The sequence below is a fragment of the Benincasa hispida genome, chromosome 12 (assembly GCF_027475165.1).
Source record: "Benincasa hispida cultivar pf3 chromosome 12, pf3_genome.v1.1, whole genome shotgun sequence".
NCBI classification, from domain to species: domain Eukaryota; kingdom Viridiplantae; phylum Streptophyta; class Magnoliopsida; order Cucurbitales; family Cucurbitaceae; genus Benincasa; species Benincasa hispida.
Genome location: NC_143489.1, coordinates 28,758,388 through 28,830,476, shown reverse-complemented (window position 1 = coordinate 28,830,476; position 72,089 = coordinate 28,758,388). Strand labels below are relative to the sequence as shown.

The 72,089-nt window shown below is 31.5% G+C and overlaps 3 protein-coding genes and 1 long non-coding RNA gene across 6 annotated transcripts; 2 read left to right on the top strand and 2 right to left on the bottom strand.

The window, feature by feature from the left end:
• Positions 1-11,941: 11,941 nt before the first annotated feature.
• LOC150031914 (uncharacterized) lies at positions 11,942-13,778 on the bottom strand. Its single transcript, XR_016525087.1, has 3 exons — positions 13,224-13,778; positions 12,530-12,602; positions 11,942-12,264 (listed from the first exon to the last, which is right to left on the bottom strand). It is a non-coding gene; the product is annotated as an uncharacterized LOC150031914 (long non-coding RNA).
• Positions 13,779-46,279: 32,501 nt separating this feature from the next.
• LOC120067258 (Tetratricopeptide repeat (TPR)-like superfamily protein) lies at positions 46,280-49,362 on the top strand. Of its 3 annotated transcripts, none has more exons than XM_039018785.2 (2): positions 46,280-46,578; positions 47,392-49,362. In XM_039018785.2, exon 2 carries the CDS (start codon positions 47,475-47,477, stop codon positions 49,125-49,127), a length of 1,653 nt encoding a protein of 550 aa, XP_038874713.1. In that variant the 5' UTR covers positions 46,280-46,578; positions 47,392-47,474; the 3' UTR covers positions 49,128-49,362. The 3 variants fall into 3 exon arrangements, with proteins under 3 accessions (XP_038874713.1, XP_038874716.1, XP_090164878.1); XM_039018788.2 differs by having other exon boundaries at positions 46,286-46,578; positions 47,498-49,362; XM_090308752.1 differs by having other exon boundaries at positions 46,365-46,578; positions 46,821-49,362.
• A 1,097-nt stretch (positions 49,363-50,459) lies between these two features.
• On the bottom strand, positions 50,460-51,197 carry LOC120067259 (putative fasciclin-like arabinogalactan protein 20). The gene has a single exon (XM_039018789.2). It carries the CDS (start codon positions 51,195-51,197, stop codon positions 50,460-50,462), a length of 738 nt encoding a protein of 245 aa, XP_038874717.1.
• A 1,692-nt stretch (positions 51,198-52,889) lies between these two features.
• LOC120067260 (heavy metal-associated isoprenylated plant protein 20-like) lies at positions 52,890-54,104 on the top strand. The gene is made up of 3 exons (XM_090308500.1): positions 52,890-53,049; positions 53,165-53,240; positions 53,618-54,104. The coding sequence occupies exons 1-3, from the start codon at positions 52,969-52,971 to the stop codon at positions 53,908-53,910; spliced, it is 450 nt and encodes a 149-aa protein (XP_090164626.1). The 5' UTR covers positions 52,890-52,968; the 3' UTR covers positions 53,911-54,104.
• The last annotated feature ends 17,985 nt before the right edge of the window (positions 54,105-72,089 follow it).

Sequence of the window (72,089 nt, the reverse complement as noted above, 5' to 3'; positions counted from 1 at the left end):
CAACACAATTTCCCTTTAAATTAAATTATTAGGAAAAAAAGAAAAACCATTAGAGTGCTATTTTATAATGCATCAAATGGGATGTAATTAAATTATGTTCACTTTGAATCATTTGTTTTTGTTTTTTTGGTTTGTTTTGTTAAAGTACTAACTTCGTCTATAAATTTTGAAAGTTATTTAACTTCTTGAGTTTTGACAAGTCCAACTTTTAATTCTATGTTTGATTGTTTTTAAAATTCACGAGCAAAATTAATATATCTAATAAAAGGTAAAATGGTCAATCTCGTATTAGGCACCAAATTTTGTTATGATCTAATTGCTTCATAATTTTTTAAAAAAATGTGAAATACATAAAAAAAACCTAATAAACATAAAGCCAAAAGCTAGTTTGAAAATTTATTGAACACTTTTAATGTTTGGAGATTCATTAGAGATGAAATTAAAACTTTCTAAACTTAATAGACAATTTCTTTAAAGTAAAGAAGCTAATCATGACTATAGGTTATTTTAAAATTATTAAATCATTAACTGTTTAAAAAATTTAAAGCTAATAGATTATAATAAATTTAATTATAGGACTTTCTAAATCTTTAATAATAAAGTTGGTACACGTAAAAGAATACTTTTTAAGAGCACTCAAAATGTCATACGCATATTAACGCACTCTACGCATAGCAACCTTAAACTTTGCAATTAAACGTTTTTCAAAAGGAATAATCTTAAAGTTAAAGATTATTAATTGATTGATTTTGAAATTAACGCATCTCTTCTCTTTTCAAAAGAAACAAAATTAGGTTCTATACGAATCTATAAAACATTATCATAATTTATAATGGAGCCTCAATGTCGAACTTTTGAACATTAATTACTTTAGTAAAACGATTATTACATTGCTTGCTATCCAATTTAATCGATTGTATTAATAATGATCATCATTCTAATCTTGACCCGTAGGGTTTTGAGTTATTTTTGTTCATTTATTTTGTTTTTATTACTTATAGGGTTTTAAATTCTTTCAAAACAAAAATTAAATGGAAAAAAAAATCGATGTATACTTTCTTAGTTTGAGGATTAATCAAGTGTAAATTCTAAATTATCATAAATAAATCGATTTATACTGTGTTTGTAATATTTATAACTATTTTTATTAAATTCCATTTGAATATCATTATTTTTCTCTAAAATTTTAGTAAAATAGAAAGAAGAAATCACATAAATCTTCCTAGGTAAGGAAGAAAAATATATAAAAAATGTGAGAAAATGAAAAATGACTCATAGGCTGCCACTGTCCACTTGATTTCAATATTACTTACTTGGGACAACTCTCTATAATGGTATAAATATATTATTTAGGGATGTATATCAGTTGGTCGGTGTCAATTTTGAGAAAACTGACATAAAAAACTAACCAAAAAAAGAACGTGAAATTCACCCGTACATCGGTCGATTTGATTTTTTTTTTTTTTTTTAAGAAGAACCAAGATGAATTAAAAGGAAATGAATGAATAATAATGTGTTATTATTAGGTTAATAAAATTAGCAACTTTTTTAATTTTAGATTAATCATTTTTAAATTTAAATAAATCATGTAATGGTTTGAAAATTAAACTACATAAAAAATAATAATAAATCAATACTAAAATAGTAGGTTTGGGCTTAGGTTGGTGGTAATGTGCTTGCTTTTATACTTTTATTATATATTTATATATATATATATATATATATATATATATATATATACACGTTCGTCGGTCGGTCAGTTTTCAAAATTTTTTTCCAGAAAAACCGAAACTCGACCGACCAACCTTAATTTGGTCATTTTTTGTTCTTTTACGTGTATCCCTAATATTGTCTATTTTGGACATAAACTCTTAGGAATATAATTTTGATTTCAAAACAAAATGCCCATACCAATGGAGATATATTCCTACTTATATATCCATAATCTTCCTTTTATTTAGCTAATATGAAATTTTGGGTCGCACTCCAATAATCCTATTCTTGATTCTTGAACAAAATATTATCAATCTCCCATCAATAATCTTTTGTGTGCGTATATATAATTTTATAGAGCTTAACTACATATACTAACATACTATTTTATCATCAAAGTTTACTACATTCATTCGTCATCCAGAATTACGGACATGACTAGGTTAGGGAAAATTGACTCTTATATAATTGTTATGGATAAATAACACGTCTATATATCTCCACAATGATATGACATATTATTATTACGTTTTTTTTTATGATACAATTTCGCAGTTTAATATTTCTTTTTTCAATTCGAGATACGGTCTAACTTACTACTATGCAATTAAGAAAAATGCAAAAATAAAGCCAAAAATAAAACTCGTTATTGGATTTTTCTGAATAATCGATTCATATTACGGAATATATCTTAGGTCATGCATCATTTATATATTTTGTATTATCTCAAAATTTTGTCACGAGAAAGTTTACTGAAATTATGTAATAAAAAAAAAGGAAATATTCATGTTGTCTGGGTCAAAATTAGATTTGAAAATAATTGTGTTATGGTTCAAAGAAATGTTGAAGAAATTGATAAAGAAATTAATTAAATAAAATAACGGTAGACCGTACAAGTTGTAAATGGGGGGTAGTTTTGGAAGTTGAAAAGAAATATCTTTGGATCGGGCGGTGGCAGTGGCGGTGGTGGGCGGTCCATTTGAAAATTCTACGGCGCGGATACAAAGTGCCACGTGCACATTTAATCGCTCAATGACGCGTGGCAACTACTTCGGATCTTTCGCCCACGTGGCTATAGCCACGTGCCCATCTATAAGGTTTTCTTTTTCAATTCTTTGATGCATAATAATAATATATACTCTGCATTACAAGAAAATAAATTTGAAAAATATCGATTTCGTAATTTGGTTAAGATTTGGAATTTGATGATGAATGAGATTAGACAATTTTATTATTTTGGTTTTTTTTTTTTAAATATGTGATTGAGAAGATCATATTGAGATAATTAGATTATTGTTTCATGGGTATAATACCTTTTCGCTAGATTTGGACTCTAGTTTCTATTTGATTTATAGGTTTTAAAATGTTATACGTTTAATCTTTCTATTTTGAGTTTTGTTTCAATTTAGTCTCTAAATTTCAAAATGTTATAGTTTTACCATTGAAATTTGATTTTTGTTTCAATTTCGTTCATGGATATCAAGATCTTACATTTCTAACCTCAATTTTTCATTAAATACTTACTTTCAATAATTGATTTCAATTTTTATTAATTAATTAAAAATAATTAGAAGTGAAATTTTAAAATGGCAACTACCCAAGCTCATCATAAAAATAGTGAAGCTTAATTAATTATGATTCTTTTAACGATTTTTATTATATTAACAAAAATTAACTCCAAAAGATGAAAAATGAATATTTAGTAAAAATTTGAGGTTAAAAGTATAAACCTCGAGACATTAGGGACCAAATTGAAGCAAAATTCAAATATCAAAGGTAAAATTTTAGCATTTTGAAACCTAAGACTAAATTAAAACCAATCTCAAAACTTAAAAGACTAAATGTGTAACATTTTAAAACCTATAAACTAAATAGAAACTATATCCAAAACCTAGGAATCAAAAAGTTTTTTTTTTTCCTTGTTTAATTTTAGGGTTGGTTGCATGGTTTAAACGTTTCTTTAGCATGACAATATTTTTTTCTATTATGAAATTGATGAGCACGAAGGGAACACACATATGAAGATAATATAATATAATAATATATTTACATAATAATAATAAATATAATATAATATAAATAAAATTATAAAATTGGATAATCTAAAAATTAATAGAATTTTGAAGTGGATTTCTCACCAATGTGCATTATTTTCAGATCCACCAAATGCCATTATTTATAGGCAAAGTGGGATGTAGAATGTCGATCTACATGGACACCAAACATGAATTATTACAAGGCACATGGACAATATGAAAAATGACACATAGGACACTATGCATTGGGCATCTATTTTTATGATATTTATAATACTCCCTCTTAGATGCCCATATATATATATGAAATATGTTTCGTTAAAACCTTACTAGGAAAAACCCAATGGGAAAAAAACCTTATTGAATGAAAAAGAGTACATATTTCATATAATACATACTTCTAATTAAAAGAACACAATATATTTACTCCCTCTCACGAAAACATCACTTAAAATCTCTGAGTCGCCGCATTCCAATGTTGTGCACCAATTTTTCAAAAGTTACGGTTGGTAATGCCTTTGTAAATAAGTTTTCCAGGTTATCCTTTGAACAAATTTGTTAGTGATGTCACCATTTTCTTCAAGATCATGAGTGTAGAAAAGCTTCGGTGAAATATGCTTTGTTTTATCTCCTTTAATATATCCTCTTTTGGTTTAGGCTATGCAAGCTGTGTTGTCTTCGTATAATATTGTTGTAATATTTTTGTTAGAAGACAAGCCACACATTTCACGAATATGCTGAGTCATTGATCTTAGCTATACACATTCTCGACTAGCTTCGAGAATAGCAAGAATTTCAGTATGATTTGAAGAAAGTGGCCGTTATGGTCTGTTTCACTAATCGCCATGATATAACAGTTCCTCCACATGTGGACAGATAACCTATTTGAGATCTAGTTTTGTGTGGATCAAATAAATATCTAGAATCTGCATAACCAACTAGATCAAAATTTGATTTATTTGAATAAAACAAACTCATATCGATTGTTCCTCGGAAATAACGAACTATATGCTTAATTCCATTCCAATGTCTTTTTGCAGGAGAAGAACTATATTTAGCTAATAAATTTACTGAAAATGCAATATCTGGTCTTGTATTATTAGCAAGATATATAAGTGCACTAATTGTACTAAGATATGGTACTTTAGGACCAATAAGTTATTCATTATCTTCTCGAGGACGAAATATATCTTTCTTTATATCCAATGAACGGACTTCCATTGGAATATTTAATGTGTTTTGTCCATATAAAATCTTTTCAAAATTTTTCCTGTATAAGTTGACTGATGAATAAATATTCCATCTGTTAAATGCTCAATTTGCAAACCAAGGCAAAATTTTGTTTTTCCAAGATCTTTCATCTCAAATTCTTTCTTAAGATATTCTATGGCCTTTGAAAGCTCATCAGGAATTCCAATTATATTCAAGTCATCAAGTATACAGTTATAATAGCAAATCCTGATTGTGATTTCTTTATAAAGACACACGGACATATTGGATTATTTTGATATCTTTCTTTCACTAAATATCCACCCAGACGATTGTACCACATCCGTCCTGATTATTTCAATCCATATAGTGATCTCTGTAACTTTATTGAATATCATTCCTGGGAATTTGGTATATTTGTTTCAGGTATCTTAAATCCTTCAGAAATTCTCATATAAATATCATTATCAAGAGATCCATATAAATATGCTGTGACTACATCCATAAGATGCATATCCAGGCTTTCATACAAAGTCAAGCCAATTAAATATGTTAGTGCAATTGCATCCACTACTGGAGAATATGTCTCCTCATAATTAATACCAGGTCTTTGTGAAACTAGTCTTGCTTTTTATTTTATGACCTCATTATTTTCATTTCTTTTTCTCACAAATACTCATTTGTATCCCACAGGTTTGACACCTTCTGGTATTTGGACTACTGGTCCAAAAACCTGCCGTTTTGAAAGTGAATTTAATTCTACCTCGATTGCTTCTTTCCACTGAAGCCAATCTTTTCTATATCGACATTCTTCAACAGATTTTGGTTCAGTATCCTCATTTTCAGATATAATATGAAGAGCAACATTATACAAAAAAATGTTGTCGATAACTACATTAGTTCAATTCCATCTTTTTCCTGTCATGACATAGTTTATTGGTTATTATCTTTAGGTACTTCATTTTTCTCACTAGTCATGGCGAGGATTTTTTTCATGGGTATTTACATTCTCAACCAAGTCTTTTTTACTATTAATTATTTTTTATTTTTGAGCATTTTTATCTTTGGAACCCACTGGTCTACTATATTTTTGACGTGTTGCATACTCATTAGCGACAACTTGTTATGTTGGGATATCAATTTTTTATGGAACATTTGCAGCTGGTATATGTGACTTAGTTACTTTCTTTGCATCTATAAATGCATCTAGTAATTGATTTGCTATATTTTGCAAATGAATTATTTTCTGAACTTCAAGTTCACATTGATCTGTATGAGGATCTAAATGAGACAATAGTGATGCATTCCATGTAATTTCTTTTTCCAATTTATTAATTCATCCCCTAATGTTGGAAATTTTGTCTCCTTAAAATGACAATCAACAAATCGTGTCGTAAATACATCACCCATTAGGGGTTTAAGATATTTAATAATTGATGGGGAATCATATCCAACATATATTCCTAACCCCTTTTGAGAACTAATCTTAGTGCATTGTGGTGGAGCAATTGGAATATATACTACACACCCAAAAATTCTCAGATAGGAAATATTTGGCTCATGACCATAAGCATATTGTAATGGCAAGTACTTATGATAAGTTATTGGCCTAATGCATACAAGTGGCACTACATGCAAAATAGTATGTCCCCAGATATATGAAGAAAGCTTAACTCTCATAAGTAACGGTCTTGCAATTAATTGCAAACGTTTTATGAATAATTCTGCTAAACCCTTTTGTGTATGGACATGAGCTACAGGTTGTTCAACACTTATCCCAATTAACATACAATAAATATAAACAACTTGGGTTGTAAATTTATCAGCATTATCAAGATGAATGGTCTTAATTGTATAATCAGGAAGTTGTGCTCTTTACCAGCATTATCAAGACGAATGATCTTAATTGTATAATCAGAAAATTGTACTCTTAACTTAATTATTTGAGCAAGTAATCTTGCAAATGCAAGATTTCGATTTGATAATAAGCACATGTGTTACCATCTACTAGATGCATCTATTAATACTATAAAGTATCTAAATGATCCACTTGGTGGGTTAATAGGTCTACATATATCACCATTAATTTGTTGTAAAAATGCAGGTGATTCAGTCCCTACTTTAGTTAGTGATGGTCTAATTATTAATTTGACTTGGGAGCAAACATCACATGATAATTCGAAGAATCTTTTGGTTCTTCAATAGGTGTCCATTTGAATTCTCAATAATTCTCCTCATCATTATAGATTCTGGATGACCCAATCGGTCATGCCAAATTATAAATATGTCTAGATTCATGAACTTCAGGTTCATTGTTGCATATATTTCAATTACTCGTATATAAGTATAATGCAATCCATAAGATAAAACAAACAATTTTTCCACTATACGTTTTTCATTTGAGACAATAGAGATAATATATAGATATTCCATATTATTCTTACTATCAATCTCAATATGATAACCATTGCAACATATATCTTTAAAACTTAGAAGATTTCTCTTTGATTAACTAGAGAAAAATGCATTGTTAATTGTAAATTTTGTTCATTTAGGTAAAATAATATTTGTGTTTCTAAAATCTTCGACCAAGATTGCAGAGCTTGAGATTGTATTTACTTTTGTTTTCAACATTGTCAATTTGGAAAAAGTATTTTTTATTTGTAAGTATTGTGTGTGTAGTTGCATTGTCTACCAGACATAGATTTTTTTTGCTCATTTTTTAAACACTCAACATATGAAATGATCCATGTTTCTTCATTAAAAAAAAATAATTACAATAATAAAAATAACAATTAAAATATACAAAAGTTACTTTAAAAAAATGAAGATAGATAAAAGAAAACAACAATATTAAGTTTAAATATTCTCAAAGTCAAAAGAAACACTTGATGTTCCACCAACTGTGTCAATCTTCTCTTCAGGAGATTCAAATAAGTCCGCCACATCCAAATTTTTCATGTGGGATAGGTCAAATATATCATTATCCTGGTATACAAAATTTGCTTCCATATTTTTCTTTTTTTCCTTCAAGGAGGCTTGATAGAGGTCAACTAAGAGTTTTAACGTACGACAGGTACGTGGCCAATGCCCAGTCATTCTGCATCGGAACCATTTATTTTCAACACTCTTTGAACTCTTATCTTGTGGAGTTTTTCCTTTGTGAGCTTCATTTTGTGTGGTTCTTTTGAAATTTAAATGATAAGAACGACCACCATGAAAATAATAATTATTTCTTTCTTTACCACAATCATGACCTCGATCACAACCATGATCACGACCTCGATCACGATTATTAACATTCACAACATTCACTTTAGAGAATGGTGTTGTTCTTTGGTCAAGATTCGTGGTTCTTCATCAATAACTAATTATTTTGTTTGGCCACGAGAAGATGTGAAATTATTTCAGAATATTGTTTAAAATCTTTCTCTTGATATTGCTGCTGCATGAGCATATTCGAGACATGAAATGTAGAAAATGTCTTCCTCTAACATATCAGCATCGGTAATTTTTTTCTCCGCATAACAACAATTTTGAACTGATTGTAAATAACGTGGAATTGTAATCACTTATTGATTTAAAATCTTGTAGCCTCAAATGCATCCACTCACAATGGACTTTAGGAAGAATAACTGTCTTTTGATGCAATGCCTTTCTTTCAAAATTTTCCACAAGATACATGGATCTTTTATTGTAAGATATTCCATTTTTAATCATGACGAAGGAAAATCATAGCTTTTGCTTTGTCCTGACTGGATGTCGTATTTTCTTCTTTAATTGTTTCTAGCATCTAGGTGAACTGTGGCATCAAACACCCATGACAAATAATTATTGTCATTAATGTCAAGAGCTGCGAATTCTAATTTTGTAAGGTTTGTTATGGCAACACTATTATTAAATATTGTATATATATTAGGAATTTAATATGTACTAAATATAAAAAAACAACATTTAATTTATTAATTATAATAAATAAGAAAAAACAACGACCTACCTTCAGCGATAAAAGCAACATGAGTTCGTGTTGATAACGTGTTGTGAAATTGAGGAGTACAGGGAACACAGATATGGAGAAAATATAGTATAATAATATATTTATATAACAATAATAAATAAATATAATATAATATAAAACAAAATAACTAAAATCATAAAATAACTAAAATTATAAAATTAGATAATATGAATATTAATCGAATTTTGAAGTGGATTTCTCACCAATATGCATTATTTTGAGATTTACTAAATGCATGAATACCAAACATGAATTATTACAAGGCACATGGACAATATAAAAGTGACACGTGATTTTTAGGACACTAAGCCTTAGGCATCTAGTTTTTTATGATGTTTAGAATATTTTCTTAATTTTTTTTTGGATATTTCTAGTGTATTTTTAGTAGGTTGCACATTTATATAAAAATAGGTTTTTTTTTATTTTATTTTTAATATCATTCATTATGTAAATTTTAAAATAATGAAAGGATATTAGTTTGGATTGTTTAGCTTAGAAAAGAGGAAATCAATTAATGATTATATATTACAATTTAAAATTTTAAAAAACCATAAGGTTATATTGATTAGTTTTATAGTAATAATAGTTTTTTGTAAAAGTAAGAAAATTATTGATGTAGAATTTTAGTATTTAAATAAATTTTAAAAAATAAAAATGTTACCATAAGTCTCCACTCAATATGTTATTAATAAAGAAACTCAAATAAATTTTATGCTTAAAAGGGAATGAACAAAAGAGAAAAATTTAAACAATGTAATTAGGAATTATTTAGAGGTGTTTAAATAATTTAGATAAATTAAAATTCATAAAGTTTGACAATCAAAGAATAAAGGTTGAAAATTAAAAAATTATAAAAATAAACAAAACATTTATAAACCAAAATGAAAAAGTGTAATTGTAAAAATATAATAGTAGAACCAATAATTGTTAAATAAAAAATAAATTAATATTATAAAGTATCCAAATATTTCAAATTAGTTTTGTTTTTTGTATAAATAGTTATCTAATTTTTTTTATAATGATGGAAATGACATCCAAATTAGACGTATTTAAAGTTGAATGGGATGCAAAATTTTTTTAAAGAGTCTTGATCATCAATAGCATTTAATTTATTTCAAATCATTGTAAAAATAAATGGAATCAGACGTATTTAAAGTTGAATGGGATGCAAAAAATTTTTAAACCTTTTTAAGTTCCACATTTTTTATATTCTATAATTAAATATGATTAGAAAATTTATAATTTTAGAATAATTTATGTAGAGGTATCATTTTTCATATCTTTCACTTTTAACCTATGTGGATATATTAAAATTGCATTAATTATTTCCTACCAGCTTTTTAGGAAATTTATGTTACATTTTTATAGTTTATAATGTTCAATTATAAAAATATTTTTATAAATATTATAAATATGCGGTAGATAGATATACATGCTTAGTGTTCAAATGCCATGTGTCTTATGAATACACTCATAGTGTCAAAGTCATTCTACATTCTACTTCACAAAACTCCTATAAATAATGGTCATTTGTGGGTTTTGTAGGAGTATGAATTGGTGAGAACTTTGTGAGAAATTGAAAGAGAAAAAAAAATCAATTCATAATTTCAATTATATTTCAATTTTAGTTGTTTTATTATTTTATTTTATTTTCTTATATATCTAATATATTATATTATATTATATTTATATTATTGTATTATAATTTCTCAATATTTGTGTTCCCGTTGTGCCTCATTTTGCTCTTCAATTTTACAACACTTTATCAGTACGGGCTCCTATCAATTAAGAATATGGATATTATAAAGTGAAATAGATCTCACGATAATTCTCGCAATAGACTGATATTGATTATAAGAAAACATATTCTGAAATGGTTGATATACAATACCAGAGATATCCAATTTACCTGACTGTGTATGAAAAGTTTAATATACATCTTATGAATGCAATCATACCACATCTATATGAATCTCTTAATAATGATATTTATTTATGAAAATTCCTGAAGGATTATAGGTACCATAATCTTGTAATTCAAATATTAAAGAATCATATATATACCATAGAGATTTTTATAAAATATTCCTGACGAATGTGATATAATCATCTTATTCAATATTTATTGGTATGATGGTACAAAAATAACCTTATTTGTCCATATCCTTTTACAAAGAAATCACAACCTGAGATTTACTATATGTTGATGATTAAGCAGAAACTCCTGAAGAGATTTCAAAGACAATAGAGTTTCTTAAGAAAGAAATTGAGATGATAAATTTTGCCTTAGCTTGCAAATAAAGCATAGAGCAAATATAATTACATCAGTTTATACATAAAAGATCTTTTGTCGATTATATACATCATTGAATACTCCTATGGTGGTTCATTCACTCGATGTGAAAAGGATATATCATCTTATATCAGAAAGATGATGAAGATACGTTCTGAAGAACCATAAATTTTGAGAAATAAGTGCACTTATATAGCTTTATTCGTTTATGCATTGTACGTTGTAGTATTTTTCAATAATTTTGCTATATATATAATATTTTCACCACTACAAGAATTTTGAGCTTTAATGTCCGTTTTAAACCGACATTAAAGGGTTTTAATTAACTGACATTAAAGGGCTTTAATAGGATTGTCTTTAATGTCAGTTGCAACTGAAGCCCAAGAATCAATTGAAACCCTTTAAACCGACATTGAAGCCCATAATCTATGTCCGTTTTATCAATTATTGTCCGTTTTTTTTAAATTCCGTTGTCGAATCCATTTTTTGGTCAAAAAGTTAAAAACGACATTATATGTCTCGTGTTGGGTCAAGAAATGTTCTTCATTGTTTTTTTTATTAAAAAGTATAAAAAAAATTGCATGGCAAGCCATCAAAATTTGTCGTCCACCTATGAATTTATCCACAAACAAGAATTAATATTTCCAATCCATTATATATACTCATCAAGTATGAAATAAACACACTAATCACCAACATTTGTATAACAATAAACTTTCATAGAATACTTACACCAAGCCATCATTTCTCTCATTCATAAATATCAATTAGTACTAATTCCATGAATACTTAACACCAAATACCCCATAAACACAAAAATATTATACATAAATCTTCCAATAAACAGATCATGGTTAGATAAATTTGCATTCATTGTAAGCTAGCATTTACATTCTATTGAGACAAAAAACAAGGATTACGTCCTTACACAAATCGACCAACAAAACTTGCCCATTGAGTTTCTCTCCTTAGGTATATGCATTTTTTGTATTGAACTACAACGAGAAAAAAAATAAATTTAACATATATGTTTACATTCATTTATTAAATTAAAGTTAGTATATAAGAAATAGATAATTTACGCACGAGGCTAGTAATGGGAGTAGTAGGATTATGCACTATTTCGTGTATATACTTTTGCACATAGTACCCGCATCCTACAGAATCTAATTGATGGGGGTACTGCATATAAAGAAGTTGAAAACAATTATTCTTATGTTCGAATGAACATAAATTGTTAAAAAATGAATGCAAATTTACCTTTACAGGTTTTCATTTTGGAGAAGACCGATGGTGTTGGAGATCGTGCTTGGCTTGCCATGTTTTTAATCCACTAAATAGTTTGAAAACATTAGTTAAACATAAATACTTCAATTAAGAGCTAAGAAAGTTCAATTACACTTGCATATTTATAACTCCATGAAAATCCTCTTGAACCTTACTTCGAATAGAGTCCAAAATATAAACACAGTTTTCTTGTAGATGGATTACAATCAATATCTAATGATATAATTATAATAAATAATAATTTTGAAATATTAGTATGCGTACAATGTAAATTAAAATGTGTCTTTTGATTGCTTAACTAACCATCAATCAATTACACTTTAATCCAAACAAGAAAAACAAAAGCATCAATTAAAATTTTCCCATGAAAGATACAAGGGGTCCATTTACTTCATCCTTTAGTGGCACAAATCTGATCCATGGGAAGAGGAAACAGAGGAAACCAAACGTATAGCAAAGTGCAAGCATGCGGATTTATTGGTTTAACTTCAACATGGCAAATCTAATATTATTGCATCCCACACAAACAATCAGCATATGCAAAATTAACATCTACAACGCATGCATATAAAAAATTGTGCTTAACTATACTTGTCCCAGCCCTAGCAGATAAAGTAAATAAACAACCAACCATGAGGCATTCGATTTGAGATATCAATTTTCTTACCAAATTTGGTGCCGCCTAGCCAACCAGAGCAGAAAGAATGGTCATCACCTTAAAAACAGCAAAACTACTAAGTTAGAGGCACTAACATAGACTGGAAAAGTAGTGTCGGCAGATTGAAGATTGGAACCCGGCGAGCACAGGATCTTGCGAACAGAGTTGAGATGGCAGATCTGACAAAAATACAATGCTGACGACCGGATTGTAAGACCCACGAGTAGATCGGACAAATAGACGACCAGATCGAAAAAACCCACAACTAAATCTATAGATCCATGCCGGCGACCCACCTCCATGACCAGAATAAGTTGGACGAATGGCGAGCTGACCCACCGGAAGAACAATGCCCACACGATGACGAAAACCAAACGGAGAACACCCATACGACGACGAAAAACAACCGGAGAACACCCACGACGAAGACCCACTACTTGAAGAAGCCGATGAAGACGGAGATCCAAGCAACACCGGTGACGACGACGATCGAAAGTGATTCACACGGTCAAGCTAAGGAGAATAGAGGGTTTGGTAAGAGAAGTAATAGGAGGGAGAAGATTTGATATGAAATGAAGAAGATATTTTTTAATAAAGTTTTAGAAAAATAAAAATAAATGAAAGGCCTTTAATGTTGGTTTTAAACCGACATTGTAGCCCTTCTTCAATGTCAAAACCGACATTAAAGATCCACCTTTTATTTTTTAAAAACCCGACATTATACATCCGATTTCACTTTTTTCAACCAACATTAAAACCCAAAATTTTTGTAGTGCACAAAAGGAGAATGTTGGAGTAGAGTTAAACATATGGTATGTTTTATTTGAGAATTAATTTATACCGGTTTATTTTATTCTAATAAATCTAATTATGATCTAGTTTGATTGTGAAGATGAGTAAGATTAATGACTAATCACATTCATGGACCATGCGGTTTATCTTTTAGTAAAAATCTTCCAACGATATTTTATAGCATGTATAGCCCAAATCAAAGGAGGATATATTCAAGGAGATAGAATAAAACACATTTCACCAAAGCTCTTCTATACTCTTATGATCTTGAAGAAAATGACGACATCACTATACAACAAATTTGTGAAGGATAATCTGGTAGACTTATTTACAAAATCATTATCAACACAACCTTTGAAAAATTAGTGCACAATATTGGAATACGGCGACTCAGAGATCTTAAGTGATATTTCTATGAGGAGGAGCAAACATATTGTATTCCTTTAAGAGTATGAATTATATGAAATATGTATTCTTTTCCCTTCTCTATGATTTTTTTCCCATTGAGTTTTTTTCCTAGTAAGATTTTAATGATGCATATTTCATATATATGATGGGCATTTAAGGGAGAGTATTATAAATATTATAAATAGGTGGTAGATAGATGCTCATACTTAGTATCCAAATGTAATGTGTCTTATGAATAAATATCATTAGTGGTCATTTGTGGGTTTTGTTTGAGTATAGATGGGTGAAAACTTTGTGAGAAATTGAAAAAGAGAAAAGAATTCATTTCATATTTCAATTATATTTCAATTTTAATTGTTTTATTTTATTTGGTTATATATTTAATATATTATATTTATTATATTATATTATAACTTCTCAATATTTGTGTTTTCGTTGTGCTTCGTTTTACTCCTCAATTTTATAACAAATATAAAGATTATATATATATATATACACAATATTGAAGGATTTGTTTTTAAAGGGTTATTTTTGTTTATCATTAACTTTTTTAAATACTTTCTTTTAGAAAATCAAACTAACTTTGTGATCTAATAAACTTTTCAAGCTTGATAAAGATGTAATTAGTTTTTCTTTTTTGAGAAATATGTAATCACTTTAGTTACTTGATTTCACGCTATAACCAAATAAAATTTACTTTACAGATCTTGTTGCAATATTCCAACTTTTTAATTTTTATTCCAACTTTTTTTATTTATAATAATTTATTTAATAGATTCATATGCAATTGATAATTGATAAAAAAAAAGAACTATGAGGCATAGGGACGTTGCATAGTTTTTTTTTTTTTTTTTTTCTCAACAAAAGTAATACAAGCTTGTAATTGATTGATAAAACTTTTATTTTTTCTAACAAACATTTTTAATGCACTAATTTTAAAAGAACAATAAAAAGAGAAAATGATAATTGAAAAAAAGAAAAGAAAAGGACCTTAGCTATACACAGTCGTTATAAATTTGCTCGCTTGCTAGATAAATACTAATATTCAACTTGATCGAAGTAGAGTTGTAAAATAAAGGTAACAAAAGCCTAAATTTCATTTAAAAAAAAAAAAAAAAAAAAAAAAAAAAAAAAGCTTAGAATCCAAGACCTTAATTTAACACATGCGTCTCTTGCAACTTCAATATCAATTTCAATATAATACTAACACCTTGAGATGTCCAAAAATTGAAAAGGCTTTGAGAATGATGAATTGAGAGAACAAAAATTGGGAAAAGAATGAAACTCCATGTGTTGGTAAAAAAATATTGAAGAAAACTCTATTTTTATAATAGTTGGAGGTGAGAGTTATAAAAACTCTTTAGATTCTAAAACTTTTAGAAGACGTTCGGGTCAAGGAGTTGGTTATTATAATCATAGGTTATTATAATTGGGCTACAGTAGTTTGTGTTTGAGGTGTAAATTATTTTTTGTAAGAAAATAGCAAACACTCAAGTAAAGAATAAAATAACGATGAATGTAAAATAGTAAAAACTGTAGCAAATAGTAAATACAGTAATAAATTAGAGTTTTTAAATAGTGTTGACTGTAACTAATTGAGTAATACAAGATAGTATTTTACTGTAGTAGTAATTATAGTCTTAAGATAGTTCTGGTCCCAAATACACTCTTAATATTAATATTAATAGTAGTTAAAGTAAAAATTAAATGATTTTGAGTGCAAAGAAACGACTTTTTACATTCCAACATTACAATATTAATTATATTTATTATTGATAATTATTAATTAATTATATTTAATTGATAATATCATCTTGCGAAAATGAGTATAATAAAGAAGGGATAAAAGTATCCCAAATTTTTTTCTACATTGTCATATTTTAATATATTAAAGATTATAAATTTGTTGGGTGTTTTATTGTGTATGTTTCTTGAATTTGTTTTTATTAGTAGCATTAGAAAAATGAGATTAACTCAATTCAATTTCAGGTGTGTTAATTTTTCAAATATTTAATTTTTAAAATAAGTCATTTTAAAAAAAAAATTATTGACAACCACTCAAATTAAGTTTTGAAATACTATTAAAATATATTTTAAACCGTTTTTATCAAAAGAATTTAAATAAAAATGATTCTTTTGAAAAACACTTTTGGCCCTTTTTATTAATAGGATAAATTTGAATTTAAATTTTTTATGTGCAGGAAAATACGAACAAAAATAAATGAAAATATGTGCAAGTAAAGATTTGAATCTCTATTTTTTTTTTTTTTTAATTGATGATATTATTACATGACTAGGGTCAAATTGACATGAAGAACAAAGAATTGATTGTGTTTGAGCAGTATTTTAAATTATTCTTAAATAAATAATATATTACAATTATTTCTTAACATGTATAATATATTAGAGTTGTTTAAAACAAAGTAATTGCTATACTTAATTTATAAACATACATTCTACTAAAATAATTCACAATAATTGAATGAAAGTATATAGAGTCAAAAATAATTATGAACTTATTATAATGTCAAGGACTTATAGCTGGAGGTTTGACAATAGGTTCGTTCTTTTCAACATCCACAAAAGTTGAGAAAGGGAATTTGGGGATTGCAAATAAAATATTTAAGCAAAACAAAAATTTGAAAAAAGAAATTATTCAACAAAACAAAGTTACATTTCATGATTCAAGAATCTTATGTTTGGTAGTAAATTTAAAAATATGCTTAAATAATTATTTTAAATGTATTTTATATTATATTTATAAATTATAAAATTAGTTGTCCACTAAATATTAGGTTGATTATAAATTATTATTAATTAATTTAATTATGAACATATTTTCTATGTAAAAAAATTGTTTTTTATTTTATAATATTATATAATTTACTATACATTACATAATATTTAATTTAATTAAGAATATTAGTTAAATTTATTACATGACATATTATATTTCAATTTGTTTCTATTCTTATTTAATATAACTTGTATTTTAAAATTTAGAATTCAAAATTTAGATATACTAAAAACATAAAATGTTGTTCCGGAATTTGAATGGATTGAATTATAGAATTCAAAAATATTTTTAAAAACATAATCTAAATCGTTGTTAAACACATATTTTATGAACTTAGTGAAATTGAAACATAAAACAAAATTCAGATTATCAACTAATAGATCTTATAATCTTTTAGTGATACAAAACAGTTTTGTAGGATGGAATCATCATTAATCATATTATAATTTTATTTAGTAAGTTCCATTCCCACATCACGTTTTAAAAAAAGTCTACACTTATGTGACTAAAAATGAGCAAAATTATTATGAAAAGACACTTTAAATAGTATTTGAAAATACTGTTGAAATAATTAGGGGACAACTTAATGAATCATCATACACTTTGATCGTTGCCCACACTACAATTAATTTCCTTAAAAATCATTCTTCATAAAATATTGAAAGATGATAATAGAGCTTTGATAAATGTTTTTGATGTTCTAAATGAACATACAAAATTAAATTACAATCATTATAAAAAGAATATGATTTAGAAAATGAATAAAGTGTAATTCAATTTATGCAAGGTTTATTATCTTTTCATTGTCTTCAAATATAGAAAAATAAATCAAAATATTTTAAATATAGCAAAGTATTATTATTATGTCTATTAATATCTACTATTGATAGACTATAACATTTTGCTATATTTTAAAATATTTTCAGTGATTTTTCATCTAAAATAATTTTCTATTTATCTTTTAATAGTATGCATAAAATTTGTTAGTTTATGTTGGCCTTTTAATTTTTTTGTTTCAAATTAATTGGTTTTAATAAATATTTTGATGATGAAAAATATGATTTTGTTTACAGGCAATTTTTAATGCTTTGAAATAGTGAAGCAACGATTCTAATGTATTTTGGACGGCCGAAACAACTTGAAATGGGTATATGTTTTGACAATAGAGGAACTAAAGTAGGGTAGTTATTGTAATTATATTATCAAATTTTTAACTGTAAAAATTGAGCCGTTAAATTTATACAAGTGTTTAAATTGAATCCTTAGATTTACATATTTGTAGAAATTGTAACAATTTTATAAATTTGAATGTTCAATTTTTATTATTTGGAGGCTAATTTCTAAGGGTCTTCGGAGAACATTTAACACATTTCTTAAAATCTTATTGACCAAATGTATCTATTACATAACTTTACAGATCAAATAGATACTTATCCCAAATCTCAAAGACCAAAAGTATATTATGTCCTTAAAGAAATGTAATCGTGTTTTTTGCAATATTTTCCCCCAAATAGCTTGAAAGTCTCTCTATCTTATGATATTTTGTATTTGCGTCAAATTATATATTAAAAAAAAAAAAAACAGAAGGTCTCGCTAATTGTTGGCTTTATTAAATACTTAATTTATCCAAAGACATTGTCCTTTCCTTTTAATATATGTAGGATAATATAGGAAAATTATTTTTGATGGCAAAACTATTGAAAAGATTTATAAATAATAAGAAAATATCACAGTCTACTTGTGATAGATCACGATAGATTACTATCTATTTCTATCATGATACAGATAGACACAAATAGTAGTCTATCACAATTTATCTAGTAAAATTTTACTATATTTATAAATATTTTGGCTCATTTTCTTATATTTAAAAATAACCATAATCTATAAGGGTAGAAACTATTACATGCTTTTCAAAACAATTATATTTAGATATTTGTCAAATTGACTTCACTTTACTATTATAACTTAAAAAAAATGTATAATATATTATAAATATTACAAATTATGTATAAAATAGATACCTATTCTTTTTGTCAAAAGCCAAATGCCACTTCCACTATACCCTATGTATGTTGTCGTGTGTCTTGTAAATACTCATTCTTTATGTTCAAATAAACCACCTTCTACTTGCCATTTTACCTATAAATTGAGGCATTTGGTAGAGGCATTTGGTGGAGCTTGTAAGATACACACATGGGTGAAAATTTAAAAAAAGTTGGAGAAAGTGTAGACATTTCTTATTTAATATTTTTGTTGCTTTATTTTATTTTGTTTATTTATATATTTTGTTTTATTTATTTTATTATATATTATTATTATATTATATTTTCTCCATATTCATGTTCTTGTTGTGCATCGCTGGGCTCCTCAAATTCACAGCATATTATCAAACGAGCTCATGTCGTTTCCCCCCACTAAAGGTAGGTTTGGTTTTTTTCCTCTATTTATTATAACTAATAAATTTAATATTATCTTGCATATTAAGATCTACTAAATTTCTAATATAATACAATATTTTATGATAGTGCTACCATGACAAATCTCACAAAATTAGAATTTGCCGCCCTTGATATTAGCGACAATAATTATTTGTCATGGATGCTTGATGCCGAAATCCACCTGCATACTATGAATCTTGGAGACACTATTAAAGATGGAAATGCAACATCCAATTAGGACAAAGCAAAAGCTATGATTTTCCTTCGTCATCGTCTCTATGAGGGCTTGAAAATAGAGTATTTTACAACAAAAGATCATCGTATCTTGTGGAAAAATTTGAAAAAGAGGTATGATCATTGAAAAATAGTTAATATTCCTAAAGCTCGTTATGAGTTGATGCACTTGAGGCTATAAGATTTCAGATGAGTAAGTGATTACAACTCCACATTATTTAAAATCAATTCGAAGTTGTTGTTATGTGGAGAGAAAATTATTAACGTTGATATGTTAAAGAAGATATTTTCTACATTTCATGTCTCGAATATGCTCATGCAGTAGCAATATTAAGAGAAAAGTTTTAAACAATATTCTGAACTAATTTCATGTCTTCTCGTGGCCCAAAGAGTTATTGATGAAAAATCATGAATCTTGACCAACCAGAATGACACCATTCCCTGAAGTGAATGTTGTGAATTTTAACAATAATCGTTGTCGAAGTCTTGGTCGTGATCGAGGAAGAAATAATTATTATTTTTGTGGTGGTTGTTCTAATCATTCAAATTTCAAAAGAACCATACAAAATGATGATTACAAAGGAAAAGCTCCACAAGATAAGAGTTAAAAAGTGTTGAAAATAAATGCTTTTGATGCAGAATGACTAGACATTGGTCACATACATGTCGTACGTTAAAACACTTAGTTGATCTCTATCAAGCCTCCCTGAAGAAAAAAGAGAAAAATGTAGAAGTAAATTTTGCATACCAAGATAATGACATTTTTTACCCATACCATATGACAAAATTGGATGTGACAGACTTCTTATAATCTCCTAAAGAGAAGAAGGTACAGTTGGTAGAACATCAAGTATTTCTTTTGACTTTGAGAATATTTAGACTTACTGTTGTAGTTTCTTTTTATCTATCTTCATTTTTTTTTAAATGTTAACTTTTGTATATTCCAAGTATTGTTTTTCTTATTGTAATTATTTTCTTTTGATGAAGAAACATGGATAATTTCATATGTTGGGTGATTCAAAAATGAACAAAAAAGATATATGTCTGGTAGACAGTGCAACTACGTACATAGTACTTACAAATAGAAAATATTTTTCCAAACTGACAATGCTGGAAGCAAAAGTCAATACAATATTAGGTTCTGCAAACCTAATTAAAGGATTTGGAAAAGCAAATATTATTTTATTTAGAGGAACAAAATTTACAATTTATGCATTGTTCTCTAGTCAATCAAAGATAAATCTACTATGTTTTCAAGATATACGTTGCAATGGCTATCATATTGAGACTAATAGTAAGAATAATGTAGAATATCTATATATATCATATCTACTGTCCCATACAAAAAGCGTATACTGGAAGAGTTTTCTGTTTTATCTTTTGGATTATATTATACTCATATACGAGTAATTGAAACATATGCAACAATGAACTTGAAGTTCATGAATCCAGATATATTTGTTATTTGGCATGACAAATTGGGTCATTAGAGTTTATAATGATGAGAAGAATTATTGAGAATTCAAATAGACATTCATTGAAGAACTAGAAGATTCTTCAATCTAATGAATTATCATGTGATACTTGCTCTAAAGAAAAATTGATAATTAGACCATTCACTAGCTAAAGTGGAGACTAAATCACCTGTATTTTTAGAACGAATTCATGGTGATATATGTGAACCTATTAACCCACTAAGTAGACCATTTATATATTTTATAGTATTAGTAGACGCATCTCGCAGATGGTCACACATGTGCTTATTATCAAGTCGAAATCTTACATTCGTAAGATTACTTGCTTAAATAATTAGTTAAGAACACAATTTCTTAATTATACAATTAAGACCATTCGTCTTGATAATGTTGGTGAATTTACATCCCAAGCTTTTGATAATTATTGTATGTCAATTGGGATAAGTGTTGAACATCCTGTAGCTCATGTTCATATACAAAATGGTTTAGCAAAATCATTCATAAAAGGTTTGTAATTAATTGCAAGACCATTGCTTATGAGAGTTAAGCTTCCTACATTTGTATGGGGACATGCTATTGCATGCAACGTCACTTGTATGCATTAGGCTAGTAGCTGATCATAAGTATTTGCCATTACAATTAGCTTAAGGCCATGAGCCAAATATTTGGATGTGTGGTATACGTTCCAATTGCTCCACCACAATGTACTAAGATGGATCCTCAAAGGAGGTTAGGAATATATGTTGAATATGATTCTCCATCAATTATTAAATATCTTGAATCCCTAACGGGTGATGTATTTACTACATGATTTGCTGATTGCCATTTTAATGAGACAAAATTTTCAACACTAGGTGGAGGAGTTAAGAAGTTGGAAAAAGAAATTACATGCAATACATCATTATTGTCTCATTTAGATATCTATACACATCAATGTAAACTTGAAGTTCAGAAGATAATTCATTTGCAAAACATAACAAATCGGTTATCATCATTTGCAAAATATAACAAATCAGTTATCAGATACATTTATAGATGCAAAAAAAGTAACTAAGTCACATATACCAGCTGCAAATATTCCATAAAAAATTGATATCCTAACACAGCAAGTTTAATGAGTTTGGAACATGTCAGAAGCGTGGTAGACCAATGGGTTCCAAAAATAAAAAACATCGAAAAAGAAAAATAACTAACAGTAAAAAAGACTTGGTTGATGATGTAAATATCCATGAAGAAACTCTAGACATAATTAATAGTCGAATTTGTGAAGAAGGTGAAATACCTAAAGATAATTATGAGATTTCAATAAACTATGTCATGAGAAGAAAACGATGAAACCGAACTCATGCAGTTTTTTGACAACATTTTTGCATATAATGTTGCTCTTGATATTATATCTAAAAATGAGTATTCTAAACTAAAGTCTATTGCATAATGTCGACATAGAAAATATTGGCTTCAGTGAAAAGAAGTAATCGAGATAGAATTAAACTCACTTTCAAAACGTCGGGTTTCTGGATCAGTAGTCTGAACACTAGAAGGTGTCAAACCTATGGGATACAAATGGATATTTGTAAGGAAGAGAAATAAAAATAGTGAGGTCATAAGATAGGAAGCAAGACAAGCACAAGGTTTTTCATAAAGACTTGGTATTGATTATGAGGAGACGTATTCTTCGGTGGTAGATGCAATTACATTAAGATATTTAATTAGTCTGACTATGTATGAATATCTAGCTTATGGATATAGTCACAATATATTTATATGTATCTCTCGATAATGATATTTATATGAGAATCCCAGAAGGATTTAAGGTACCTGAAACATATAAATCAAGTTCTCGGGAATTGTATTGAATAAAGTTATAGAGACATTATATGGATTACAACAATCAGGACGAATGTGGTACAATCGCTTGAGTGGATATTTGTTAAAAGAAGGTTATCAAAACAATCCAATATGTCCATGTGTTTTTATAAAGAAATCACAGTTAGGATTTGCCATTATAATTGTATATGTTGACAACTTAAATATAATTGGAACTCCTAAAGAGCTTTTAAAGGCAATATCTTAATAAAGAATTTGAGATTAAAGATCTTGGAAAAACAAAATTTTTCATTGGCTTACAAATTGAGCATTTAGTAGATTGGATATTTGTTCATCAGTCAATTTATATAGGAAAAATTTTGAAAATGTTCTATATGGACAAATCACATCCATTAAACATTTCAATGGAAATTCGTTCACTAGATTTGATGAAAGATATATTTCGACCTCGAGAAGATATTGAAGGACTTCTTGGTCCTGAAGTACTATATCTTAGTGCAGCCGGTGTATTTATGTATCTTGCTAATAATACAACACCAAAATATTGCATTTTTAGTAAATTTATTGGCAAGATATAGTTCTTCTCCAACAAAAAGATATTGGAATGGAATTAAGTATATATTTCGTTATCTCCAAGGAATGATCAATATAGGTTTAATTTATTCAAATATGATCTAGTTGGTTATGCAGATTCTAGATATTTATCTGATCTACACAAAGCTAGATCTCAAACAGATTATCTATTCACATGTGGAGGAACTGATGTATTGCGACATCGGTGAAACAGACCATAATGGCTACTTCCTCAAATCATGTTGAAATTCTTGCAATTCACGAGGCTGATCGAGAATGTGCAAGGCTAATACCAATGACTCAACACATTCGTGGAATATATGGTTTGTCTTCTAGCAAAAATCTTCCATCGATATTATACGAAGACAACAAAACATGCATATCCCAAATCAAAGGAGGATACATTAAAGGAGATAGACCAAAGCATATTTCACCAAATCTTTTTTATACTTGTGATCTTGAAGAAAATGATGACATCACTCTACAACAAATTTGATCAAATGATTACCTAGCAAACTTATTTACAAAATCATTATCAACTACAACCTTTGAGAAATTGGTGCATAACATTGGAATGCGACGACTTAGAGATCTCGAGTTATGTTTCATGAGGAAGACTAAATGTACTTTATTCTTTTTAAAAGTATTAGATTATATGAAATATGTACTCTTTTTCCTTCACTAGGATTTTTTCCCCGATAAGTTTTTTTTCCTAGTAAGGTTTTAACGAGACATATTTCCTATAAATATAATGGATACATAAGGGGTATTATAAATACTACAAATTATGTGTAAAATAGATGCCCATTCTTATTGTCAAAAGCCAAATGTCACTTCCTTTACGCTCCATGTATGTTGCCATGTGTCTTGTAAAGACTCATTCTTAGTGTTCAAATAAACCACCACCTACTTGTCATTTTGCCTATAAATAGAGGCATTTGGTGGAGCTTGTAAGATACACACATTGGTGAAAATTCAAAAAAGGTTGGAGAAAGTGGAGAAATTTCTTATTTGATATTTTTGTTGCTTTATTTTATTTTGTTTATTTATATATTATGTTTTATTTATTTTTATTTTATTATATATTTTTATTATATTATATTTTCTCCATGTCCACGATATCTTTGTGTGCCGTTTTACTCCTCAAATTCACAACATTATAATCAACAATTAAAAGTTTTAAAAATAATCAAACACAAAATGAGAGAAAATGCATTAAATTTAACAAACAAAGTATTGACCTCAAATCTAACTAGAAAATTTAAAACCAATCAAAACTCATGCGGGAAGAAATTAAAAGAAAAAACATAAAGATTAAAAAAAGAGATAAATGCATTAAAAACAACGCTAAAAACAAACAAACAAAGACAAATTGAAAACAAAGAAATTTGTTAAATGAAACAAAATAAAGTATTAATTTTATGTTGAAGCAGAAGGAACGCTAACTATTCTGGAAGTTTCTTAGAGTATCTACAATAGAAGATGCATGTAAATATATAAGAAGAGTTATCTAGAAATATCTTAGTCTTTATTTACGATCCAAGGAATTTTAGAATTTCTTTAGATGAGGGTAATCTCATAAAAACATCTAGAATTGGTTGGATCCAAGCAAAATCTAGAAAAATCCTATTCTTTGAGGTCCAAGAATCCCACGAACTTATAAATAGAAGAGTCAAAATTACTATTGGTCTCTGAATTTTTATAAAAGTAACGTTTTGGTTCTCGAACTTTCAAAAGTAACGATTTAGTCCCTGAATTTTCTAATTGTTACCAATTTAGTCCTTATGTTAAAATTTTTGTTAACTTGCCGATGGAAGTATGTGATGGCGCCACGTGTCAAAAATAAAAGCTACATATAATGTATTAGAGAAGAAAAAGACATGAATTAGTTAGAGAAAAAAAAGGCGATTAAGATTTCTTCTCTTCGCATTAAGAAACTGCATAATCTGGCATAGCATTCTTGAACTCATTTAAAGAGTTAAATAACATACCTAATTCAGAGTGTGGCATCCCATCACCTATTATGTCTCTAAAACTAGGATATTTTATCTTATCGCCACATTCAGAATCAGACGAGCTATTCATTGAGATTAGTTCAGTGGAATCAATGTCGCTTTCACCATCTTTATGAATTATGTTCTCATTTGTTCCTGTAACATCAATTACGTCCAATGGTCTAGAAGGACCATCTACATCCTTACCAATATCGATTTCAAACATCGCATCATTGTCATCGTGATCTTTAGATTCACAACCACTTATATAATGTAATTTATCAGTATCATTTGCTTCATCCTTGTAATCATGCTCAACATATAGCTCAAATGGAATCCAGTCACTTAAAAGGATAACTAACTCCATAACATCCTTATCAGATTCTAATAATCGAATTGATAGGATCTAAACAATATAACAATTCATTATGATCTCCTCTAAAACACCCTAAATAAATCAACAAATAATCACATTGAGATCAACAAGAAATGGACAGCAATAAACCACAAAATTATAGAAGACTAAAAACAAAGAGCACACACAAATTATACGTGGAAAACTTCTTCCCATTAAAACCACGGGACTTGTGATGAGTCCACCCTTGTCAACTTCTCTTATTATGATAAAATTGAGGAAAAAATATCCCAAATCAGTCATACAAAAGTTCACAACCCACCAATACTTTCATACATAAGAGATGAATACTTGAAAGATAAAAAGAATGAAAATCACCCAATTTTTCAGATTCTGTTCGCAGCGATTACGGACAAACCAAAGCTCGAAAAGAAAATCCAACTATTCAAAATGAGACCATATGTGTTCGGTAGAAAATAACAAGTTTTTTAAGTGATTTTTTTATTGGGTTTTTTGGAAATTTAAAGGCCTAATGACATTATTGTAATTATTGAGCAGTGATCAATTTGTAATTATCCCTATCTTCTCCAAAATTAGGGCATTTTCGTTTTGTCTTATTATCTGAAGAGAAAATTGAGAGAAGCAACCGACTTGGTCTTGAAGATAGATCTGTAGCCGTCTGAAAGAGAGAGCCGAAAGCCGTCTGAAGCAATCCGTTCGCCGCGGTCTGTGGGTGATGAGTTCTGACGTGGGCGAGCGTCCGCAGCAGTGGCGTGGGTGTCCGGCAAGATTGTTGGGTTTCGGCTTCGTGGAAGTGCAGCGGTCGGTCGAAGAGCCGCTCGGCTGAACGGTGGGAGCAGCAGCCGGTCAGATCCGATTTAGCGCGTGGGTGCGCTGGTCAGCTCCAGTTTAGCGCATGGGTGCGTCGTTCAGATCCGGTTTAGCGCATGGGTTTGCTTGCAGATCTAGTTTTGGTGGTCCGCCGGTCAGAGGCGAGTAGCACACTGTTTTGGGCTGTTTAGCAGCGGGTTGTTGTCAGTTTTCAGAGGCGATGTTGTGTACGGGTCTTTATCGGTATCAGTTGATATTGAAATTACAGATTGGTGATTTCATTGATTATCTGTAATTTATAAATTCCTTTATTGCTCATTAATAAATTAATTCAAGTTGGTTCTCAAAGTGGATGTAGACCAAACTAGTCGAACCACTATATATCTTGGCGTTCTTTACTGCTTTCGATTTATTTCTGCTGATTGTTTGCATTTGTTTGGCCATCTAAGTTAGGTTCAGAAACTCTCACAAGTGGTATCAGAGCTCCAGTTGATCCAAAGAGGTTGTGTGGTAGTGTGTGCTGATATATTCTTTGTTCAGGTTTTTTTGTTGGAATTAATTTGACGGATGGCTTCGATGTCTACATGGTTCGAAGTTATTAAATTTGATGGGAAAGGTGATTTCGAGTTATGGAGGAAAAAGATTAAGGCTATTCTGGTACAACAAAAAGTAGCCAAAATCTTAGACGAAGATAACCTTCCACCAATAATTACAGAAGCTGAAAAAAGGGATATGGATGAGATGGCCTATTCAACAATAATTCTGTATCTGTCAGATGGAGTGCTTAGGCTAGTAGATGAGGCCACTACTACAGCGGAGTTGTGGAAGAAATTGGAAAGTCTTTATTTGACTAAGTCCTTGCCAAATAAATTATATCTAAAGGAAAAATTCTTTGGATATAAGATGGACTCAAGTAAAGGCTTAGAAGAGAAACTAGATGAATTTCAGAAGATTATAGTTGATCTCAATAACATCGGTGAGAAGATGTCAGATGAAAATTAAGCAATTATTCTTCTGAATTCTTTGCCAGAATCATATCGAGAAGTTAAGGCAGCTATTAAATATGGACGGGATTCATTGTCCATGGATATAGTGTTGGATGCCTTGAGAACGAGAAATCTCGAGATTAAAAAGGAACGCAAGGATGGAGAGTTACTCATGGCCAAAGGTAGAAATGAGAAAAAGAACGGAAAAGGAAAAGAGTCGAGATCCAGGTCGAAATCAAAGGGGAAAAGCAAAAAGTGTTTCCTATGTCATAAAGAAGGACACTTTAGAAAGAATTTCCCTTTGAATAAGAACAAGGAAGCATTAAGTAGCAAGCATACAAGGGATTCTAGCGCAGCAAATATTTCTGATGGGTATGATTCAGCAGAGGTTTTGATGGTGTCCAGCAGGGACATTCAAAATGTTTGGATCATGGATACGGCGTGCACGTTTCACATGACTCCTAATCGGGATTTCTTGATTGACTTTCAGGAAAATGATGGGGGATCAGTTCTGCTTGGTGATAATGGTGCTTGTGATGTAAAAGGAATTGGGTCAGTTCGAATTGCAACACATGATGGTATGATTAGAATTCTTACAAATGTAAGGTATGTTCCAGAACTCAAACGAAATCTAATTTCTCTGGGTGAATTAGATAGAGCGGGTTATTCTTATAAATCTGACAATGGAGTTCTGAAGGTTATCAAGGGTTCTTTGGTTAAGCTGAAGGGGACCTTGAGGAATGGTCTTTATGTGTTGGAAAGTACTGCAGTTTCAGGTAGTGCTGCTATTGCATCTGGGAAAGAAACAGATAAATCTATGTTATGGCATAACAGATTGACTCATGTGAGTGAAAGAGGTCTGCAAGCTCTTTCACAACAAGGTTTGCTTCGAGGAGTTAAAGACATTGAACTCCCATTTTGTGAACATTGCATAATGGGAAAGTCTACCAGAGTGAAGTTTGGGAAATGGAAGCATTCTACTAAAGGAATTTTAGATTATATTCATTCAGATTTGTGGGGTTCTACAAAGGTACCTTCTATGGGAGGTTCGAGATACTTTATGTCAATCATTGATGATTTTTCAAGAAATGTGTGGATGTATCCACTAAAACAAAGGGATGAAATTTTTGGGAAATTTCTTGAATGGAAAAAGCAGGTTGAGAACCAGACAGGCAGGAAGGTAAAATATCTGAGGACAAACAATGGTTTAGAATTTGTGAATCACAAATTTGATAAATTTTTCAAATCTAAGGGAATTACGAGGCATTTCACTGTTACGTATACTCCACAGCAGAATGGTTTAGCTGAGAGGTTCAACAGAACAATTATGAAGTATACAAGATGTCTCTTGACAAATGCTTCATTACCCTTGAAATTTTGGGGGGAAGCTGCCCAAACAGTTTGTTATCTTACTAATAGGAGTCTGTCTTCTGCTTTAGGCCTAAAGACTCCTCAGGAGATATGGATAGAAAAAGCTCCAAGCTTGATTCATCTCAGAGTGTTTGGATGTTCAGCTTATGCTCATGTTAAGAAAGGGAAGTTGAACAAGAGGGCACTGAAATGTATGTTTATTAGCTATCCTCAGGGTGTTAAAGGATATAAACTTTGCTGCTTGGAAGAGGGCAGAAATAAATGCATTATCAGCAGAGATGTGACCTTTAATGAAACAGAGATGCCATTTCGTGTCAAAGAGCAGCAGAAATAGCAGACAGTTGTTCAAGTTGAGGCAGAGGTTAGAATTGATTCTAAAGCACAACCATCAGTTAGTTCAGGTGATTCCAGTGATCAGTCATCCAGTTCTGATGGTAGACAGCCTCAACTGCAAAGAACTTTGATTGATGAGGGAGCTTTTGGTGAAGAAAGCTCAAATGGCAGTGACCTATAAAACTATCAGCTTACACATGACAGGCCTCAGCAGGTAAGGCAAGCTCCTACGAGGTATGGTTATGTTGATTTAGTTGTTTATGCTCTTACTTGTGCAGCTGGCAGTATTGAAGCAGAGCCTCTTACTTTTAAAGAGGCTATTGTATCTGATTCGAAGGAACAATGGAAGGATGCTATGGAAGCAAAGTTGTTCTCGTTGCAGAAGAATCAAACATGGTCATTGGTTCCAAAGCCTCCTAATCAGAAACTCATTCAGTCAAAGTGGATTTATAAAATCAAGCCAGGTACAGGAGGTGAAAGCAAGCCTAGGTATAAGGCTAGACTGGTAGCTAAAGGCTACACTCAAGAGAAGGGAGTTAACTTTCATGAGATTTTCTCTCCGGTGGTGAGACATTCGTCCATTCGATTAATTTTATCTATTGCTGTTCACTTTGATATGTTTGTTGAACAGATGGACGTTACCACAGCTTTCCTTCATGGTGAATTGGAGGAAGTGATCTACATGACTCAACCTAAGGGCTATGAGGTGAAAGGAAAGGAAGACATGGTTTGTCGTCTTCACAAGTCCATTTATGGACTGAAGCAATCACCGAGACAATGGTATATCAAGTTTGACACCTTTATTCTGAAGCAGGGGTTTCATAGGAACTCTTATGATGCCTGCGTGTATTGGAAACTATCTCAGAAAGGTACATATACTTATCTACTTCTGTATGTAGATGATATGATTCTGGTGTCTAATGATTATTCTGAAATCTGTGATCTCAAGAAACGATTGAGTAGTGAATTTGAGATGAAAGATTTAGGTGAACTGAAAAGGATCCTAGGCATGGATGTGAAAAGAGATAGGGAGAAAGGTTTGTTAACCATTTCGCAGGAGAGTTATGTGCATAAACTGCTTGAGAAGTATAATATCTGGTTGTAAGGCAGTTTCGACACCCTTAGCATCTCATTTCAGGCTTTCTTCGTCTCAGTGTTCTGTTACTGAACAAGAAAGGTTAGAGATGACTAATATTCCCTATTGTAATGCTGTTGGAAGTATTATGTATTTGATGATTTGTACTCGGTCTGACTTGGGATATGCTATAAGTATGATAAGTAGGTTTATGTCAAATCCTGGGAAGGAGCATTGGAATGCAGTTAAATGAGTGCTTCGATATTTGAAAGGTAGTGCCAGTATATCATTGTGTTTTAGCAGGGATTGTGATAAATCAGCACTGTTGGAAGGCTTCACAGATGTAAATTATGCTGCAGACCTTGGCAAAAGAAGGTCTCTATCAGGTTACATTTTTCGTTTATTTGGTAATGTGGTCAGTTGGAAGATTGCTCTACAGTCAGTTGTTGTCTACTACTGAGTCAGAGTATATTTCAGTGGGTGAAGCTGTGAAAGAGGCAGTGTGGTTGAAAAGAATAGTTGGTGAGTTGTTGTCACAGTTCATTCCTATCGTCTGTATTCATCTTGCGAAGAATCCATCTCATCACGAACGGTCTAAGCATATCGATGTCAAGTTTCATTTTATCAGAGAAGTTGTGGCCCAGAAAGATGTTGAACTGGTCAAGGTTCATACTGTTAAAAATTTGTCAGATATGTTAACTAAGGTTCTTTCAACCTATAGGTTCAAATACCTATTAGATGGGCTGAATATTAAATTTGGATGATAGAAAGATTGGAGAATCAGCTTGGCACTTAAATATTCTTGTTATGAGGGAGATTTGTAAAAAATGACAAGTTTTTTAAGTGGTTTTTTTTATTGGGTTTTTTGGAAATTTAAAGGCCTAATGACATTATTGTAATTATTCAGCGTGGCAAACTTGTAATTATCTCTATCTTCTCCAAAATTAGGGCATTTTCGTTTTGTCTTATTAGCTGAAGAGAAATTTGAGAGAAGCACCCAACTTGGACTTGAAGACAGATCTGTAACCATCTGAAAGGGAGAGTCGAAAGTGTCTGAAGCAATTCGTCCGCCACTGTCTATGGGTGACGAGTTCTGACGTGGGCGAGCATCCGCGGCAGTGGCGTGGGTGTCCGACAAGATTGTTGGGTGTCAGCTTCGTGGAAGTGCAGCGACCAGTCGAAGAACCACTCGGCTGGACGGTGGGAGCAGCAGCCGGTCAGATCTGGTTTAGCGCGTGGGTGCGCTAGTCAGCTCCGGTTTAGCGCGTTGGTGCGCCATTCAGATCCGGTTTAGCGTGTGGGTTTGCTTGCAGATCTAGTTTTTGTGGTCCGCCAGTCAGAGGAAGGTAGCACACTATTTTGGGTTGTTTAGCAGCGAGTTGTTCTCAGTTTTCAGAGGCGACGTTGTGTGTGGGTCTCTCTCGGTATCAGTTGATATTGAAATTACAGATTGGTGATTTCGCTGATTATCTGTAATTTGTGAATTCTTTTATTACTCATTAATAAATTAATTCAAACTGGTTCTCAAAGTGGATGTAGACCAAACTGGTCGAACCACTATATATCTTGGCGTTCTTTACTGCTTTCGATTTATTTCTGCTGATTATTTGCATTTGTTTGGCCATCTAAGTTAGGTTCAGAAACTCTTACATGTCCCAAACAGGTTGAGCAAATTTCAGCATGATCCAACGGTTCAAACTCCAGAAATTGATAACTTTGTGCAAACTGTCGTTGAAAAACCGAACTTCTGATTTTCTACTTTTTTTTTTCACTATTTCACATAAAAGAAAAGTTAAGGCTTTCAAGATGGGCCAATTCAAGAAATCAGCCCCACTTGGCTCACAAAATACAAATTTAAAATAAAGTCTTGCTTGTATAACAAATGGACTGGACATCTACAACACGAAAACCACCTACATTTTTTTGTTGGAACCCTATCTCACAATTTTCGATAATTGTAGTACCCCAACTTTTCAACAATGTCGATTACCTCAAAAAATGACCAATGATCTAGATCAGTGTCAGTAAATCGACTTTCCTTACCACATATGTATTGAGGATATGGCTCATTATGATGAACCTCTACGACAAATGTGGCCATCTCTGCATATAAAATGGAATATTGTAATTGACAAAAGAATATTTCAAAACTATTGACAAAACATCAATGAATTTTTGTAATTTCTTTTTGTTCAATGCTAACTTTCTTTTATTTTCAATTTTTTCAGCTCAGTACATACTAGAGAAAAATAGTAAACAACATTTATATTGACATCTCATATTCCAGTAACACAACTTAACATTACATGAAACTGTAGGTATTGATTTGAAAACAAAGACTAAGTAGATAAACTGATGAAGTGATTTTTTCAAAATGCATCCTAACGACTAGTTATCCAACTTAGAAAGTGAAAAAAAGAAAAGGAAAAAAATCATTATCTTTTTTTCTTTTAAGATAAAAAAAACTCATACTAAACCCTAAATCTTTTTTTTTTTAAAAAAAACTTGGATTTGATTAAAAATCAAACCAAACCCTAGAAAACTTACTTCCAAAAATTTCAAGAACACAATAAAGGATTGAGAAAAATTCAAACTAACCTCGACAAATCCAGACGTTGATTGCAAACCGTACAACTTCTCTTTATATTTTTTAAAGAATATTGCATGATAAAGTAGAAGGAAGGAGATGTGCATACGAGAATGTGAAGAGAAGAAATCTGAATCGCCTTTTTTCTCTAACTAATGCACGCCCTTTTCCTTTTATGGATTACATTATACGTGGCCTTTATTTTTTACAGGTAGGATGACATGTGGCGCTTCACACTTCCGTCTACAAGTTAATAGATATTTTAATAGAAGGACCAAATTGATACCAATTAGAAAATTCAGGGACTAAATTATTACTTTTGAAAGTTTAGGGACCAAATCGTTACTTCTGTAAAAGTTCAGGGACTAATAGTGACTTTTAACCAAATAGAAGATAAGTTCACATTTGTAAAGCAAGCAAAGGGAGGAAAAAAATAAAGCTGGAGAGCTAGTGAAGAAAAGTGAGTGAATGTCTTGAGAGTGAGAGTAATCTCTATTAAGCGTTCATCCTTGTATATGCTAAATAAAAGTTTCTTTCTTTAAAAGAGATTGTCTCTTTTACTTTTCTACTAATCTCTTCAACATTTTAAGCAAAAGAATATATATATATTTTATAACCAGACAAATTATATTTTTAAATGCCTTAATCTTTATTTAATATAATTATGCATTGTAAAATTTAAATATTCAAAATTTGAATAAAATGAAAACTAGAGATGTCTATTTTTAGTGCAGAGAATGGAAGAGGAGTGGGGGAAAAGAATTCCCTATAAGCTAAATAAGAACAGAGATAAGGAATGTTCCTCGTCCCTCTCTCCGCCCTGTCCCCATTCCCCTCCCATTATTCTTTTTTAATTTATTATAATTAATAAGTTAATGTTATGTTTTAATATTATTATTATTATATTAACATTATATTTAAGTTTTAATTTTATTGGTTAAAGATAATGAATATGTTTAAAGTAGTGTAGAAAAATGAATATGTTTGAATTGAACATTAAATTTAGATTATATATATGAACAACTTGATAGATAATTACTTCCTTCTACTATAAAATTTGAGTAATTTCTCTTAGATTCGAATTATCTACGTGGAACTAATCATATAAAAAATTAGTGAAAATTTTAACTATTTAAGTACAAAATTTTTATATAATAATTTAAGTTAAATTGTTTTTTTCTAAAAAAAAAAAAAAAAATCGCAAAAATTCTTCATGGGGAACCCGATCCCCGCAAATTTTTCATGGAGAATCTCTGCGTCGATTCTCATGGACAATCTTGCAAGGATGGAGAATGAAATGGGGAATGGGGAAGTCATCATCGAGCCTTGCCCTGATAGACATCTCTAATGAAAACATAAAAACGTTGATTTCAGAATTTGAATAGTTTAGATCACAAAATTTGAAACTTTTAGAAATAAAATTTGAGTCTATTAAATATATGTTTACTCAGTAAGTTTAAAAACATAAAATAACATCCAACCAAACATAAGTTTTCCATTTAAATTTGGAGCATTTGTCCATTTTAAAGGGGAAAAAAAAAGAACTGGAAAAATACAAATAAACCTATCACCATTTCTTTTATCTTCCCATTCGGAAATTTGTAAGCGTGACCCAAAAATTGAGCAAAAATGTCAAATGACCCAATTTTTGAAAAAAACGTCTAATGACTCTTTGTTGACATAAAAAATTTGGATGAAGTTACCAAAATATACTCGTGCCTACGGAAAAAAGCATCTTGCTCTCTCTCTCTTCTTTTTCTCACTCACAAATCACTATTCCCTCTATGTCTCTAGCTCTCTCTCAGTTTTGGTCACTCTTCTCTCTCTCGGTCTCTCTCTTCCTTTCCTCACTCACAAAATCACTCTTCTTTCATGTTCTTGCGCATCAGAGTTGGTTGCATCAGAGTTGCTTGCGTGGACTCGTCGTACCAAAGAAGAAAAAGAAGACGTACAAAGAAGAAAAAGCCGGAGAAGAAGAAGACGACGCGCAGAGAAAGAAAAAAGAAAGTGAGAAAAATGAGGTAGTGTGGAGAAAAAGAGGAAAAAGAAAAAATATATTAAGAGAGGAAGGACAATACTGCAACTCATGTGCTTATGACATCAACAAAGGGGCATTTGACATTATTTTTTAAAAAAAACATTGGATCATTTGCAAAGGCCTTTAAAATGGAAGGTTTATTGAAATATTGTAGTTTGGAGAAATATTTAGTGAATTATGGTAGTTTTAAAAGTATTTAGGGATTTATTGTAGTTTGGCAGCTTTTTTAGAAGTTCAAGGACGGAGTGAGAAACTAAGTCAAGTTTTCAAAAGTCGACTTGTATAAGCGGCAAAATATAAAGTTAAGTCTAGTAGGTCGAGTTTTCAACATTCGACATACTACGTGGTTTGCCTGACCTATGTCTTGTCCCATCCGTTAGACCACTGTTGACTGTCGACAACTTCATTCGCTTCCGCTTTTATTCCTTCCCAACGCTCACCTGCACGCATTAATCTGTGGGTCGAGTTTTCAACACTTGACCTACGCCTTTTTAATCCCACCAATAAGCTTTGCCTCTGCCTCTGCCTCTTTGTGCAATTGCCCTCTGTCCGTCTCTTCTTCTCTTTCGAAAACTTCTAAAAAAACACCCTCCCTTTTTGGCTCTTCGTCTCTCAAATCATCTGTTTCCTTCTTCTTCTTCCAAAAATTGTTACTAAATCCTCTTCTTTCCCACATTCATTCATCAAATTGTGAAGTTTTTACATTTACTTTACTAAATTTTAAGTTTTTTTTAATAATTATAAATTTTGTTCTTATTCTCATACTATTATTTTTTTTTATTGTTTTTGTTGTTGTTTGGGAAACAAAAAATCAAAAAGAGATAACGTTCACTCAACAAAATTCTTAGTTTTTTTAAACTAAAAATAAGTTATAGATCCATATTCTCATGATATTCTATTTTTTCGTAGTTTTTGTTACCATATAATACATAACAAAGAAAAGAGATTGTTGTCACTTTGAGGAATGAAAAGTAAAACCGCTATTGAATTTGTGAGTTTACTTTTTATTTATTACTAGTTTTTTATATTTATATTATTCTAAATATACCATTTTAATTCCTTATATATTGATATTAGTAGATCTATCATGTTAATTTTTTTATTAGTCGTTGAACTCAAAAATAATTACATATTGGCATTAATAGTTTTTTCTCTATATATTTAATAATCTTATTTATATTATGTTAGGCATACCATGTTAATGTTTTTTTTTTTTTTTTTGTATTTTAAATAATATTAGATTTTGTTAGTATTAGTGTTATTTCTTTTAGTATTAGTGCATTTTAAAAAATTTAGTAGTTGCTTTTTGTTATTTAATACAAAATTATTAATTTTAGTGAATTTTTATTTTATATATTTCTTATAATATTTGATTGTTTTAGTATACAAGTTTGATGTTCAAATTTTTTTTATTAGTTTTTAATATTTTTAATATTTTGTTTATATTTATGTTTGTTTTTATTTGTATTTAAGTTTCATAATTAGTAAAATAATTAATAATGTATTGTTTGTTTTTTTTTATAATATTATGGTTTTTTTAGTATTGTTTTTATTTAAAAAAGTTCAGTAGTTTTTTTTTTTTTTTGTTATTTAATACAAAATTTTTAATTTTAGAAGGTGTTTGATAAATGGGTATGAGTTATTGGGTTGGGTGGGTATTTATTACCCAAGTTTGTTAAGCCCATAAAGAAAACCTATGGATTACCCACCCAAAACTCCACTTTTTTATCTCTCAAAACTAATCCTAAAAATCAATATATTTTCATTTCTTTCTCTCTTCCCTCTTCTTTGTCGTTTGGATCCAGATTTTTTTTTTCGTCAAACCTATGGTTATTAAAACCCATTTTTTATCCACTCAAAATTCTCCTTTTTTATCCCTCAAAACTAACCCTAAAAATCAATATATTTTCATTTCTTTCTCTTTTCCCTCATCTTTGCCGTTTGGATCCAGATCTAATTTTTTTTTTTTTCATCAAATCTTTGGATTCTATTTTCATTTCTTTCTCTTTTCCCTCATCTTTGCCATTTGGATCCCCAAATATACTATCCATATTATATAAAAATAAACTATATGATATGTGAAATAATAAATTTAAGTTAACAAGATTCAATATATATACATACAATATACCAATTAGTAATTGGGATAATTACCTTCAATATATATACATACAATATATAATATACCAATTAATTGAGCAGCAATATGAAATATATTTTGTTGGTATGTTTTATCGATTAAAGAGAATTAGAATTATTACAGTTTTTGAAAAGAATATATGAAAAATAATATATTATGTTCTACAAATTGAGAAAAAAAAATTGAGATTGTTTAGTTTATGTCATAAATGATTTGAGAAAATACGTGTATATTTGAAAATTAATCAACAATAGCAAAACATAAAACTAAAAAATAAAAGAATAAAATAAAAAAAAAACAAACAGAAAAAAATAGAACTAATCTCATTCACAAAAACTACATCAGATCCTCCCACTCAACTCAACTCTGCACAACAAACACAGACAATAATTACCAACTCAACTCAACTCTGCAAACAAACACAGACAATTTAACTCCCCAGATAATTTAACTCTCCAGATAATAATTACCAACTCAACTCAACTCAACTCTCTACTTTTATCACATACCAAACACACCCTTAGTGATTTTTTTAATATATATTTCTCGTATTATTTGATTTTTTTAGTATTTAAGTATGATGTTCAAAGTTTCTTTTATTAGTTTATTATTTTAATATTTTGTTAATATTATTGTTTTTTTTGTTTGTATTTAAGTTTGATAATTAGTAAAATAATTAGTAATGTATTGTTTGTTTTTTTTATAATATTCTATCTTTGTGAGTATTTAGTGCATTTTAAAAAGTTTAATTGTTTTTTTTTTTTGTTATTTAATACAAAACTATTAATTTGAGTGAGTTTTTATTATAAATATTTCTTATAATATTAGATCATTTTGGTATTTAAGTTTGATGCACTACAAGAAATATCACATACAATAGCATTGAAAAAACGCTATCATAGACTTTCTATAGCATTTTCGAAATACTGTCATAGTCCATGTTATTGAAAGTCTCGACTTTCCATAACATTTTTTTAACGCTATAAAAAACACTATAAAAATTCAATTTTTGATAGCATAAATTTAATACTACATAAACTTTTCATAGCGTTAGTTAAAAACGTTATAAAAAGTCTTTTATAGCAATAAAAAATGTTATCAAAGATCTTTTATAACGTTTTTAATAGCGGTGAAAAACACTATAAAAGATTTTCTATAGCGTTTTATGCATGCTATCGTAGCCCATGTTATTGAAGTCTCTAAATTTTTATAGCGTTTTATCAATGCTATAAAAAAAGTTGTAAAAATTTCAATTTTGATTGCATATTCTTAATGTTATGAAAGTATTGTATAGCATTAAAAAATGCTATGATTTATTTTTAATAGCATTTCTTACCATAGTAAAAGATGTTATGATTAACTTTTAATAGCATCTTTTATAATAATAAAAATGTAATGATTTGATTTTTAATAGCATTTTTTAAATTAGCAAAAAATGCTAGTAAAATATGTACCATTTTTAATCTCGTTGTGATAGCCAATTTTAATCAAATCATACCATTTATATAGAACTTATGAATAACGAGTTGTTACAAATGTAATTGTTAAATCAATTTCAATGATATAAAGATTTAATGTAATCAAATGCATTTATAACAAAATAAATTTTAAGAGCCTAAACTTATAAATCCCTCGTAATGTGATGTATGAATCACTAAAACACTTCACATATATAAAGGCAATAACCATATTTTTTTAATGGAGTCACTATGTTCTTTAAATTATATTACAGTAAATAAAATTAGAAGAAAAATAAATGTTGTCTAGCCTGCCGTCTTCTCTTTTTTAATACAATGCAACATTTAATCTTCATATTCCAACTATCTGATCAATCTTTTATCCTTGAGTTTGCTTCAAAAGAAACATATATTTATCATAAAATTCACCTTAAACTCATTCATCAAATGTGGTAGATTTTTTCTGTAATAGAGTACAATTGAACATATTGCAAATTTGAAAAAATGCAAAATAAAAAAATGTAGAACAACACAAATAATTTGGATCCATCTAGCAATAACAGAGAAATTTGCATCCATTTTGCCACATAACATTTTTCTAAGTTGCAACAAAAACAAGCTTTAAATTGATTGATAAAAAGAAACAAAAAATGTTATAAGGTTACAAACAAAGAAAAAAGTAAAACCCAAAATATCCTAATAATCTTAAATTTAAAGACGTCCCAATTAATACAAAACATAAAAAGAATGATAGAATTTTATCAACATGGAATTCAGAGTCTGAAAACTATACAATAACACATCAAGAACCTTAATCAATGAGTTGAAAGCTAATATATCAAGCAATAGTCCTATCACATCAATCCCAAATAAGTACACAAATTTTATATTTTTTTAAGAACACATCAATCTCAAAGCACTCACAAGCAAGTCCTATAAAACTAGAACAAGATGTGAAATTAAGACATACAAAAATCTCTTGTAATCCAAAAAATGCATAATTCATGCCCAACTTAATTTTCAATCTACAACTTAGCTTGTTGTGCAAAAAATCAAAATGCATAATTATTGTAAATAAAAAAACCTTTGACATATAGCATGCATCTTAAAGGCCAGATAAACATTCATAAACAAACATATCATTTAGGTTTATTAATGGGTTCTGGGTGATTAGTCTTTTCAGTGATGTAAGTTTAGATAAAATAGTTACATATTAGTTAGCATCATAAGTTGACTATGAAAACCAGGTAAAAATTTTCTAAAAAGTGATTAAGTATAACTTTGACTCTCAAAACTATCCAAAAAAAGTGTCTACGTGTAATTTTAACTCTCGACACCACCTAAAAGTCAAAAAAAATAAAATAAATAAAAATAAAAATAAAGGTGTTTACGGGTTTTTTTTATTATGAAAACCATGTAAAAAGCCAAAACAATAATCAAATACAGGTCACTCCATAGTCAATCTAATAAAGATTTTGGACTTACCTCCTCATATACAAACTTCATTCTTAGCAAAAGATTAAGGGTTAATCCATCTTATAGAAGTAAATATCCTGTAACACACACATAAGAAAACAAAGTCAAAATAAATGATATAATATATTGTAACGACCGATCCAAAGTTTTAAGGAGAAAGTAATTAACTTCATTAGAGTCCACAACATCTTTCTCTTCTTTCTTAGCCTCGGTTGCAACGGAAGGCAACAACATCGACGGTAGAGGCAAATACACTCATAGCAGTAACAATCCACCGATAGGTAAGGATGCCACCTTCGTCCTTAACTTGAGAAAGAAGCAGCCCAATCTTTTCATCTTCAGCTTTAGCTCCAACTTGGCACATGTTAGCATTTAGCTATCAGTTATATTTCAAAAAGCATGGAGCTGATAGACATTAATTTGGAGTTTATGAGTCTATACATGATAATTGTTGGATCATTCACTCAAAGGACACCATAGAACAATTATTTATAGATGAGAGCATGTTTAAGTATAGCTACATAAAAAAACAAAAAATATGTAGCAAGCATCAAGTTACAAACAGCAAGCATATTTCTACTTCAATTTTAAGATAGTTCAAGATAGAGCAAAGTTATGTTATACTAAAAGAACACTATAGAAAAATTATATATAGATGAGAGCATGGAAAGTCATAAAAGAATCCCAGAATAGAACCAAAAAACAATACCCAAATAGAAAATCCCTAGTAGAAACTTAAGCAGTTGAAGAAAAAAGTAAACTGTCATGTTTAAAGAATTTTTACAGTATAGAGAGTTGCAACATAAACAAACAAACACTATCTCCCAAAGTGAACAAGGGTTTATGGCTTGGTGCAGAAAAGCTTAGAGTTGGAGTTCACAAAAGCTTCTGATTATGTCATGCATCGATGTCATACAACTCTATCGTCATTTTAATTGTCATTTAAATGATAGATTACAAATGTACATAATCAGAAGAACTAGTGTCTCTATTTGAAACTATGAGTACAAATAGTCATGTGGAAAGGGTAAATATATGGGCAGACAAGCCATATAGACAAGCCATAAGATCCCCTTGGTAGTTTGGATACAAGTTGAGAATCAGTTTTTAAGTCAGTTTGAAATGTTTAAATTGACAAGAGGAAGTTCGATTATATATGATATAATTGAATTGGTTAATTATATATGGTATGATTGACTAAATGTATGAGATACATGAGGAAATTGGATATAAATACGATTTATATCAAGTAGAGGAGAAAACGCTATAGTTGATATATGATATCAAACTATAGGATATGAATATAATGTGATTATATTTATTAATTTATTAATTGGACAATTATGAGATAATTGCCCGACGTTTTCTCCGCAACCATAAGATATTGGGAAGGTTAATTCGGTTTTCGTAACTGAATAATAAAATGAAATTTTTTTTCATTTTGCAAGAGACGCATAATTGCTCACGGTGTGATTAGCATTCTATTGCTTAGTGATTGCAGCGCCTATATGATAGCGCCAGTTTACTAAAGGACTGCACAACCGCACCCCGCTTTCCTAAACGATCGCTTACCATTTATTAAATGATCGCTTAGTGCCTGAGCTTAACTAAACCATTGTATAAATGATCGCCTAGCTTTTTCTACACGATCATGTACCTCGCCTAAACGATCAAGTACCCGACTATACGGTAGTCTTTCACTTCTTCTACTTGCTTGATCTTTAGTACACGATTGCCTTTCCTCCTCACCTCTACCAAATCCGAACAAAGCCCACCCTTTGGATTCTCACTCCAAGAATATTGAGGGCTCCGAGTGGTGGTGTCGTCTCCTTTTCTGGTGTTCGTTTGAAGCCGTTCGTGGTAAACGACTGGACGTGCTGAACGATTGCTTGCTGATCTAGCGAGAGCGAGAGGAATTTGTTCGTGGAGAGAGAAAGATTTCAAGTGAAGAAAGTCTTCAACTGGTATGTTCTCTCGGTCTCTTGTTATTTATCCTTTAAGCGTGCCGGTAATTTAGTATTGTTAATGCATTTCTATATGTGTGAATGTATTTGTGGAAATTCTGTCACAATGAATTGGAAAGATTCGCTTCCGCTCATAGGTATTCTTGGATAAGAGTTCCTTCAAATCATGCCTTAAGTAATAACCTAAATGGTATGTAGTATAAAGATAAAGGAGGGATATCTTATCCTGGTAATACTACAGAGACGACCCGCTTTATAGATAGTTGCAAGTGTTGTAACGTGCTACAAATGGTTTGATCCTGACCATTCATGTGGAGACATGCGAGCGGGGGTGTCTTATACAAAGAGTTTGTATAAGACCGGATCACGAGATGATTAGTCTCTTCATATAACGTCGTTGATAATTGAGACTTACATCTCATTAACACGACCATAGGTGACACGACCTTAATCCTGAGTGTTTTGGGAACTCCTGCCTATGAGGGCGGTCCTTTGATTAGTATGGGTGAGAGTGGTCAGATTGCCAACTCAACAAGTCTACCTTTTTAGGGATTTTTCTGATTGGGGAGCTAGGAACTCAGTTACACAAGATGGAATTCACTCCTGCCCTAAAGCAGGGGTAAGTAGATAAATTACTCCCTTAAGGGCTGATTCTGGGTCTTGAACATAGTGGCTACATCATCTCTTTAGAAGAGAGGACTCAGTCATAGTAGAACTATGACTTATTGTTCATTGGAGGAGTCAGTGGTACTTAAGGATTTAGATATAGCTATGGGGGCAAAACGGTAAATTGACCTATGTGTACTTACGAGCGATTTGTGAAGGGTTATCGCACTATTGATTGGTTATATGGACACAAAAATATATCGATAATGAGAAGAGTGTAGCTGTCGATCTTTAATGGAGTGTCTGGCAGTTAACAGATGGTGCATCTCGTGACTAAAGGGTTAAGTCAGCTATTCACGTACCATTGGAGCTTCAAGCTACAGGTTCATAAGGTCCCCTTGGTAGCTCAATGGGTTCAAATTGAGAACTATATTTTGGGGTTGATTTGAAGTGTTTAAATTAACAAGAGAAAATTCAATTATGTGATATAATTGGTGTGATGTATGAGATACATTATTTGGAGGAATTAATGTAAATATGATTTACATTAAGTACCATAAAATAGAAAAAGAACTATGATTTATATGTTTCATGAGATGAAATATTAAAACTATAGGTTATAAATATAATATGATAAGTTGGTTATCATATTTATTTATAATATATTAATTATATGATAATTAATTCTTTTTCTCTAATAACCGATTGAGTGGGAGGTTATAGAAAGTTTTATGGTAACCGTGAGATAAAAAGAAAAATTGTTTTCCTAAATTTAGAAGTTGCTTCATTCGCAAAGTACTCACGGAGACAAGCTATCAAGTGAAAAAGTTTCACTAAACGATAGTGTTAATAGAGACTAAACGATCGTGTAAAGTTAACTATACGATAGTCACTCAGCTGATCGTAGCTACACGATCGAGTAGTAAAGTCTATGTGATAGGCTTCAGTTTACTAAACGATCGAGCACAACGTCTATGCAACAGACTAGCTTTTTATCTCCCACTTGCTCGATCGTTTACTCAATCGTAGACCTCCTGTCGTCCTCAAGTTAAGATCATAAAGAGCCCATAACTCCTGGATTCTCACAGCGAGAATACCAAGGTAACACTTGTGGTAGTGTCTTTACTCAGTTCGTGAATCGAGTGGGACTCGAATGGGTTCGATGAGCTATTGGTTGTTCATTGTGTTCATGTTCATTAGCTGCATCGGTCGTTGCGTTCGAGTGCATTGCTATGGACTCATTGGATTGTTTGAGGGATTCTTGAAGAATGGTTCTTCAAAGGTATGCATACTCTATCCCTTGATTCTCTATGGTAGCATATTGTAATTTCTAGTTATGCAAGACCTGTTAGTTTCCGTTTAAGACTGTATTTGTTTGTGTACAATCTGAATGAAATTTGGAACAATCCCTTACACTACTCATGAAAATCCTCGTGTTTGATTTCCTTCAGTCACCTATGATCATCCTAGTGAAATGTAAGTCTCAGTTATCAACGACATTATATAAAAAAACTAATCATCTCGTGGTCCGGTCTTATACAAACTCTTTGTATAGGATACCCCCGCTCGCATGTCCCACATGAATGGTCAGGATCAAACCGTTTGTAGCACTTTATAACACTTGTAACATCTACAAAGTGGATCATATCCATAGTATCACAAGGATAAAGCATCCCTCCTTTATCCTTATACTACAGACCATTTAGGTTATTACTTAAGGAATGATCCACTTGTATATTTCTACATACATGCTTAAGTTACATAAAATAACCTCGGATCTTAGTTTATTGGATTGAGTAAATGCTTATAAAATAACACTTAGTTTAATAACAATATATTCACAAAATGTTTACAAACTACGAGATTTTCAGAAGAATTAGGACACCAATCCCAACATAGAGATCATGAGCTCCAACGATTTGTAATTAATTGGTTAAACTCTTTAAATCGAATTAATCACTATTTTTTAACTATCAAGACATTCCTCTATAGCTTGATAGTTGCACTCTCCTTACTGTAGATATATTTCTGTCTATTTTAACTATAATCGGTTAGTCAATCCTTCACAGGTCATTCATATTTCATAGTTGGGTCAAAGATTACCGTTTTACCCCTATAAATACATCTTTCTCCTTAAGCTCCCACTGATCCTCCTTTGAACAATTGATTTATAGTCCAACTTATAAATCATAACCTTCTCTTCCATGAGAGAACGGGGCCCCGTTGTTCAAGACAAGACATCAGTGCTTAAGAGAACAATCCATCCCCTAACCTTAAATCGGGTAGGAGTGAATTCCATATTGCAAAATTATGTCCCCAGCTATTTATCCAATCTTATCCCCAAAATGTGAAGCTTATTGAGCAGTGTTGTTGGACTACTCTCACCTATGCAAATCAAAGGATAATTCTGAATAAATAGGAGTTCATAATTAGCTCAATATTAAGATCGAGTTACCCTAGGTCATTAAGTTTGAAATAGACAGTTTTAACAGTAAATGATTGTTATAAAGAAAAGTGACTATTTAGAGGTCCGATCTTATGCAAACTCATTACACAGGATGTCCCCACTCATTTTCTCCACATAAATGATTTTTGGATCACATCATTTATATCAGTATACAAAATGGCCGCATCCAATAGTGTCACCAGGATGAGATACTCAATCTCATCTGTATACTTATTGACCATTTTGGCTATATACTAGAACTTGATCAATCCTCTCTTATGTCGCCATATAAAGTTAAAGTATTTATGTTATAGCCATGGATTTGCTTTATTGGATTTTCATAAAAGGATGCAATATCAATAGTAATTTATTGAATAAAATACTCAACAACATTTTTATTGATAAATAGAATATGTAACAACATTTACGAGTAGCGAGTTTAGGACATTCCCAACAACACGACCGTGGAAAGCATAATGAATATTTATACTATGAAGTACTTGCAAAGATACTAGAGCAACATCAAGAGGAATCAAAACAACCTCAAGTTCAAAGTTGACGACGACAACCAGCTCAAAATCAATGACGTCCCCCTTGTAGGACAAATTTATTTTTTATTATTATTTTCAAATGAATGAGATACATTAAATTGTTGTATTAGTATGAACATTTTAATTTACATTTTATTATTTTCTAATTATTGAAGAAAAAATGATCGAGATTTTATTCTTCTCTATGACGTCTCTTAGAGTTGAGAGTAGATTTTATTTATTATTAAGAAATACAATAACATTCTTTTTGTTATTATTAAGAAATATAATTGGATAGAGTACATTAAATAAGGTAAAGAAATGACAGAGTTGGAAAGAAAAAGGAAGAATTTGGCTAATTAGTTTTTAAAAGTACAATATTAATCCAATTTTCCCCTTCCCCTTTCTCTCTTTGTCGTGATAAGAGGTCGGCCGCTGCTCCTTCCCTTTTCGTTTCAGTTCCGGCGCGGCTACCTATCAGGGAGACGCACGACGCCTTTCCCTTCCGGCTACGAGCACCTCCGATTTTGCGACCCACTAGAACCTGGCGATTTAAAGCCTGCGATTCCTTTTCTCTACACGTTCCAGCAGTGTTCCAGCAACGTTTCTCCCTCTTCGGCGGGTTTTGGTAAGTACCCATTCTATTTCGACCAAATATCTGAGTTACTTACTTTTTAACTGCTTTAGCATTAAGCGTATTCGCACACGTTTCAGTTAGGATTGAAGTCTATTCAGTGGTAGAATACCCTAAATTTCCTTTGAGTATTCTCTATTTCTAGTTTAGACTAGATTTGAGGTGTTCGGACTCAAGTTGAAGGTTACTCTTTTAGCATTTTTGAGACTCTGAGTAAGGTTTTGAACCAATTTCAGGTAAGTGGAATTCTACTTGAAGAGTCTAATGCTCATGAATTATATGTGGTTTGGACGTGCAAGAATATTGTAATGTTGAGTTAATATTTGTAAGTCAATGTTTATGAGTATGTCCTGTAGCTATGCATATGATTTATGATGAAAGCGCCTTGTTATTTTATATGATTTTGACATAGAGTATGATTTAGAAAAGCATGTCATAGGTCGTCTTATGTATTCTAGCGAGATTGTGTGAGACAGAGTTGAGTACCTTGTCTATTTATAAAGTTTTCCTTGAATAAAAATGATTGATGCATGATATTTCACTATTTTCTTGAGAGAGATTAAAAGTCATTCATTTGTTTGTGTGATTAATGATGTTAATCTTCTAGCCAAAGATTAATTGTATGCTCGGTTTAACTTAAATTTTAGCTTTGATAGAATGAAATCTAGACTGCATGACTATTTGTTTATTCTTACACAAAAATTCTTTTAAAAGTGTTGAAAGAAGTGAAATCTGAATTGATAAAGACTTTGGTTTATCAAGAGCTATTCCAATACTTTTGAATTTTTTCTTACTATATGGTTAGAGACGATGCAGAAAGATGGGTAGAAGAAAGATGCAAGCAATCATCTTAAACCAAGTGATTTTAATTCATTTTCTTTGATTCTCCAATGGGTTTTCTTCAATTCCTCAGTTCCCTCCAAAGATTATCTCGAAGAACAAGCTCTTTCCACTCACTTCCATGTTCTTCTTCACACTCTGCTTCAGCTAGATCAGTTTCTTGTTCAAAAAAAATCACTAGAAATCAAACATCAATCTGCATTTCATCTTGTTGCAATGAGCATTCAACTAGGCTTATTCCGAATCACAATTACGCCTCTCACCATTCCACCAATCATGGTACTAAGCATAGCAAGCAGGATTTGGAGGCCGACCAAAATTCTATCATGGAAAGTGCTGAAATTGTCCAGGATGCTGAAAAGTTATGTAAGTTAATATCAAAAAACCCTAATTCTTGCATTGAATCATTGCTTGATGGTGCTCCAATGGAGGTGTCGCCGGCTCTGGTTGTGGAGGGGCTGAAGAAGCTGAGCAATGCGGGGTTGCTTGCGCTTTCGTTCTTCAGGTGGGCAGAGAAGCAGAAAGGCTTCAAACACACTACGGAGAGCTACAACTGGTTAATCGAATCCTTAGGTAAGATCAAACAGTTTAATGTGATATGGAATTTGGTGAGTGATATGAAACGCAAAGGAATTTTAAGTAGAGAAACGTTTGCTTTAATTTCTCGAAGATATGCTCGAGCTAGAAAAGTTAAGGAAGCAATCGATTCATTTGTAAAGATGGAAAAGTTTGGATTCCAACTGGGAGTATCAGATTTCAATAGACTGATTGACACTTTAAGCAAATCCAGAAACGTTGCGAAAGCACAGGAGGTGTTTGATGAAATGAAGCTCAGAAAATTGAAGCCTGATATCAAGTCATACACAATTCTTTTAGAAGGATGGGGTCAGGATCAAAACTTGTTGAGGTTTAATGAGGTTTATAGGGAGATGAGAGACGAAGGAATAGAGCCCGATGTTGTTACTTTTGGTATAGTTATTCATGCACATTGCAAGGCAAAGAAGTATGATGAAGCAATTCGGTTGTTTCATGAAATGAAAGCTAAGGATGTCAAGCCATCACCTCATGTGTTCTGTACTTTAATCAGTGGTCTGGGCTCTGAGAAGAGATTGAGTGAGGCTTTGGAGTTTTTCGAACAGTCGAAGTTTAGCGGCTTTGCTCCGGAGGCACCGACTTATAATGCTGTTGTGGGGGCTTATTGTTGGTCAATGAAGATGGCTGATGCATATAGGATGGTAGATGAAATGAGGAAATTTGGTGTTGGTCCGAATTCGAGGACTTACGACATCATATTACATCACTTGATAAAGGGTAGGAGATTAAAGGAAGCTTATTCTGTTTTCCAAAGAATGAGTAGCGAGCCTGAGTGTGAACCAACTGTGAGTACATACGAAATTATGGTGAGAATGTTTTGCAATGAAGGACGAGTGGATATGGCAATTCGGATTTGGGATGAAATGAAGGCTAGAGGAGTTCTTCCAGGAATGCACATGTTCTCAACGTTGATTAATAGCTTATGCCATGAGAACAAGTTAGAGGATGCTTGCAAATACTTTCAAGAGATGTTGGATGTCGGTGTTCGGCCACCAGCCACTATGTTTAGCAATTTGAAACAGGCTCTTCTTGATGAGGGCAGAAAGGATACTGCTTCAGTTCTGGCAGAGAAGATTGAAAAACTGCGAAAGGCGCCGAAGCTTGGATGAGTTGAGGATTTCATTTGATAGTTCCTTGAAATTCTGGTTTGGAAGAGATGGTTTTCTTGATTCGTTTTGTTCTGAACATTCATGTTACATGGGATGAAATAATGGGATGATTTTGACATAAAAACATTAGTATGTCTGTCGACTTGATTATAGGCAAGAAACTGAAAAAGAAATTGACACTTCTTGTAACTCTGTAATTGCTTTGTGTTATTGATTAATGATCTTGCATATGAATCTCCTTTCTGTTCTGAATCTAGATTAGATTTTTTTTTCCTTTGTGTTGCTTTAATGGTTTCAAATTCTTCATTATATTTCAATGATTTTTTCTAAGCTTAACTTCTAATTAGTGTAGAAATTCATACCAAAACATATTAAACTTCTTTCTAATTGAAAACAAGGTGATTACAAGTAGGTGGATAAAATAATCCATGTTTTTAGACAATTAAACTTGTAATCCACCTTTATGAAAAGTTATACTTATACCCTTGACCATGAGATTAAATTTTCACATCTACGTGTTAAACTTAAATAATAATAATAAATAAATAAATTACAACCTTTTATTAACTCGTGATTATCTTCCTGTTACAACTATCATCTTCTCTACCTATATCTTTGATAAGAGATTTAAAGGGTGTTTTTCAATTTTTTTTTTTTTTAGATTGTGTACTTATGAAGTTAAATATATATTTGTTATCATGGCTATCTTATATCTCACAGAAACGAAAGCCCAAAACATAATCTCCACAAAAAGAGAGAAAAGGAAAAACAAGAAGAAAGATTGGGTTAACAAGTCATTCTCAATCCTATTGCGATTTGCACATTTTAAAAAAGAAAGAACAAGATTTTCACTTCTACACTTGGAATTAACACCTTCCTAACATCTTTTACACCTTGATTCTAAGTGCACAGAAATTTTCACAATTTTGCACAGAAATTGATCCAGAATCATATTCACAGAATGAGAATCAAATGCTTAAGAAATCATAATATGAAAAAAAAAAAAAAAAAAAAAAAAAAAAAAAATGACCTGAAAACAGAGAAATTGTAATGTGCTACAGCTTTATCTCTGTCATTCTCTTCAAACCCAGATTCTGGAAATCCCCCACTTTCAACTGATGAAGATTCTTCCACTTCTCTTTCCGTTTCCTTTTGTATCTCAAAAATTCCCCCAATTCCATGAACGACAATCCCTTCACTGTAGAACATATCAGGAAAGGTAACCGACATGTCGTTCAGTGTCAAAACCCCACTACTCCGGTTCACATTGATGCTAAATCCTTGAAGATACGTCTTTATTTCCGTTCCGCCGGGGAAATTCGCCAGATCCGATCACCACAACTTGCAGGGAACCACATGCCGGCGAAAGATTGATATCCAATCGGAGAAACTACCGATGTGATTCATCAAAGAATCATCCGCCGGAGCGAAGATCGTCAGCGCGGGTTGTTTATGGAACCCTAGAACTTGCAAATCGAGAAAAGATGCCATTACCGACCAGCCTCTGTTTCTCAGCGCTGCTGCCAGAGCCCCAACAGGATCGCTCTGAATCGAAGAATCACGACATTCAAGATCGGGCTGGATGATTCTCTTGCTACTCGTGTTAGAACTCTCGAAGAACGGATTGAAGAATTTCTCGATTGCAAAGATTATGAGAGATCCGTCGTCGTAGATCGGCGGCCTGTTGACGGTGACGTTGTTGAGTGAAACCCGAGTGTCGTCGTTGGTGACGGTGAGGAATCGGCCTGGGAGCATGGTGGAGATCTTGGCGCCGGAGGGGAGAGAGCAGAGGCTTTCGAAAGAGAAGGCGTGAGGGAGAAGGTGGTACTGGAGAAGAGAGAGTGGTGGCTGGCGGGAGCGGGAGAATGCGGAGTCGGCAGGGGCGAAGATGGTGAGGGAGGAGGAATGGTGGAGGAGGGAACGGGAAGCGAGCTCGAGAGTGAGAGCCATGGAGGAGAAGCCGGAATCATTGAGAATATCGGAAGCATCGAGGATGGCCTCGGGAGAAAGGGAAGAGAGGAGAGGGAGGAGAGAGACGAGGATGAGAGAGAGATGGAGACAGAACGCCATGGGAGGGGAGCTTTGTCCTCTGCAATCAGTATGATGGATTGAGAAACAGAGGAAGAAGATGGAATTTGGCGGGAAATATTGGCTTGTTGATAATGGGGTCCATTGAACGGTTACCCCAACTGAATAGGTTTAAAATCAATTAAAATTAAATAAAATTGAGTAAATAGATGATAGGGCAAAATACTTTAAATATATATATATATTTCATATTTTGTCACCTCTCTCTTATTTTTCTCCTTTTTACTATCTCTCTCCTCTTGTCCTCTCGAAAACAAGTGACCAAAAGGGTATTTCTCCCAAATTTAAAAGAATTTGTTGCACATATAGAAACATGGCCCAAATTAATTACAAGCAAATGCTAAAACAATTTACAAATATAGTAAAATTTTGTCCCAGTCCATGCAAGAAGTCCAAAAAAAACACACTAGATGTGTTCTTCTTCTTTCGATCCAAGATCCGTTGTCACATCTATCACTATCTTACTAACAATGTATCTCATAATTTTGAAACATTTTCATGCAGGAAGTTGATGATGATGCTGATATGAGAATCAAAGAAGAGAAACTAATTGTCTTTAGCCTAATAGTTTGATAGTTGTGTTTTACATTATTGATAGTATTCAATATCAGTGATAGAAGTATATCATTTTCTATCACTTATAGACAATGTTATAAGACTTCACCGACTATCAACAATAGACTGATTTAAAGAAGTTGACGAAAAATAACATTTTGAAGCATTTTTTAATCACTAATAGACAGTGATAGAAAACTATTGATATGACTAAATTAATTCTAGTATGAGCGATTATTGCTATGACTAAAATTAATTTAAACATTGATATATATATATATTTATTTATTTAAATTTTTCTGAATGTTTGGATCAGCTTACATGTATATCGACTAATTTCACGAGATAACTCTCATGAACCTACAACAGAAATCAATTTAACATTGATGTTAATAGAAACAAAAAGTTGAATAATGCACAAATTAATCTTATCAATTTTTATCATATATATATTTTATAATTCATGAAACATGCATGAGAATTGCAATATTTTTTTTAGTTCAACATTATTAGTTTTTGTAAAGTTGAGAGATTTGACCTTCATGTTGATCAATGATACGAAAACTAATTAAACCATGCTGAAATTAAATTGACCACTTTTAAAAGTTTTAAGGTTAAAAGATTTCATAAGTTGGGAGTGTAATTTGGTGAAATTGGAAAGAAAAGAATATAATATTTACCCCCCAAAAAATTATTTTTCCTCCTCATTTATTGGATTCGTTAAAGTTTGTATGGTATAAAACAAATATTAAAGGTAGCCGACACAAATTAGATTGAGTGATGACAAGGCTCATTCAACGTTGATTACGAGAGCAAGAAAACAAATTAGACTTAATTAATGAGATAATTAAATGAATGAAGAAATCAAAAGCTATAAGAATCAAGACACACAGCCAAACAACAGTGGTTTAATTAGGTGAATTATATGAAAGATAATTTATTTAATTTTGGATAAAATCCCCAGAAGACAATTTGAAATTTTTGAAGAGGTGTCCTTTGGTGATTGGATGTAAAAAGTCAAAAAAGTCTCTTTATTTTTTGTTAAAAACTTTTGTAAGAAAGAGTTCACTACTTGCACTCAAAGCTTTAGTTTTTTTTTTGGTATGTTTACTTTTATATATATATGGCTACATAGATCACCACAAATTCCACAGCTCCAAACTCTATGTTCTTAAATTAAAACAAGGAAAAATAGAAAATGGGTATTGTTGATTTTGTTTTAGATTATGTAACAGATAATTTTGGTTCAAGAAAAAAGAAGAAGAGAAAGCCAAACCAGGTATATATATATATATATATATATGTTTGTTTTTATTTTTCATTATGTATGATAATATCTCTTTGTGTTTTGTGATATATTATTGTTATTATTGTTTCCTTTTTGTGATTTATAGACAGTAGAAATCAAGGTGAAGATGGACTGTGATGGGTGTGAGAGGAAAATTAAAAATGCTGTTTCTTCCATCAAAGGTCTCCCACACTTTCTACTACTTCCCATCAACATTTTATAATTTTTTTTAAGTATGTTATAAAAGAGGGCTACATGAGACTGCAACTCATCATTGTCACAGAAAAAAAAGTTGTATTTGAGTTTATACTTATTCAATAGTTCTTTGACTATATTATTATGGAGGACTGATCTTGTCATTTTATTTTATGTTTGTGAAAATTATCTATGTATATTATCAAATGCGGTCATAACAATTAATTCTTTTAATAAATTGCTAAATTTGTAATTCTGATTACTTTTATCCAACACCATTTTAGGCTAAAATAAAAACACCAAAACAAATAGAACACAATTATTGACACACTTTTTTCTGCTCATGGATTACCAACTCGAGAAGGAGTGAAGTCAGTGAAGGTGGACAGGAAGCAAAGTAAGGTAACAGTGAATGGATATGCTGAGCCAACAAAGGTCTTAAGAAAGGTGGAAAGCACAGGAAAGAAGGCTGAGCTTTGGCCTTATGTTCCATACAACTTTGTGGCTTATCCTTATGTTGCTCAGGCCTATGACAAAAAGGCGCCCCCCGGCTACGTCAAGAACGCCGCTCAAGCCTTTCCCATCGCCGATGCGCCCGACCAGAGGTTGACAATGATGTTCAGTGATGAAAATCCACACGCATGTTCTATTATGTAGCAAAATATAAATATGGTGTATACATATATATATGTATGTATTTTAATTTTGTTCAAGAGAAAGGTGGTGGTAGTGATTAAGGGTAATGTTTAGCTTTGTTATGATAGCCTAGCTTTCTGAGTTGTGGTTTTTAGATTGTGATATAGTTTGTACTATTTAGTGCCATCTTAATTAAACATGTTTTTGTTTGTTTTTTTTTTTCCTTCCTTTAATTTGAGATCAATCATTAAATGATAAGAGATTCGAAACTCTGTCTTTTTAATTGATAGGATATATTTTTACTATTTGAGTTATGTTCCATGGTTTAATTTATTTGGTTCATACAAATTATAAAGATATGTGCTAGGTTTTATCTTTGGAAGTTTGATAATTGTTCAAGATATATTCCAAACTATTTTCATAGCAAGGGTCATTGGAAATACCTTCAAATTTAAACAATTTTTAATAAAATAATTTCAATAAAATGAGTTTCTTTATTTCTTGCCATATATTTTGATAATTTAATTCGGTTAATCATTATAAAGTCATTTTTGGATAATCAAAATCCCTCAAACATTTCTATAAAAATATATAATTTCTTAATTAATTTAGATTCCATTTGATAACTATTTTGTTTTTGGTTTTTTGGTTTTTCTTACATTGATTTGCATATTTCTTGACTACAATTGTTGAATTCTTAGCCAAATTCCAAAAACAAAATCAACTTTTGAAAAGCTATATTTTTAATTTTCAAAATTTTGACTTGGTTTTTTAAACCATTAGTAAAAAGTATATGATAAAGTAAGAAATTTGGAGATGGAAATAGACTTAATTTTTAAAAACAAAAACAAAAAATAAAATGGTTGCTAAACAAAACCTTAATTTTTAAACTATTTCTTTATTTAGGACAAAATACACTTTTGATCCCTAGTAAATTTCTATTTGGTCCCTAAGATTTTATAATAAGTAATTTTAGCCTCCGGAGTTTGGATATAATGGTTTTAAATGGCCCCTATGATCCCTTGACTCATTTGATCATTACTTGATTTAATTGATTGCTAACTATGGTCGTTAAATGTTGAGATGAGCTTGCTTAATTGTCAATTTTTACTATAAATTGGAATTTTATTAGGTAGAAAATTGAAATAAAACCTAAATAAAAATCAAATCAATCGGATTTCACTTGGCTCCTTAAACCTAAATAAAAATCAAAATAAACCCTTCTAAAATAAATTTAGGGCATGTTTGATGGGTGAGTTGAGTTGGGTTGGGTGGGCTTAAAAAGCCCATCGGTATTTGATGCATGCTTAACTTAAAACGAGGGGTAAAATGGTGGATTTTAAACTCACCGTTTACCCCCCTCGTTTCACGGCCTATTTGCAGGTTCATTATTCTACCCACTCTCTCTTCTCATCACACGTAATTGAATCACCTCTCTCTCTTCTCATCTTCTCTCTTCTTTCGTCGTTTGGTTTGTCTTTTTCGTCTAGTCTCTTCGTTCTCCCTCCGGCTGGAATGAGTTGTATTTCTCTTCATCTCTTCATTTCTCTACTTTGGTTTCTCTGTATGTCTCTCTCTCTTTTATTTTTTTTCCTGTTTCTCTATATGTCTATTCCAGATATTATTCTTTGGTTTCTTCTTAGATCGAGTAGATACGAACGATTTTATTGTAGATCTAACGATATTTCAGTAGATCTAACCATTTTCTTGGTAGATCTAACTATTTTTTTTTCGACTGCTATGTTCGACGATGAAGATTTGTATTAAATTCGTCTTGATTTCCTCATACATGTTTGATATTCTTCCTTCCATGTTTGATTTTCCGATTCCAGACTATCGAAGGTTCTATTTTTCGATTCCGATTCTGAACTGTCCAAAGCAAACCCTTATAATTTTTTTGTTCCTCTTACAATTATTGCTCACTGTTGTTTTCAAGGGCTCAAACGGGTTTTTTTTTATCCATTTATATTGTATTAAATCCGTCTCTGTTTTTCCTCATGTATGTTTGATATTCTTTCTTGCATGTTTGATGTTCTTCCTTGCATGTTTGAAGTTTTTCCTTCCATGTTTGATTTTTCGATTCCGGACTGTCGAAGGATCTATTTTCCCATTCCAATTCCAGACTGTCCAAAGCAAACTCCTGTAACTTTTTCTCTTACAATTACTGTCTACTATTGTTTCCACGGGCTCAAATGGGTTACATATATATTTTTTATCCATTTATATTGTATTAAATCCGTCTATGTTCTTCCTCATGCATGTTTGTTATTCTTCCTTGCATGTTTGATATTTTTCCTTCCATGTTTGATTTTCTGATTCCGAATTGTCCAAGGTTCTATTTTCCAATTCTGATTCTGGACTGTCCAAAGAGAACCCCTATAATTTTTTTGTTCCTCTTATAATTACTGTCTACTGTTGTTTCCACTGACTCGAATGAGTTATATTTTTTTTTTATCCATTTATATTATATTAAATTTGTCTCTGTTCTTCTTTTTCCTGCTTATATTTGCTCTGTTTACTGTTTGTTTTCATACTTTTTTATCCATATTTTCTCTTGTCGCTTCAATATTAAATCATTGTCCTTCCCTTTCCCTTTTCCTTATGCTTTTCCATCGAAATTGGAGGTGAGTTAATTCCTGGTAGGGGATGCTAATCGTGTTATTGGAGCTTGGTAGGGGTCAATCCACCACAAGAACAGTTTTTTTTTCCTATTCTTTTTTCCCTGAAGGCCGATGATGATTTGTTCTTTACAATTTTAGTATGATTTTCGTTTTAATTTTATTTCTGCAATCTCATATTTGAGTATGATTTCCATTTTAATTTAATTTCTTTACGCTTTTTAGATTAAGAAAGGGCATGCATCACTGGTTTTCCTTATCTTTTGAATGACGTTTTTTCAACGGTTGATATGCAGTCTGTGCACATGGGCAGACTCGTTGCGTGGCAAGCCGAGAAATATGAGATGGAATTTGGATGTCAGAATGAGGTAGTTCAGGCCATATTTGGTATTGAAAGACTCACTGAGGATGATAGATATGACCTGATTGATATAATTGGCATGAAAATATAAAAAACAGACCTCTTCCTAGCTATACCAGAAGAGAAACGGCTACGGTACCGTACACGCCTACTTGCTCGGACCCATTAGATTGACCACCTAATATTTCAACCCGAAAAAACATATATTTTGTGATTTTTTTTAAACAACCACATTTTCGGTCGATCAATATTATTTTTGTGATCTTAAGAACAATGTTACTGTACTACATCACATTCTCACCATCATTATCAAATGGAAGGTAATTATCCTATGTACTATTTCAGTTCCAAATATACAATCCATATTATATAAAAATAAACTGTTAAGTTATCTAGTTATTCAATGTCCATGTGTACGATATGTGAAATAATAATGGTATGTTTTATTGATTGAAGAGAATAAGAATTATTACAGCTTTTGAAAAGAATACATGGAAAATAATCTATTATGTTCTACAAATTGAAATAAAAAATTGAGATTGTCCAGTTTATGTCATAAAAGATTTGAGAAAATAGGTGTATAGTTGAAAATTAATCAACAATAGCGAAGCATAAAACTAAAAAATAAAAAATGAAATAAAAAGCAAACAGAAAAAAATAAATAAATAAAACCAATCTCATTTGCAAAATACTGCATCAGATATCCCAACTCAACTCAACTCTACACTCAAACTCAGACTTCCAAACTCAACTCAACTCAACTTTACTCTACACACCAAACACAAACAATAATTACCAACTGAACTCAACTCTGCACAACAAACACAGACAATTTAACTCCCCAGATAATTTTACTCTTCAAATAATAATTACCAATTCAACTAAACTCAACTCTCTGCTTTTATTACGTACCAAACGCCCCCTTAAAGAAAAGGTGAAATAATTACCAACTCAACTAATTGAATTTATTACGTACCAAACGCCCCCTTAAAGAAAAGGTGAACCTTGTTGAAGAATATAAGGGAATATAAAACTTTGTTGATGTGAGACTAGGTGTCGCCGGAGGTTGACGTTGTTGTAGACCTAGCCTTTGTAGAAGTCGTCAAATGCCTCTTGAGATTCTCCACAAGCGAGACAAATAATAATAATAATAATGTCTCATTTAGTAACCATTTTGTATTTTTGTTTTTTGTTTTTGAAAAGCAAACCATTCTCTTTCCATAACAAAAGCAAATTTTTAAAAGCTACTTTTGTTAGTTTTCAAATTTTGACTTGATTTTTTAAACTATTGATAAAAGGTAGATGATAAAAAAAGAAATTTAGAGGTGAACATGGTGTTTATAGGCTTAATTTCAAAAATAAAAACCAAAAATCAAATGGATAGATTTAATTTTAAAACAAAGACCAAAAGCCAAATGATTACCAAAGAGGCCTTAAAATATTTGTTTTTTTTTAAGAAAAATATATTTTTAACTATTTTAATTTTTAACCTAATACAATCCTAATTTACAGTAAATTGACAACTAAGCAAGGCCACCTCAACATTTAACAGTTAACTAACGGTCAAATGGCTCTAGGGTTTATTTAATAAACTTCAAGGACTACGAGTGCTCATACTTCAAACTTTAGGGAATAAAGTATATTTTGTCCCTTATTTATTACTTTAAAAAATATCAATTTTGATTATCTAAAATTCGTTCGACCTGTTTTGATAATGATTTTAATTTTTGTTTTCCTTTTTTGAAATGTATGTTTGTCTCCTCGGTTTTCTGCACATATATTAAAAAAACGCTTGAATTTCTAATCAAGTTCTAAAAATAAAAACTGTTATTTTATTAATTTTTAAATTTTGGCTTTGTTTTAAAAATACGAGTAAACAAATAATAATTAAATATGAAAACTTAAGTAGAAATGATGTGTTTATAAATTTAATTTTAAAAATTTATATAGTTATCGATAAGCTCTATTAAACGCACTTTTTAACTTATTAACGTTTTCAAAATGTTAAAAAGCAATTTGGTTAACCAGAATTGTTTGCAATGAAGAAGTTTCCAGATTCAAAATATTAAATTTAGCAGGTCTAATTAAAAAGTTTTTAATCCTAAAAGTTAAGAAATAATCGCTGTTTAGCTTTTATAGCTTTTGTTTTTAATTGATTTGTTATTCATTTATTTATTTGTGTAACTGTTTATTTTTCAAAACAATATCAATGTGTAATAAATCTCTTCTAAATAAATTATGATCTAGTATATTCCACTGCCCAGGTGTTACATTGAGGAATTTTTTTTTAAGTTATTTTTAATGTTACCATTTCACGAGTCGTAGTATTCAATTTTATAAAAGAGATTTTTTTTTTTTTTTTACCTAATACATCAATAAATTATGTTTTAGGAGATCACTATCTATCCAAAATCTATCTTAAGGCATATATTATAACATGTTTTTTTAGGAGTGTTAAAGATATATATTCTCAATCAAAAATAAAATAAACTCACTTTTTATGTTAATTAAACTATATTAATTTTGATAAAGATATGATAATCCAATTAAATATTATAAAGTTTTTACAAGTTTAGAAACATCTTTTTTTTTTGGGGTCTAATTTTCTCAATCAAAGAACAGCTAAACCAAATGAAAGCCACGTGGGTGCGTTTAGTATATTATTTTATACAATTAATCCTTTTAATGGGTAGATCTTAAACTATATTTTAATATATGTAATCCATATGATGTATAAATAAAAATGTGACATCATTCCTATCTGGTTAGGTATGATTTTTTTTTCTTCCTTTCCTGTACCACCCCATTCTATAATTCCAAACAATTGGGTTACCAATTTCTTGTATTGGTTAAAATTAATCTGTTACAATGATGGCACATAATTTGAGAATGGATTTATTTATTTATTTATCTTTCTTAAAAGTTGAAGATCGAATTTGCTGGGAATAAACTTTGTCCTTTGGACTTTCCCTTGCTCTTATTTTCTTCTCTCTATTGGATTATTTTGCTTAATGTCAAATGAATGCTACAACCCTTCCTTTATACAAATTTGCCCTATTTCTTACAATAGTAATGATACAAAAAAGGAATAAGAATATTACAAGTGGCACACTATGTTTGGTGAGTGGTAAACAAATTTTAACTATCTTGGTGAGTCATTCCTTCTTCCTCCACCTTGGTTTTCCTTTTCCATTTTTCATTTCTTCTCTAACATCCTCCCTCAAACTAGAGGGTACTTCAAGTACTCCTTGGCTCATAATGTATAAAAGTATGTGTTGTTAAGTGGCTTGGTGAGACAGTCAACAAGTTGATCGGTCGACGGTACATAGCGAATATTGATGTGTCCTTTGAGAACATGGTCTCGGATGAAGTGAAGATTAATTTCGATATGTTTAGTTCGAGAATGAAACACCGGATTTGCAGCTAAGGCTCTTGCTCCTAGGTTATCACACCATATAGTAGGTCTAGTGTTGGACTTTAATCCCATCTCACCTAGTAGTTGTTGAAGCCAGAGGACTTCTGAGGTGGCATGAGCAAGTGCTCTATACTCGGATTCAGTGCTCGACCTTGCTACCACGGCTTACTTCCTCGAGGACCAGGACACGATGTTATTTCCCATAAAAGTACAGTAAGCTACTACTGATTTTCTGTCATCTAGGTTGGATGCCTAGTCGGCATCCGAGTAACCAGAGATGTGGAGGTTCAGGCTCGGTTGAAAGTATATTCCATAGTGTTTGGTGCCACTGATATACCAAAGCACCATTTTTGTCGCTTGCCAATGAACATCAGTTAGGGATTGAAGGAACTAACTGAGTTGATTGACAGTATATGTGATATCTGGCCTTATCTGCGTTAAGTATTGAAGGGCTCCTATGGTGCTTCGATATATAAACAGTTCAGACAGAGGTTGGCCAGCAGCTTTATACAGTTTGCAACCTTGAACTGTTGGCGAGAGTACTAGTTTCACATCAGACATATTAAGCTTTTGTAGTAAATCATCAACATACTTTAACTGATTTATCAAAAGGCCAGATTCAAGATAGTGTACTTGAATTCCCAGAAAATATCGAAATTGGTCGAGGTCTTTAAGTGCAAAATGTATGTCCAGTGTTTGTACAAGATATTCAGTAAGTTTAGTATTGTTACCTGTGACTATGACATCGTCCACATAGACAAGAAGATATATTATCGAGCCTTCCTTGTGGTAGATAAATAGAGAAGTATCGGATCTTGACTAATAGAATCCCCACTGTTTGAGAACAGAGCTGAAGGCTATATTCCAGGCTCGTGGTGCTTGTTTTAGACCATATATTGCCTTGTCCAGCTTGTAGACATGTTGTGGATACTAAGTGCTTATATAGCCCGATGGTTGGCTCATATACACTTCTTCAGTTAGTCGTCCATTTAAGAATGCATTATTGAAATCAAGTTGCCTCAGCATCCACCCGTGTGTTATAGCAGCACTGATGACTACCCAGATCGTTGATGACTTCACCACAAGGCTGAATGTTTCAAAGAAATCGACTCCATCATGTTAATGAAAGCCCTTTGCTACCAGTCGGGCCTTATACCTTTGTATTGTTCCATCCATGTTCCTCTTGAGGCGAAATATCCATTTGTTCCCAATAACATCATGTTAACGAGTGTCCATGTTTTATTTTTCATCAGTGTCATGTATTCTTCATCCATCGCCTTTTTCCATTGAAGGGTCGCAAGTATTGTATTGATTCTGGTGGGCTCTGTTTAAGACCAATCAGCTACTTTGCTTGTGAACCAGGCCTTTGGTTTAAGGATGCCAGCTTTTGCTTGAGTGATCATATGATGAGTCGGAGCAGGTGGGGGGCGGGTGGTGATGGTTGGCTGGGATGAGTCTGCAGAGGCTGAGGTAGAGTGAGGATGTAATGTCTGAGGCAGGGCTGGGCTAATATGGTCTTCAGAGAATGTTTGAGGTAGGGTCTCGGATGGGTGTTAGTGTGATGCATACTATTATGAGGGTGTCTGGTTTGTGGAGGGTAAGTTTGGTCTAGTTGGTAGGCTGGTTGTGCTTGAGGGAAAGTCGGTGACTGAGGTAGAGTATTGAGGATTGGTTAAAGGCTCGAGACTATTGATTCATTGAGGTGTGTAGGTATGGGTGGGGTTATCGCCTGGACGATCGTGTTGGATGATGGATGGTCCATGATCGATGGACTCACTGCAATCGTCTTGTCTTTAGTCTGCACAATCGGTCTACACGATGAGAACTGGGCGATCGTCTTGTCTTTTGCCTGTGCGATCGTTCTATACGATGGGTTCTGAACGATCATGTTGTCTTTCGGCTGGGCGATCGTTCTAAATGATGGAGACTGAACGATTGTATTGTCTGGCATTTGGGCGATCATTCTACACGATGGGATCTGAACGATCGTATTGTCTGTCGTCTGAGCGATCGGGCTAAACGATGAAGGCTGAGCGATCGTATTGTCTGTCATCTTGGTGATCGTTCTCTGCGATCGTGTTGTCTCAGCGAACGTTCTCTGCGATCATGGTGTCTCAGCGATTGTTCTCTACGATCGTGTTATCTCAGCGATCGGTGTGGCTCTTATAGGGTCTGTCGTCTAGGTGATCGGACTAAATGATGGTTGTTTAGCGATCGTTGGCTTGGTCATCTAGACGATCATGGTGCACAATTGATTTGCAAACGAAAACTCTTTTTCATCAAACTTCACATGTCTACTTGTATAGATCTTGCCTGATGGACTAAGGCATCTGTATCCTTTGTGGAGTGAGTTGGGACCAATATACACACATTTCTCCGAGTGTAATTGGAATTTTTTACTGTGATAAGGCCGTAGATATGGGTAGCAGGCACACTCGAAGGTCCTGAGATTAAGAAAATCAAGGTTAGAACCAAATAAGATGGCAGCGGGTGATTTACCTTGTAAGACTGAGGTAGGCATGCCATTAATGAGATAGGCAGCAGTGGAGAATGCCTCCCACTAAAAGCTTAAGGGCATGGATGCCTGTGCAAGCAGCGTGAGTTCTGTTTCTATGATGTGTCGATGTTTGCACTCAGCCCTGCCATTTTATGCTGAGGTATACGGACAAGACTTTCGAATTGAAATTCCTTTGGACTGACAGAGATGGTGTATTTTTTCATATTCTTTCCCATTATCTAACTGTAATTTCTTTATGCCAGTGTTGAATTGAGTTTGTATTAGTTGTAGGAAGTGTTGAAATCCTGCCAATGTTTCACCTTTTTTATTTTAGAGGATATAGTCACACATATCTACTGTGATCGTCTAAGAAGGAAATATAATATCAGTATCCATCAGTAGATTCAATAGGAGTAGGCCCCCATACATCAATATATATTAATTCAAGTATGTTAGAAGCTCGAGACTGAGAATTAAGAAATGGTAAGGCAGTTAACTTTCCCAATTGACAAGATTGAAAAAACTCATTTCCTTCATTTGATTTAACAGCCAGTTTACATTCTCTAATCACATATTCTAAGGTTTTTACGGATGGATGTTCTAGTCTCCTATGCCAAACAGCTCTTAATTCAACTACATTAATCCTCACTCATGATAGAATTAAGGCAGTTGACTTGTTATTTTTGTACTGAGCTGATCCTCGGCCTTCTGTAGTCTCATGCATCACTCCAGCCCCATGAAGTCTATATAGCCCTCAGTCAAGCTCCCCTTTCAGCAATGTTTTGCCTGTATCCTTGTCCTTAATGACACAACAATCAGTGTGAAATTCAACAACCACAGCATTATCATGGGCTAACTTTGATATACTAATGAGATTCTTGGCTATGTTAGACACACATAAGACATCATGCAAGATAAATTCATTCCTTCCATCAGACAAGCAAGATTGACCAATGTGAAATATATGTAGTTGTTCACCATTACCTACAATTACCAATCCATTACCTCCATATTCGGTTGGATTATTGATATTGTTGTAGTTTGGAGTGACATGGTTGGTAGCCCCACTGTCTATGTACCAATTTGGATCAATTACTATTTCTGGTGTGGCCATGAAGGGAATGGAGGGTTGAGCTGCCGTGAACAGGGCAGTAGTGTTGCTGTTGGGGCCGACTGACCCTTGGTTTCCTCTGCCTTGTCCAGTCGTCTGTGAATATTCTTTGTCATATCGATGATAACACACCAGGGCTGAGTGACCGTACTTCCTACACACTTGACATGTTAGTCTGTTTGAGTTATTGTTGCAGCCTCTTCCTCGACCACGACCACCTCTTTGTCCATTAAATGGATTGTGACTATTGTTACTATCTTTGGAGTTATTTCCCTACTGTCGACTTCCATTATATGAGGGATTGAAGTGTGGTTTACCACCATTTGGATTCTTGCTAAATGCTACACATTGACAGAGGGTTGTTGTGCAAAAGAACTATGTATTTTGATAGAGTTTTGATACTCCAATCGTTTTTCATAAGACAGTAACTCAGATTATATATCTAGCCATGATATACCTGGTTTACCTTGGATGCCTACTACCACTAGGTTTTATTCTTCATCTAGACCAAGAAGAACTTGTGACATGAGGGCTCTTATCGACACAAGGCTGTCGGCTTGTGCTAGATTGTCGGAGTGAAGCTTCATCAGTTTGAGGTATTCACTCAACTTTTAACCTCTTTTTCTTGTCAGTTGAAAAAGTTGTCTTAAGTAATCTTCTTCTGCTCTTGATTGAACTCCAAAATGCTCCTGAATATCCTGCCACAATTCCTTGGCAGTTTCATATCCCATGAGTTAAACAGCCACATCCAGTCATCGAGTTGTACAGCCATCCCAGCAAGAGTTGGTCGACTGCAAGCCATGCTTCATACTGCGGGTTGAGTGATCATTCCTCTGATGAACTCACTCTGTCATCGCTGGCCACTTAAGAACTTGAAGTCGCTTCAGAGGTGGTCGGAATAAACATTGGTGGGCAAGGTATCTGGTCGGAGAGATGACCTTCGAGCTTGTAGCTCCTGAGGATCGGCAACGCGAGGGTCTTCCACAGCATAAAGTTCCCTTATTCAAGCTTTGTGGTGGTGAGTTGATTAAGCAGTTGATTAAGGGGCGGTGTGGTGAATTTAATAGGTCTTGAGGAGGTGTTGTTTCTGGTGAAGATGGCGTCGGCCATTTTTGGCTCTGATACCAAGTTAAAGATCGAATTTGAAGGGAATAAACTTTGTCCTTTGGATTTCCCCTTGCTCTGTTTTTCTTCTCTCTATTGTATTATTTTACTTAATGTCAAATGAATGCTACAGCCCTTCCTTTATACAAGTTTACCCCAATTCTTACAATAGTAATGATACAAAAAAGAAATAAGAATATTACAAGTGGCACACTATGATTGGTAAGTAGTAAACAAATTTTAACTACCTTGGTGAGTCATCCCTTCTTCCTCCACCTTGGTTTTTCCTTTTCCATTTCTCATTTCTTCTCTAACATTAAATGTGGGTTAAAATACTATTTTCACTCGGTCTTGTACTTTGAATAATATACTTTCGATAAATCTTATATTTAGTTAATTATTATCAAAATTAGTTAAAAGTTTAATCTAGATTTCAAATATAAAAATAATGAGAAATTATTTCACATCATAAAATTGTTGAAAATATTTTCAAATATGACAAAACAAAACATAAAACTTTAATCTTAAAAAATTAAGAACCCTCGAGAAAATGTTTGCTTAATTAGGGCATCTTAATCGGTACTGCACCTTCTTAGTGTCAACTATGTTAGTTTAACATTTTGTTTTTTAAACGAGAAATATATGTTACTTTGATATTTATATGATGCAGCTAAAGTGAGTTTAGCTCAGTGATAATTTGTATGGTCTTCCTCTCTAGAGGTGGAAATATATGAACCTTTCTGGGTTGAGCCTTAAATAACGGAGTTCAATTTCTATTAAACATGAAACTGAAAATACAAAATCTATTAGAAAATCTTTAGGGTAAATTATCTTTTCGATACCTGAGGTTTAGGTAACAAGTCGATTTCGTTCTTAATTAGTTTAATTTTTTATATTCTTACAATTTTCTAAAAGAAGTGAAAAATAAATGAATTTAATATATGTTCTATGCATATTGTAGTTATCCGTAATTATAACGAAAGCATGCCTAATTTGAGTAGCAATAGGTTTTAGTTATAGTTATGGTTCAATTGATGGCTCTTCTAGATCACATAGTAACGAAAGATAACGAAACCTAAGGAATGGAAATATGTTAATTTAGATTTGGCCAATTTAATCTAATATTCTAATCAATCCAAGGGCTTAATGTGATTAGCTAAGTGAATAGGCTTGTATGACAACACTTAGTTAATTTAGGAATCCACATCCGCATTAGTTCTTCATAGAGAAGCTGTCTAGCTTTTTCAAACAGTCAGTTAGGCTTGATATTTGGATCCCATGAACCCAACATGATATGAATTAATCCATGGATAACCCATCAATCTCTTAATCGGTGAAGGTAATCTCGTGTATCGCTTTCTCCCCCTTTCAATCTATCTTACTTTTTGCACTTTAATTTCATGCAATTTAGTTTTTCTATCAACTCAAACTCAAAACCCCCTGTTTTTACTACTTTTCAAAGACCAATTTAGCTTAGAGAGATTTTATCTTAGGCTCCATGTAGTTTGTCCCGATCTTACTACTGATACTACTTGTTAGTTGAAGTTCAGGATTATGAATATAAATTTTATTTGATTGATAGAAGGCCTCAACAACCTTCTGTCCATCAATCACAGCCAAGAAAGACTTTTTTGGAGGAGATTCAAAGAGGAAAGTTTTATTGGAAATTGCTGGAAGAAGAGTCTTCAAAGGTAATTATCCTTTTCTCTTAATTTATGCTTAACGTTCAATATCAAACATGATAATGCCTGTATTTTATTTCTTAATTTTTCTGTAATTTCCATCTTCACAAAATCAAAATAAAAACGATAAAATGCTTCCGCTGGAAATTTGATTCCTTTTGTTTTCCTGGAGTTAGTTATATATTTTGACACAATTGTTGTGGTTTAGCAATCCATGCAGTGCTAGCAAATAATTGTCTTCATGTCAACGTTTATGAAGCGTACATCCATTACCGATAATCCTATTCTTCTATTTTTAGGTTTTGTTCATTTGATGTTGTAATTGTTGTCAATATGATTATCTACAATCATCGAAGTTTTTATCTTATGATCTGGTTTATTATGTCTTCTTGTAATTTTATTTATTAACAATGTTTGTGCATTGTTTGTAGCCAATTATATGTAATTTGTTTGTTAACATTTGACTTTTCTAATAGATTCTTGAATTTTTTATTTTTGTGTTTAATAGATTTCTAAAATATCAATTTTGCATCCAATAAATCTCTTACATATTAAAAATGTTAAAAACTAAATGTTATATTAGACATTATATTTAACTTTGTATCTAATAAATACCATTGGACATTTAAAAAAAAAACTAATGTATTTATTAACTAAAATTTTGAATTTTTTAAGTTAAATTAGAGACAAACAATTTTTTTTTGTCTAATAAAACAATGAGCTTTTAAACATTTTTAGATTTATTAGACTTAAAATTGAAGTTTTATAGTTCTATTATAGATTTGTTAGAGTCAAATTTAAAGTTTAGAGATTGATTAGTCATAACTTTCAACATCTAGAGACTAAACTCGTAATTTTACATTCATATAAATGTAAATTTAATAGCATTGATATATGATATCTAGATTAAGTAATGGGTTGTTTTCAAATATAGGAAAATGAACCAAAATATTTATAAATATAGAAAAGTTTTACTGCCTCCATACGATAGACCGCTATAGACTACTATGTGTAAATATTTTCTGCAGTTTTATCATTTAAAATAATTTCTCTTAAGTAATATTAATTAAAAAAAATTCTATAAACTTTTATTGAATTATTCACCTACTCCCCATGAAGTTATATTATTTGTTGGAAATTAAAACAATGATTACGTGGGAATTATTAAAATCAATAAATAAAAAAAAAGTGTTTTTATTTAAAAAAAATCACAAATAAAAAAAATTCAAACTATTTATAGAAATAACAAAAAAAAATACTGATAGACTTCTATTAGCCTCTATCAGTGTCTATCAGTGTAGTCTCTATCAAAGAAGATTAAATTTTACTATTTTGTGTAATAGTTTCCCTTATTTTTCTATTTTGAAAATCTCCCTATTTTATTTTAATGTTGGAAAATGTTGGAAAATAGAATAGCTCTGTTCATTTGTGGAGGTCAGCAATTCTATGTTCCAGAGAGCTTAGAGGGAATTCTCTACGATCAGAAGACTCTTTGACTCCTGAAGCTGACCATGCTTGAAGACTGAAGTCTTTTGAAGATACAAGCATTCTGAAAACTGAAGTCCTTTGAAGATACAAGCATTCTGATCACACTTGAAGACTGAAATCCTTTGAAGATACAAGCATTCTAAACACGCTTGAAGACTGGAGTTCTTTGAAGATACAAGCATTCTAAACACGTTTGAAGACCAAAGTCATTTGAAGATACAAGCATTCTGAACACGCATAAAGACTGAAGTCCTTTGAAGATACAAGCACTCTTCCAAGACTCGAAGCTCAAGAACATCCACACGCCGTGCTTCTATACATCAAGCGTACGTATTCAACCGAGAGAGAATCAGAAGATCAAGCACTAGAGATCGAACCATATCGCATCAAATTAACATCAACACCAACTTAAGTTCAACTCCACGAAATAAGTTTCTCTAGAAGCCTCGTGCGAACACTAATCCTTCAAGAAGATCAACAAGCCCAAAGGCCGATCATCCAACTATAGGATCTAAAGGCAACACTAGAGAGGGGGTGAATAGGGTTGACTACCAATTTTTAAAAATAATTTTATCTTCAAACAATGCTCAATAAAGTTAACCCACTAATTTGATTTAAGAAAATTTATGCAAGACAAAACTTAAATCATGCAAGCTATGATAACTTCAAATTTAAGGACAATTTAATCAAGGATAAATTTAAATAGCACACTAGAAATTAAATCATGCAATTAGGAAAGATTAAAAAAATAACTAAGACAAGAAGCAAAAAATTGAAAACAAGAAATAAAAGAGAGAGGAAGAGAAAACACCGGGAGTTATAGTGGTTCGGCAAATTGCCTACTCCACTCTCCAAGACTCTTTCTTGGGTATTTCACTAAGTAAGCCTCTTGCATGTAAGGACCAAACCGACACACGACCCTCTTTTTCCTAGGCTAAAGAGAAACCTAGGATCCTTTTTACTGGTTCAAGATCAAACCAGTTTCTTTTTCTCACAACCCAAGGTGTACCTACACCTTAATACAATTACTAAAAATTAAAAGAAAACCTCACAATATTACCTCTTGAAGGCTAAATACACAAGTTGAGCACTAAAAAAAACTCACAAAAATAACTCTAGGTCAATTTAGGAGCAAGGAGAACAAGAATTTGATAGTAGAGAGAGAGAGCTTAAGACTTATAGCTTTTGGTGTATGTGAATGAAGAGTAAAATCAAGTCGAATTTATAGGCGAAGGGGATAAATTTTGGCCATTGGATATGATTGCAAATGAAGGGTGGAGATTGAATAAAAATAGAAAAGGAAAGGATTTGTAATTAAGAGAGGAATTGAAAAATTGGAATTATTGAGATTTGGAGAATAAAAAAGGATTTGAAGGATGACAATTTAGGAAGGAATCAAATTTGAAAAAAAAGCTGAAATTTGATGAGAATTTTGGAGGAAATTAGATTAGGAAATTAAAGGAAAATAAGGAAATAAAAATGAAAATAAAAAATAGTCGGATGATATGAGCACCACGCGCACAGGGGAGAGGATTAAGCGTCACGCATCGCATTCTGTGAAGAAACCGCAGGCACGTGTAGTGCACGCACACGTCCATGCATGAAGCTGGGTGACCGCCACTTGTCATTATCTCATTCGTCCACAGTCGCCACGTTATTGCCACGTCATGTGCCACGTTATCGCCACGTCAACAAAAAGATGACCGGTTGGAGTGCCATGTCATCAAAATTGACCGTTTGTGTGCCACGTTGGATTTCCTCTCCAATCTTCTTTTGCTTATAACTTTCTTGTTTGAACTCCAATTTGAGCGATTCAAATTGCGTTGGAACGTCTTTCCGAGCTTTACAAGATAGTGACTCTGAAACACTAAAAATCTTAGTACAAAAAATCTGAATTTGTTATCATCAAAATGCTTGGTTTGATTGAAGTCCTAAAGCTAACACCAAGAAGATCAACAAGCCCAAAGGTCGATCGTCCAAGAAGATCAACAAGTCTAAAGGCCGATCTTCCAAAAAAATCAACAAGCCCAAAGGTCGATCTTCCAAAAAAATCAACAATCCCAAAAACCGATCATCTAAGAAGATCAACAAGCCCAAAGGCCGATCATTCCAGAAGATCATCAAGCCCAAGGATGATCATCCAAGAAGATCATCAAGTCAAAAGGCCGATCATCCAAGAAGATCAACAAGCTAAATGTGGACCACCCAAGAAGATCAACAAGCCCAAAGGTCGATCCTTCGAGAAGATCAACCAGCTTAAAGATTATTGTTTATTTTGAAAGCAGCAAAATACTATGTATTAGAAATTGTATTCACTTTCCACAAAATTAATACAAATACAAAGTTAAATTCCACAACATAAATTTCTATTGAAATCTTGTGTGAACAGTAACATTTTGAAACTTAAAAATATAATTAAAAATACGCTTAAAATCTAAGGATGAAAAAGGTATATTTCATCGATTCAAATTTTCTTTACCTTTATTTTTTTTCCCACTAAAGTAAAATATTGAAATTCAATTGCTTGCGTCTTGGGTGTGAGGGGAAATATTGCCGATGGTTAATATGATCTTGGAGTATATTAATAATCACCAACTATTCCCTAATTTTATATGTTTGACTAGGGGTAATAGTCGGTTCGATTTTATTGATTTTGGAGCCAATAAAGAATCAAACCAAACCAATCGATTTTACAAAAAAGGGATCCAAACCAATGTCTAATAAAGAACAAAACCAATTGATTGGTTTTATTTGAATTGGTTTATTATCAGTTTGGTTCTCGGTTTTTGACATTTTCTTTTTTTCTTTTAATTTTTTTAATTTTTATTTTCACATTATTTTAAATCGGTCTTTTTTGCTAATTTTAAATTAAAATTAGATCTATTTCTTTTTTTTTTATAAATTGAAATTTGACATTTTTATATTTCTTTTTTTTTTTTGCCATTTTTCTAAATAAAAAATATACATGTTCGATAATAATTGGTCTTTTATCTAAACATCAAATATACATGGACCATAATAATTAAAATATTAAAAAGATCCTAATGAAGAGTTTATTTTCAAGGCTATATATATATCATTGGTTCGGTTCTGATTTGATTGGTTTTTCAAATAAAAAACCGATCCGAACCAATATTTTTTTGGTTTTCTCTGAATACGAACTAATATGTCCAATTTTATACTAAAAAATCAAATCAAATCATTTGATCGATTTGGATTTTCGATTAGTTGGTTTTTTATTGCACTCCTACATTTGATAGTTAAATGAAGATGAGTTCACAGTGACTATAAAACTAGACAATGCTTTTTCTTTCTTCATTTTTTTATTTTGGGGTTGATTTTATAATGTTTATATAATTAGGTTATGCTTGGATTGGCGAGATTAGACCAATGTTAGACTTTTGAGTTGATTTTGTTTTTATTTTTCTCCCTCTATTGGAAAAAATGTCAACAAAGACTGGGCAAATTATGGTGTACAATTGTTTATATCCATTTTTTTTTTTTTTGTTCTACATGTACTGTACTCCTTCTCGGTATTTATATAAATGGATTTTTAGATGTGATATTTCAATCACTTGTTGACTGCTGTAATGCAATAATTTTTCAATTAGAAATCGACAATTTCCTAACAAACCTTTCTCACTTAGAAGTCAGTGAAGCACAAAAATAATCAACTTTAAATCATTTTATTTTAAAAATATTTTAAACAAAGTTTCTTTGTAAAAATTGACTAACTTTTAACATTCATGACTTGTATTCTTTCCTTTAAATGGTTAAGTTTGTAAACAAACATTTGAAATTTTAGTTAAATTTTAATAACGAACATATTATTTTTAAAATATTTTGTTTAGTTACCAGACCTTAGAGAGGATTGAACTATTATCACAGTGTTGTGGATTTTTCTAAATTCAGAAGTGTGTCCAA

Excerpts from the sequence above, each read along its gene's own strand:
- LOC120067258 (XM_039018785.2), top strand. The coding sequence starts at position 47,475 with ATGGGTTTTCTTCAATTCCTCAGTTCCCTCCAAAGATTATCTCGAAGA.
- LOC120067259 (XM_039018789.2), bottom strand. The coding sequence starts at position 51,197 with ATGGCGTTCTGTCTCCATCTCTCTCTCATCCTCGTCTCTCTCCTCCCT.
- LOC120067260 (XM_090308500.1), top strand. The coding sequence starts at position 52,969 with ATGGGTATTGTTGATTTTGTTTTAGATTATGTAACAGATAATTTTGGT. Across the intron at positions 53,050-53,164 it reads AGAAGAGAAAGCCAAACCAG|ACAGTAGAAATCAAGGTGAA; the intron begins GTATATATATAT and ends TGTGATTTATAG. Across the intron at positions 53,241-53,617 it reads TGCTGTTTCTTCCATCAAAG|GAGTGAAGTCAGTGAAGGTG; the intron begins GTCTCCCACACT and ends CAACTCGAGAAG.